This window comes from Dryas octopetala, chromosome 6, assembly GCF_963921425.1.
Source record: "Dryas octopetala chromosome 6, drDryOcto1.1, whole genome shotgun sequence".
Taxonomy (NCBI): domain Eukaryota; kingdom Viridiplantae; phylum Streptophyta; class Magnoliopsida; order Rosales; family Rosaceae; genus Dryas; species Dryas octopetala.
In genome coordinates this window covers 11,658,624-11,730,712 of record NC_141371.1, presented here as the reverse complement: position 1 = coordinate 11,730,712, position 72,089 = coordinate 11,658,624, and the positions used below count along the sequence as shown (strand labels likewise).

At 34.6% G+C, this 72,089-nt stretch overlaps 5 protein-coding genes across 14 annotated transcripts; 2 read left to right on the top strand and 3 right to left on the bottom strand.

Moving 5' to 3' along the window:
• Nucleotides 1–2,833: 2,833 nt before the first annotated feature.
• On the bottom strand, nt 2,834–7,232 carry LOC147282404 (calcium-dependent protein kinase 32-like). The gene is made up of 8 exons (XM_086248494.1): nt 6,402–7,232; nt 5,835–5,958; nt 5,606–5,749; nt 4,882–5,034; nt 4,629–4,744; nt 4,324–4,491; nt 3,476–3,709; nt 2,834–3,319 (listed from the first exon to the last, which is right to left on the bottom strand). Exons 1-8 carry the CDS (start codon nt 6,900–6,902, stop codon nt 3,164–3,166), a joined length of 1,596 nt encoding a protein of 531 aa, XP_086104620.1. The 5' UTR covers nt 6,903–7,232; the 3' UTR covers nt 2,834–3,163.
• Nucleotides 7,233–16,940: 9,708 nt separating this feature from the next.
• On the top strand, nt 16,941–21,561 carry LOC147282403 (uncharacterized). 8 transcript variants are annotated; one of them, XM_086246072.1, is made up of 8 exons: nt 17,138–17,743; nt 17,899–17,943; nt 18,128–18,191; nt 19,017–19,121; nt 19,315–19,349; nt 19,456–19,535; nt 19,710–19,777; nt 21,202–21,561. In XM_086246072.1, the coding sequence occupies exons 1-5, from the start codon at nt 17,544–17,546 to the stop codon at nt 19,333–19,335; spliced, it is 435 nt and encodes a 144-aa protein (XP_086102198.1). In that variant the 5' UTR covers nt 17,138–17,543; the 3' UTR covers nt 19,336–19,349; nt 19,456–19,535; nt 19,710–19,777; nt 21,202–21,561. The 8 variants fall into 8 exon arrangements, 6 of the variants coding, with proteins under 6 accessions (XP_086102200.1, XP_086102199.1, XP_086102198.1 ...); XM_086246070.1 differs by having other exon boundaries at nt 17,146–17,743; nt 19,017–19,134; XR_015122782.1 differs by having other exon boundaries at nt 17,170–17,750; nt 19,054–19,134.
• Nucleotides 21,562–21,882: 321 nt separating this feature from the next.
• On the bottom strand, nt 21,883–30,529 carry SVR3 (elongation factor family protein). Its single transcript, XM_086246068.1, has 14 exons — nt 30,219–30,529; nt 29,937–30,046; nt 29,642–29,845; nt 29,373–29,549; nt 28,846–28,998; nt 27,861–27,950; nt 27,231–27,365; nt 26,994–27,110; nt 25,167–25,318; nt 25,004–25,088; nt 24,564–24,658; nt 23,575–23,740; nt 23,081–23,276; nt 21,883–22,323 (listed from the first exon to the last, which is right to left on the bottom strand). The coding sequence occupies exons 1-14, from the start codon at nt 30,451–30,453 to the stop codon at nt 22,187–22,189; spliced, it is 2,052 nt and encodes a 683-aa protein (XP_086102194.1). The 5' UTR covers nt 30,454–30,529; the 3' UTR covers nt 21,883–22,186.
• Nucleotides 30,530–35,451: 4,922 nt separating this feature from the next.
• LOC147282401 (pentatricopeptide repeat-containing protein At5g27110-like) lies at nt 35,452–38,080 on the top strand. The gene has a single exon (XM_086248735.1). It carries the CDS (start codon nt 35,479–35,481, stop codon nt 37,669–37,671), a length of 2,193 nt encoding a protein of 730 aa, XP_086104861.1. The 5' UTR covers nt 35,452–35,478; the 3' UTR covers nt 37,672–38,080.
• A 1,711-nt stretch (nt 38,081–39,791) lies between these two features.
• Nucleotides 39,792–42,107, bottom strand: LOC147282400 (Remorin family protein). 3 transcript variants are annotated; one of them, XM_086248111.1, is made up of 2 exons: nt 41,164–42,107; nt 39,792–40,354 (listed from the first exon to the last, which is right to left on the bottom strand). In XM_086248111.1, exons 1-2 carry the CDS (start codon nt 41,863–41,865, stop codon nt 40,163–40,165), a joined length of 894 nt encoding a protein of 297 aa, XP_086104237.1. In that variant the 5' UTR covers nt 41,866–42,107; the 3' UTR covers nt 39,792–40,162. The 3 variants fall into 3 exon arrangements, with proteins under 3 accessions (XP_086104237.1, XP_086104239.1, XP_086104238.1); XM_086248113.1 differs by having other exon boundaries at nt 40,217–40,501; XM_086248112.1 differs by having other exon boundaries at nt 40,217–40,430.
• Nucleotides 42,108–72,089: the final 29,982 nt, after the last annotated feature.

The window sequence follows — 72,089 nt, the reverse complement described above, 5'->3', positions numbered from 1 at the left end:
CATACTTAGAATTTAATGTTTTGTACGAGAGTTCAAACATATTTTGGTTCGTTGTTTTTTGTGGATTGGAGTGCTATTTCGGCGAGAAGAAATATGTTTTTATCTGGGAAGACATTTGCCAATTCAAACCTTGAAGCATCTGTAGGGGAGATCTTGTCTTAGGGCTATAGAATCCAATTATAGTCTCATTTGTGAATGTTTTTCTGTTGCATTTACTTTGCAGTTTTTTTTGTATTATTGTGAACTTATAATATTCAATTACCAATGGATATAGCAATTTATCCTATTATTTTTCCAACTGTGAGTCTATCACGCAACAAACTTTACAATAGCATGCTTTGCCCACACTGAAAGCAACCCATGTCATCAAAATTTCAAGTAGTTATAATTCCCACATCTGCTAATTGCTCTAACAATGTGACAAATAAACATTCAGATGTATGCAACAAAAAATGCAGACCAGTTTCACATATCGAACCAAAATTTGTAGAAGGAAGAGTGATAACCTGAGGCTTTTTTGGAGAGAAAAACTCTGAGACAAGGGTGTAAATATATAGGCTTTTCTAAGACCCTAGTCTGACATTCAATAAAGACACCTCCCAATCTAATGCATGAACCTATTTAAAACATGAATAGGAAAAGACATCACTTATAACTAATTCTGCAGAATTTGGTTTAGTTCAACAACAATGCCTCCTGTAACTAAATTTTCTCTTGATACCCAATCTTGCAACATCTCTTTTATAAGACTTGACCTCCAAGAGCCTTAGTAAAAATATCAGCCATCAGTTCAACCGTCTTGCAATACTTCAATTGATTACCTCCTTCATCCACAAGCTCCCTTAGAAAATGATAGCGAATACGAATGTGTTTTGCCCTCCTATGAAAAACCGGATCTTTTGTAACTGAATTTTGTAAAATTATTGTCACAAAACAAAATAGTTGGACATTTTTTTATGCTTGAGACTTTCCAAAATTCCTTGTAGCCAAAGAATTTGACATCCTATGAAAGAGGCAGCAATATATTACGCTTCGGTTGTTGAAAGAGCAACAATTTGTTACGTTTTTAAACTCCATAAAATTGCGCCACTTCAAGATTAGAAACATAACCTGATGTACTTTTGCTGTCATCAACACTTCAAACCAAGTCACTGTTAGTATAGCCAACAAGATTCCCTTAAATATGTGTTTGATAGAAAATAACACAGTTAATGGTTCTTTTGACATATCGGAAAATTCTTTTTGCAGGCTCCCAATTATTGGTATATAGTTTTTCCATAAATTTTCTCACCAAACTTACTGCATACATGATATATGGTTTTGTGGATGTTAAATACATCAAGCTGCCCAAAAAACAGTAAAATTATAAACTAAAAAATAGTAAAACTAATTACAGATACATGTTCAACATCTTGATTAGAAATTGTTCAACATGTTCTCCATTATCATCGTCTGTCTTCACTCATCAAGTAATATATATACATATAGAGTCGTAAGTGCTTAAGGTGATCATTATTTTGAAACTTATTAAACACCCAATATTGATTTTTGAAGGAATATTAAAGTGCCAGCCAACTCGATTGCGGGATATGGACTTAACACCCAAGTCAGACCAGAAGGTGGAGCATATTCCATTTGGTCTCCTTCCAGAATTTCCACTACTTGCTCAGGCCAAGGTTGGCGCCGGCAAGCTTGTCCTGCAGCCTCGTGGCTTTGCTCTTCCTCACTTCGCGGATTTATACAAACTCGGATATGTTCTCCAAGGTTAGTCCTTAATTGCAACCCACCTCAGGCGTCAAGTGTGGCAGCAGCAAAGCTGTGGGAAGAGACCCAACAGCGAGACGGTTCTTACTTCCAGCTGAGTCCTCCACCAGCGCCTCCATCGATTTCCCAGATCAAACCCAACAAAAAAAAAATCCCTAAGCCCCCAAAACAGAGAGAGAGAGAGAGAGAGAGAGAGAGAGAGAGAGATGAGAGAGAGTGAGAGAGAGAGAGAAAGAGATAGAGATAGAGAGACAGAGAGAGAAATAGAGGAATAGGGGAAAGATGGGCGAGCTGGGGCAGCGCCGGCGAGTAGGATGCCGCTGGAGGTTGGTTGGGGATGGGTGGGGAGGGAAGGGAGAGAAGAAAGGGAAGAGAGAAAGAGAAGAGAGAGAGGAGAGGGGCTGGGTTGGGAGGGGAGGGGGTGGTCGGAGAGAGGCTGGGTTGGGTGGGGGAGGGGCTGGGACGAGGGCTAGGTTGGGGGAGGGGGTAATTTGTTAAATTTTTAACTTTAAATTTTTTTTTTCTAGTTTTAACATTTTTTAAATTAGAAATAGAATTAAAAATTTATTTAAAATGAAAAGACCATTTAATTCTTTTTTTAACAAAATTTTAACAGAATTAACGGAATGCACCAAATAGATAAATGTCTAAAAGAAAATAAACTAACTTGGTACAAAAAAAATCGTAAACCAACTTAGAAAAAACGGAAAAATAAATAAATTAACGGTACATTTAACTCCCAGAAAAATTATTGGGGGTGAGTATGTGGGAGGGAGGGAGGCGGGGCGCGGTGGTTCGTGTTGGGATCGAGGTGGCTGCTAAATTACGGTGGCAAATTGTAAAAAAAAATTTAGTTGGGTGGTAAACTTGAATAGACTTTATAGTCTTGAGAGATATTAGTGCAAATGTTTACGTGTGATTGTTGCAAGCACCAAACCCAAATCAACAAAATCACGCTCATATCATTCAATTCAAGACAACTCAGACACCTTTTTCCCAGAGTATAACAACCCCCCAGCTGAGCAAATGACAGCTATATATCAATTCAAATCCACATGAAACTCATAACTTCCACTCAAGGGCAGTAACAAGTGCCAGACAGAAACTCTGATGAAAATATATGCCAATTTTTAAACATATGTACAATCACAATGAACTTCTTTCCAAACTCTCACTCTTCCCCCATCAACCCTTACAAACAAGTTAAACACATCCCAATTCATCAAGGCATGAACACCCTTGGCCCATATCCTAATAAGTAATAACCACCAAAAAGGGTCTTCAAATTTGAAGAGAAAAATTATAGAAAAAGAATTGCAAAAACCCAACAAATAAAAAAAATGAACGATTCTTTCTTTAATATGCATCTTCCCATAAGTACCTCGTGTCAATCTTTAGGTCACCTACTCTCCTTTTTATCTTCCAACGAACCATCCCTAATCAGTTTCAAACTGAGACTGTTGAACCGATCTCGTGAATACTGCCTTGATGCTTTCCTCCAATCTGTTCCAGCCTTCATCATCGCGGCAAACTCTTCATAACTTATTCGTCCATCCTACAATCATGGAAGGGGATTGAGTGTGGGATTCTAAGTAAGCATAAAAATCTATGTTCTCCACATGCAGAGATCATGCAGGACTGGCATAAATTAAATTGAGAAAAAATAGATATAGGTAAGTTAAGAGTTTTAAAATCATGAAATGGGACCAACCTTGTCTGTATCCACATCATTAATAATGGCATTAATAACATCTTCCATGTGGCCATCAACTTCATTAGCCAAGGCATCTCGCAGCTCCTCAATTTCAATATACCCACTTTGGTTTTGATCGAAGAATTGAAATGCTTTGCGAAGGTGCTCCTCATCATTACCCATCCTTCTTAGGTGAACCGAAATGGCTACAAATTCTCCATAGTCCAGGTATCCATCATTATCTACATCACCCTGTAAATCAACCTCTGATTACTACTCTGTGTAATGTTACACAAAACTTTACAATTATGTAATAATAAAGTCATCCAAGCAAGATGGTACAGATTCTTTTAGTTGAAAGTACTTGTAGATGATAAATTCTGTTATGTCAAAACAATCACTTTCATTCCCCCTTTTGCCAAAGGTCACAACTCACAACTGACTAAAAGACAGGTCACCTCGGCAAATTTATTTTTGCTCTATATCAAACATGTAGGTGAACACCAGGCTCAGAGAAATTTGACCACTTAAAAGGTATGTTTCAATTCACTTTCCTTTTCTTCACATTAAATAAAACTGGGGGCTGGGCCTTAATAAATTTTCTTTCCAAATGTTTAGTAGGGTGAACAAAATAATCAATGCTAACATTTTGCCATCTCCTATTTACTTTCACACATTTGATAATGCCATTTGAAGGTCACCTTAAAGGTAATAAAATTGTAATTACTAAGGGCACCTGAGTCCAAACCCATCAAGCTAAAGAAAGACAATTATAGTGATTTACTAGGCCTAAACAATGCAGAGATTTTTTTTCTTTTGAGAAGAATAAACAATGTGGAGATCTCAAAATGCAGGATAATACTTACAGCTTCCATTAGAATATGAAGATCCGCATCAGGGATCTGATGGCCAAGTTTATGCAACCCTACTCTTAGCTCATCAATGTTAATCTTGCCCTTGTTGCTAGTGTCCATGATCTTAAATCCCTCCTGTATGCCAGCAACTTCCTCCATTGACAAATGCTCAGCAATAACCTGTTAATTTAAAATTCCAAAAGAGCCCAAAAGAAAAGAGAACAAAAATATTAGTAACCGAGGACTTGTATATATATCATCCAAAGCAGATGAAGGGGCCTGACAAAATTATCAAACAGAAATCTTTGAGACATTACCTTCAGTGCGCTTTTCTTAAGCTTGTTCATTACAGAGAATTGCTTGAGTCTTGCTCTCACAGTTTCACCTAAAGAAACATTTGGAGCTTTCTTTGCATTTTGCAACCAAGGATGATCTGCATTCAAAGGAGAAGCAAGAACAAGAGGTATGTTTGTTATATTATGATTCCAGCAGTTTCCAGAAATGGTGAGTAAATTTGTGGCACAACGAAGGTTTCATTAAATATGACCATTTGTTAGAACTGAACATTACCTAGAACTTCCTGAGCTGTAAGCCTCCGCTTTGGGTCAGGATTAAGCATCTTCTTCACAAGGTCTTTGGCATTATCAGAAACCTTAGGCCAGGGGTCCCTCTTAAAATCTATAACAGACCGTATAATTGCCTGTGCAACTCCCTGTTCAGTTTCTGCCGAGCAAGATAGCATATTTCAAGTCAGAAATTCCATAGAAGCAAATAGAAAACAGATAAGTGAAAATTTCAATTTAATGGGTTTGCATGCACATATAAATGTGTGGTGAGTAACTAAAATATGGGCCAGCATGTCATTTAAGTTGGTAAATAAATTGCCAATCTGACAATATACAGTATATAAGCATATATTTGATAATAGCACTGCCTAATTCTATTTTCTGTCAAAGTAGATGAAAATGTAACATTTTCAGGTGAAATATTATTGTATGCTTTTGACCAACCATGGGTGGACAGAGTAAGCACACAGCTACGGTATAAGGGGTAAATGTGAACTTCAAAATCGTAGTTTCTGCTGTGACAATATAGGTAGATGCTGCTTTCACGGCTATCTAAGAGTGTTAAGTTGGAGAACAGCATCAGCAATTATGCATTTATGACCATTGTGTATGCATAGACACTTTGGCATATACTCATAATGTACTAACCCTACAAAAATATATAATTTACTCTGTTGAGAGTTGAAACTCCACTGAAGCAGAAATATTTAAACACACACACAACGTACCTGCCCAGAAAGGCGGAACACCACAAAGTAAGATGTAAAGTATAACTCCAGCACTCCACACATCTACTTCCGGACCGTAATTGCGTTTTAGCACCTCAGGAGCCATGTAATATGGACTTCCAACAATTTCATTAAATTTTTCACCTGGTAATATACACAGAAAGATAACATATTGGTAAAACCAAACAAAACAAGATAATCAAATGTGACAGTTTGGAGAAGACTTTACCAGGTTTAAAGAAGACTGACAGCCCAAAATCAATTGCCTTCAAAGGTGCTGTTTCCTTACTGTTTCCAAATAAAAAGTTCTCAGGTTTGAGGTCCCGATGTATCACACCATTCTGGTGGCAGATCTGCAACACAATTGAACACATTAAACTCATGCCAAGTTGCCAACGCATGTAAAACTCTCAAAAGGTGGATTGCTCAAATAATAAATCTTGTCAAGGGGAACCTATACAGAAAAAAGGCAAAAGAATCAATTCGCAAACCCACAACTATTACAATTTGACCACCGAAAGCTCCCTTAACTGATATACAATGAATATACTCATCAAAGAAGTAAACAGCTCAACCTACCCAACAAAAGAAAAAAAAAAAAATTCTATCAGCTACTTCTTCCTAAGTACTTCCAGGTGATTAACTGATTATATATTTCTATTCATTTCATGACAGTACTAAGAAACTAAGATTTAATCAAACTCTTGCAATTCTATAAAATAATATCTAAAACAAAAATCAATACTCACAACATAAATTCAACACACAAACACCAAAAACTCAAAAGAATTCTCACCTGAACAACTTCCACAATAGTCTTGGTGACGGCGGCAGCGGCACGCTCCGTGTAATGGCCTCTGGAAACGATTCGATCGAACAACTCACCACCCTCACAGAGCTCCATAACAAGATGGACCGCGTTGTCATCCTCATATGTGTCTTTCAAGGTCACTATGTTGGGGTGCTTAGGCAAATGCTTCATGATCTCAACCTCTCTCCTTACGTCCTCGATATCCACAGCTGTCCTCAGCTTCTTCTTCGAAATCGACTTGCACGCGAAGGTCTCGCCGGAGGCCTTATCGGTGCAAAGGTAGGTAATTCCGAACTCTCCACGGCCGAGCTCGCGACCCAGTTGGTATGTGAGCTCGATTTCATCGCCAGTTGGGTTCTTTAAAACGGATAGCTTGGTGCCACCATTGCCGTTGACACTGTAGTCTATTGCAAAAGGGTTTGCCTTCTTCCTCTTGTCTTTTCCAGGTGAGAACGTTTGTGGGGGGGTCACACAACAATTACCCATGTATGAATATTTGAGAATTCAGGTCCAGAACAATTTGATCCGAGCTTTTTGGACAAAACCAGGAGATGGGTATTTGAGTTTTGGAATCCTAATTGCTCTGTAACCCAATTGAAATGAGACTTTTCACCAAGAGTGAAATTTTTCAGGAGAGGTTTTTGGGTTTTTAGGATGTGATGAGAGATGACCAAGAGTTTTAAGGGAATGAAAAGAGAGGGGGTTTGGGTTTTGGGTGAAGAAGGAAATGAGAAGGAGAATTTAGCGTGTGAAAGCCACCATTTGATGAAAGAGAGATAGAGAGGGTCCAAGTCCAACTCTTTCGCAGAGACTTCCCTTCTCACCCCCCCTCTCTCTCTCTCTCTCTCTCTCTCTCTCTCTCTCTCTCTAACAGTTAGATAGACAGATGGAGATTGGAGAGAGGGTCCTGATTCCAGAAGGGAGAGAGCTAAGAGCTTCGTTGTTTCCCGAAATATTCAAAACAAACTTCAATCATTTCATTTTTTTAATTGTGCATAAAAAATGCCCCTCATTTCTTGTTTTAACTACAAAAAATGCCATTTTGGTTTAAGTTTTGCTTTGCCATTTCTTATTCTCTTTGCATTGACGATAGTACCCGCATGACCATTTTTTATTTTATTTAATCAATAAGATTATTTGTATTAATTTTATGGTAAACTATGGACTTTTCTCTTATAAGTATACATAAGCATAAAGTTTGAGCCATTAGATTGCAATATTTAAAATTAAATAAAATAGGTCTTTGGCAATTCAATGACCCAAACTTTACATATTTATGTATGCCTATATAACTTATCGTTATAAGAGAAAATCTAAATAAATTATATTCATTAACAAAGTGAATGTCCATATATCACTTTGAATACAAGTATAAGAGTAGTATTAAAAAGAACATATGATCATACTAATTCCCTTCAATATTGTGTCAATCCTAAAATGAAAGAGGAACTTTCTTCAAAATGTATTATGTTGTAAAATTTTCCAATTTCGGACTCTCTAAATAAGCATTTTAGGAAAGACTTATGAAATACGGGATAAGTCTCGAGTGTTAGTTTTGATACAATTTGTTTTATCAAATCTTTAGACATTTTTTCTTTTGCCCCTGCAACAACCAACAGTTTACCTATCAAAAATAAACGACAAAGCAATTGTGTGTGTGTGTGAGAGAGAGAGAGAGAGAGAGAGAGAGAGAGAGAGAGAGAGAGAGAGAGAGAGAATGATATGAAATCTATGTTGTCATAGAAGAATGACCTAAGTTAGCAAGAGCTTCCAACACTAAGTTGTCTTCCCGAAATAGATGGAACAAACGAATTTTAACAAATCTTTTTTTTTTTTTTTGGCCAAAGAATTTTAACAAATCTTTAGATATTTTAGATAGTTGATAAAACAAGTATTTCAGATACTTAATAGAAAATATTTTGGATAAAAATAATTTTATATAGGATGAATTAATGGATCAAATGTGTGAAAATGACACTTTGTAGAGTTTTATGGACAACCACGTGGCCATATTGAAGAATATTGCTCCTATAATGTTCAACATTGATGGTTTTTTACATATCCTATCTATCGATATATCTATATATTTTGGTTTCCGTCCTTTGGAAGTGTTTATAGTACTTTTTTTAGAGAGAAAGTATGATTTCATTCAAAGCAATAAGTACTCGTACAAAGCTTCAACGTTTAAACCAAATATTAACACCATGATGAGGTGTTTGTAGTACTTTGAACACATACTGACAACTTGCATCTTCTCTTAGAATTTCTTATGACCGATTCTCCGATATCATCATACTTATGGCCATAATAGATGTTTAATATATGTCAAGACTCAAATTGAATCTCATCAAAAGTTAGAAAGGGACAAACATCTCTGTGACAATATCATACGTAACATATATATTTACACCACATTTTGGCATTATGCATGCTTTTTCTGTTAAGTAGGTTCACTACTATTACTTTTTCTATTAAACAAGTCCTCATTATAAACTTGCGCCAACAAATTTTCAACGAATGTTCGAATGCTCCGTTGTAAATTTCTTTGGACTTGTGTGTAGTACTTTCTTGTAGTTTTGTATTAACATGCATTTTACAAATAACATGTAAAAAGAAACCATGTGAACGACTTTCTTTTTGACGTTAATGTATGGATTGTCATTAACAGATAATAACCATTATAGGTTGCATTGACAAACAGTAACAATCATGAGTTATCAAATTATAGGTGAGCATTTGAACGCTTGACTTCGAAAACTTAAAAGTGGAACAGTTTAAAAAGGTTTCATAGGTGATGAACGAATTAGGGAGTTTGATTTGCTTTTCTAAATGTATTTGCTTCGTTATTATTTTTCCTCTTCTTAATTTAGGCAGTTTCTTAATATATTTGTTTATTACAATTACTTCCGAGGCTTTAGCTATTCTTGAGGGAGTTCGGTTTCCTCTTGATATGGAATTTGTCGAAGTGTATATTGGAGTAAAGATTCACAAGTAATGATAAGGAAGATTGCTCAGGCAGTCAGGCATATGTTTCGGCAGATAAAAGTGCGATAGTAATTGAAATTGTCTTGTTGGTGCATCATTTTTCTTCTATTATTTTTCAATATAAATCTCGCAATTATAATCGAGCGGTGATTACTTAATTGAACTAAAATAACACTTACTTAACTACGATAATGATTTTTTGCCATGACCCTTAATAAGATTCATTTTTATTTATCATGGTGAACATTACCATTATCATAGATGAGTAACATGTGTTATAAAAAAATTATCAAGTAACATATATCATTCATCTATGATGATGGTAATACTCATCACCACTTTTTTTTTTTGTGAGCAAATATAGACTCGGCCTTAATATATAGATTACTCTTCTTATCCAAAAAAAAAAAAAGAAAAAAAAAAAGAAAAGAAGGAAAGAAAAGAATTGGAGAGTCTCAAGACTCTCAACATCATAGGTAAATTTCCCTAAAAAAGGAAAAGAAACATACTAGAGGTACATTTATACTGAGGTGATAAGGGTACTTCAGTAAATAAGAAGAAAAGAAAGGGTAATATTGTAATTAGTGGCATGGGACGAGAGATTGGTCAGCTTCTTGCGCGACACGCTGTGAATTCAGTTGGCAAAAGTGACCTGCTACTTCTAGTTCTCAGCTTCTTACACAACTACTGCTAAAAGAAAATTCCTGTAGTGCACATGTGGTTCAATTTAATTGGCTGGCCTTGTTCATAGTAGACCTTCTAGAAGCCAACCCGAAACTTGGTGAGAGAGCGACTAAAATATACAAATTGCCGATTCATTTCAGCATATACCTTTTGTCCAAAAACCGGAAATTCCGAATATACCCCCCAACTCTGCCATTGTACACAAATTCTCTGGCAAGGGCAATTTAGTCAAATCAGGAAATTTGTGTTAAACGTTTATTGACAGCCAACCATTAGCTATCAAATTAATATATAATATGTAATATACAGTGGAGCCCACTAAAGTTATGTGAATGACATTCTTACCCTCATCTAATAATTGGAGCCTTAGAGGTATATATGGATAGAGGGTAATTGCCCTAACCACAAGGGCTTTTTGGTAAAAGAAAAAAAAAAGTTTTCAAAAAACAAAACGGTCAGATAAAATAAAAGCTATTTTCTGTCTCCGAGCAGACAATGATGGGGAAGAGAGAAGGGTATTTTGGTCATTTCACAATGGAAAATAGGATTGCATAAAAAGAGTCGCCCTCCCTCCTTATGGGTGGCCAGTCAAAGACAACGATTTTGACTTGGAATTACAACATTTGGAATTTTGGAGTGGGCAAATATGCCAATTGCCAAGTATATATTACTACAAGTAGTCTTTGTTGCTTTCATTGCACCTTTAATCTTTGTGCTCTATTTGGGACTACTTCTACAAGATGTTAAGGCACAGAATTTTATCTTTATTTTCAGTTGTCAACACTGAAATTGAAAGGAAAAAAAAAATTAATTGTTGATGCTCAAAAATTGAACTTAGCAAAAGGGCAGCTGTTGGAATCTTATGAGTTGGTTGGAGTGGTAGAGTAGATAAATGCTTGGAAAACCCTACAAAATAGAGAAGTCAAAAGAAAGATTTTGAGTTCGATCTTTGAAGTCAGACAATAAGGAAAATAAAATTTTTTGTGAATTCTCTAAACCCGCCGTGAATTGTCTGCCTTTGATAAAGGGATTAGTCTGATGGGCGAAAGCTGTACCAGAACACCCTCGATTACCTAAAAAAAAATTTTTGCGACATCAATGTGATGATTTATAATTAATCCAACAAAGTTTTTCCTACATTTATATGATTTTTGAATCTCCTTTAATGAATGTTGTTAATTATGAACGAATTTAATATTGACTTTGTAGATTAGCTGCGTATGCAAATATAATCAACTTGCTCCAGTACTGCTAATAAAAATATTATATAAAAGTTCATTTAAACGAAGTGTAAATTGAGTTGATTTGACTTGTTAATAACACTTTGTTCATAGCGAAGATTAGAGAACACAAATTAAAGGTTTTCAGTATAACAATAATATGGTAGTGGTCAAATATTTCTATTAATATTATAAGAGTAATTATGATTGGAGGAGTGTTTATATATAGGTTATAAAGCTTGCACACAAACCATTCTCCAATCCTCCCTCAACTCTCATGTTTCTCATGTTTTGTAAGAAGCTGATTCTAATTCTTCACCTCAAACATTAATGGACACTTTATACGCATGGTGCACATAAAAACTGTGACATATAATTGATTAATTGGTACTTGGTTGTTCTTTTTATCTGGAATATCTAAGTCCAGCTAGCTTCATCTATGCCCTTTTCTTATCAAGGCATATTGGCCGAATCTACATCCTATTCAACTCTATAATGTCATCCTCGCATTCTAGTCAATGATCACATGATCCCCGATCACTCATTTAAACAAGAGCAAGAAAAAAGAACTTGTTTGATTACTCAATTTTGTTTTTTTTATACACTTATTACGTGAGATGAGGTTCTAAGTTTAAATCTCATAAACGATAATTATTGAATAATAAAAAAAAAAATTTATAATGCGATAATGCGATAGTCTTATACTTTTTGGAGTCACTTAAAATAGTTTATCTAAATTGCATTTCAAAATCATTCATAAATATGAACTATATGGAGTGACATATTTAAGAATTTTCCTTCGTAAGGATGAGAAAGTATAATATAATGCCAACCTCAGTCTTGTTGAAACATTTCATAAATTATCTTTTCTAACATTAAATAAAATATGAAAAAATTGGCTAAGTAGGGCAAATTAATGGAGAAATTTTGTTCTGTGGGAGCGAAAATAAGGTCATACTCATCCCTACATATACACCAATGATTAGCTACCCTTTTTTTTTGGCCTGACTAAATTTCTTCTTCTTACTACTATGTTTGTGTCCAAAATAATGTCTTGTTTTGAGAATTAAAAAAGAGAAAAATGCATTCATTAATTTTCTTTAATAAATGCATTTTAGAAAAATAATGCATTCTAAACAGGGTTTAAATGTTTAACGTAACCACTCAAAAGAACCAGTCATGCCATCCATGGTTGACAAACTGCAAAAGTCATTTGCTTATAAATGGGCCCCTGTAATGCACCCAAATGTTTATTATGGTCGCTTTTTAATTTCAAAATTTCAATGCTTACCCACCTTATCAACCAAAGAAGAAAAAGTCCTTTCCACCTAACGTGGAAATCCACGTTATGTAATTTCCTTTTATCATTGTACAGCCTCCTATCCTATGTAACAATTATATATTGCATCCCAAGCAAATTGCTGCACAAATTTAATTCATACATATCAACTAATTATTTGTCTAGTAATATTTGGAAGATGTCACAAGCTAAAACTTAAAACTTCCTCTTCTCAGATTAAACTTAATCCCCGGGCAAAAAAAAAAACTTAATCCTTATACAATAAGTAGTACTAAATCAAACATCTCTTGGGTTGTATGTTACAGTGTTCTACTTCTTCACATTTTTTGTATTTTTATGTAACAGTCATATGTAATTTTTCTTTCACAACAAATATGTGAGTTTATTATACAAAAGTGAAACCCTCGAAAGAAAAATCACATATGATTGTTACATAATATTTGACCGAAATGAAGAACAATCAATAAGGACTAAGAACCAAAAAGGAAAGGACTAAGACTCTATGCCCTCGTTAAGACCACCGAGCATGCATAGCCACACCATCGAAGATCGCCCAAGAATCCATAGCCACACCACATTGGGCAAAATTGACCACAATGCTGACTCTAGGCCGGCACTGTTGGACAAATTACATTTTCATTTATTGTAGTTTTGCCTGATTTTCGATTTGGTTTGTAGTTTCAGTACTTTTAGCAAGTTAAACCATGTAACTTACAAACATTTACAATCAAGTCATATCCTTAATCTCTCTCTCTCTCTCTCTCTCTCTCTCTCTCTCTCTCTCTCTCTCTCTCTCTCTCTCTCAAAAGTAAAAAAATAATGTGTCCAAAATAGGCATAATCCCAGAAAGAGGTATGGTGGTTGAATTCTGGTTGGGTTATAAAGAACAACCAACAAATGTGGATCCAATCTAATCATAGAGAGCTTTGTTCTTTTTGTACTTTTGCACCATGGTATGAAAAAAGTTTTGTTTGACATCTCAGCAGGACCTCTAATATGTTACGCGCATGATTCAGTCAACACAATGGACGGTCATGATTAGATTGATGTTTATAAACTGTTTGATTGATTTTTCACTTCAATAAGATGACATGAAAATTATGGGAATGGAGAGAATTAGAGAAAGGGTAAGCTTGGGTCCCAATCAAACTTTAGCTCAAGTGGCATAGACTCGAGTGTTTGAAATCTAACCCAAGAGTTTTTACTCAAGTGATGTTTAATGACAAAAATTTGGATTCTAAGTTCGAGTGTTGATGTAATTTAGTAGAAATAAAATGAGTCATTTATATGTATGAACGGTCGAAAAAACTGTTTAAATTCTTAGTAATTACAAGCTTTGCTTGGTTTAGAAGCTCATGAGTTAGAGATAATTATGTCTTGAATGTCCACATACTATATCTTTCTAGACAAAAATACCTTGGGAAAAATCAACCTTACACATTTGACATTTCTCTTCTTTTTTTTTTTTGGCCAGGTGACATTTCTCTTCTTGACTTCTCATTATATATGAAAATTACATGTTTGTAATTTCATGAGATGCTTATGGAACCTTCGACACGCGCAGCTCTAGACTTACTTACACTATAATTGGCAATGACAATAATTACGAGAAAAAAAATGTGAAAAGCAGTTGGTATAAAGTGTGTAGTTGGAGTTGGATGTTATGGTTATATTTATTTGACCATATTGTTTTTATATTTAAAATTATATTGTTTGATGCTTTTATGTATGGGCTAATTACAAATAAATCAATAAAACTTTTCACAATTACATTTTCATCAATAAATTTTTCATAATTTTATTTTAGTCAAAAATGAAAAAAAAAATTACAATAAATTAATAAACATACATTATTATTTAGATTTATATTTGTATTAGGTATGTATTTGACTGTAACGCAGCAAAATGACTTAGGATTTAAAGCCCGAAACCCGAGACCTAAACATTAAGCTATAAGCTCTAGAACTCTAATTCTAAACCTTAAACCTCATTTATAAGTCATCTACCATATTTATATACTCTGCACTTTATTTTTATATTATAAATCACATTTTTATACCATAAACTAAATTAAGGGCAATGTCATAATTTTACGCTCATAAGTAATGAAAAAAAAAAGATGGGCAAATTAGTATTTTCCAATGTACCAAAATACATGACATCATCAAGTGGATTGAGCTTAGTGATTAAAATGAGATATAATTTCAAAACTTATTAACCTTTATGGAAAAATAAAATTTACATTGACCATTATGTAATATTAAAATATTTTATTAATTTAAATGTAATTTACTATTTATTTAATTAATATGCAAGTTTGAATTATTTTACATATATAATAGATAAGGGTGCAATTGAAAATTGAACAAATCCAAAACGTTTAACTATAAACATTAAAAAAACATGTCGTTTCGATGACAAATACAATTTACATAAAGAGAGAATTGATGCATCACATATTCTTGTGAGTTAAGTATGTAGTAGAAGACAAGGAAATAATTTGTGCTAGAAAAGACCAAGTCTGCCATGTTCATGGGTCATGTACCAATTTTAAATTACAAAGCGATCGAGTCTCTTGTGTTGGTGGTATCCATATAATAATATAAGGTACCACCTACCAAGTCAATAATGGATTGTGTTGACTCAGCCTCCTTTGTGTTCACTCCACACATGGCATAGACTCAAGTTTTTAGGTCTCTCTAAATTTTGTTTGGTAATTTTACCATTGCATTATTATCATCCCAACAAGATTCAATAAAAAAACTCCCAAAAGTCAACGACCCACTGCAGTTGAAGATAATTTTTCTTTCCCCTTTTCACACCCTTACTCTTCACATATGATAATCTTTAAAATTGTTAGATTTATTTTATTTTTTATTTTTTTGGCCAGGTTTGTTAGAATTACTTTAATTACATTGTAAATATATATATATATATATATTTTAAAGAGCCAGCATGCATATTATACAACTGTCAAATTTTGGTTTTGTATATTAGTATTTAGCATAAAGCTGGATCAAAACACCGTTGATTACAACAAAAAAACAAAATTTGGCTAAACGACACAAGAAAAAAAAAAAAAAAAAAAAAAAAACCAAACCTGAAACTGGAAACTTTTTTTTTTTTTTTTTTTTTTCCGGTTGGGCCTTATGATTAAGTTACAACAATTTTCATCACCTTATGGTCAATCACATGAATAGAAACCTGACCATCTACCATATCAAGAATGGAATCAGAAACTTCTCTTTTATATACAAATCACGCATGAACTTCAAAGATATTTATGACTCATTCTACAAACCCACAAATTTCTCTAGTGGGACCAATCTTGGTCCTTGGAGGCGGTCCCACACGCCCATCTAGATGCACACGTGCATAGCATGGATGACGTGCTACGCAATAAAAGAGGAGTTAATTACACTTACACTCCCTGAGGTTTATCGTCTTTTTACATACACCTCCTGGGGTTTCAATAATTACACATACACCCCTTGAGGTTTTAAAACTGTTACATATAACCCCTTATAGTGAGACTAAAATGATGAGAAATTATGCAAAAAAACATGCTAAGGAATTAAATAGCCTAATAAGATTATTCAAGATGTAAGGTCCAACCTGAATACAAATATTTATTTATTTATTTTTTTCTTGTAGAAGGTTATATGCAATAGTTTTAAAACCTCAGGGGTGTATGTGTAATTATTAAAACTCCAGGGGTGTATGTGAAAAGACGATAAACCTCAAAGGGTGTAAATATAATTAACTCAATAAAAAAGTATAAAAGACTTGGCCAGTAGAAACTAGAAGCATGAAAGTTGGAACTTTGGTTTGGACAAACTCAAGGAAATCCAACTTTGCTTTAGCATATACAGGCTCTGATGTCCAAGTTTTCTCCAATGGTCATCTTTCATGACCCCAAAATTAAGAAGAAAAAACAGACGCTTAGACCTTAGGTTCTACTATTCTAGTCTTCTAGACCATAAGATTAAGATATAAGAACAACTTCAGTATATAATACATTCAGGACCACATCTTTCTCTGTCAACCTCTTATCTCCAGTCACATACACAAACTTGGGATCATTTAATAGGAGAGTGAGTGAGTGAGAAAACGTACCTGTAAAGCAACTGATGGAAACCCTGAGCACAAAGCAACAGTCAAAACTGGCAAAATAATAAATGTATTACTTGCTAACATTTCCTTTCGATTAGCTAAATAGAGGAAAGGATTCTTTAGTAAAATTCTATATATACTAAACGCGCAGAGCAGGTCTACTGTAGCTAGACTGTAGCTAGAAAATTCAATTTTGCCCCTGCTGTTTCTTTTTTTAGTTGGTTGCCTCTGTGGTTTCGCTGGTTAGTGGGGCCGTTTTAGTCATTTTGCGTTCTTTTTTCTTCTTGCCCTCCTTTTTTCCGTTTTTTTACGCCCCCTGCCATTGCTTTCCTTTTCTTCTGTTTCCTCTCTCACTCTTTTTTTTTTTTGATCTGCTTGCCATTCTGATAATACCAAGGTTGGGTCTACCCTTTTTGTCATTCACCCTGATTAATGTTAGAAAGCCCAAAACCCAGAAAATACTGGAACACCTTCATCTCATGCGCCTTTCTCTCTCTCTCTCTGTTCTCTTCGTTCTCTCTCCTTCCGCCCTCTTTATTCGGCCGTATCTCCACCGTCCGGTGACGTATGCCGGCAATATAGGTCTCGATTTCTTCCTCTTCTCTTCCTCTTCATTTCCATGGTATTTGATTAACCCATAAATTATGCCAAAACTCGAAAAGACACCCAATCCCGATCGAGTCCCCCGGAGGCGATGCGTCAATTCCGGCTGAATTGGGATGTCGGACCGGGTGGGTTTTGTTCCTCCCATCGTTCTGAGGATGATGGTGTCTTCAAATTTCTCAACCGACCGCCTTGCACGGAGTTTCGAGGATAAGAAGTCTGATGGTCTTCTGCCGCCGATGTTGGCGATTCCGGCGACGGATGGTGATGATTTTGGTCGGGTTTTGCTCCTCTCTTCCGGGCCTTTCTATTGGTGTACTTGATCTAAGTCAATTGGTTCCCGAAATGAAAGCTCCAATTCGAACCCTAGCTTCGCCTCTACCACCGTCACCTGTGACGGCTCCGGCGACTTTACGCCTCAGGTTTTGTGTGAGTTTTACTCCTCTTTGTCTACTCTGTCTGATTGTTGGATCAAATTGTTCAATGGGTTGTGGAATCTGTATTTCTAGGTTTTGTACCCACTGCCACCACAATTCCCGCCAGCGCCGATGACTTGATTTCTGTGTTTTAATTTTAGGTTCCCATACTTTCTTGGATTTGAAGATTTGGTTTCTTTTTTGGGGTAAGGTATGTTTTTTTTCGCTGGTTTTAGCTTTGGTATGTTTCTGTTCAACTTTTAACTCTCAAGGTTTTGGTTGATTTCTATAAAAAAACATTTGAATCATGCCTTAGTGAGTATCATCAAATTCACAAAATTTTGGGGTACAATAATGACTGAGTTTTGCTTATTCCCTTTTTCACTGCAGATATATTGCACTAATGGAGATTTGCTTCACCAGGCTTCGTTCTATTCTGAAGAAGACTCATTTGGTAAGCAATTTCAGACATTATTATTTGAATTGTTTTTGTTTTTAGTACAAATGATTTTTCAGTCTTTTAAAATAGGCAGTTTGGTTTGGTTAGATACAAGTTAGGAATTGTAATTAGATTTGTTGAAATTAGTGGTATATATAGTTTTATTTTCGTTTATTTGACTGCTGGTTTTGAAGTGCTTAATTAATTTTAATTTTATTGTTGCATTGAGATCTCTCAGAAAATATCAACAAAAGTGAAAGAATAATATATATTATTGTTTGTATGGATTGGTAACTTGGATTTCTGTTAAAATCCAAAATCCTAAACTAGAACCCTCTGCCACTGTGACCTCCGCTGTCTATGGCTCCGGTGACCGCTATTTTGAGTGTTTGTGATGGATTGAAATTGGTTGATAGCTTGAGAACTCTGATTTTGTTTGTAGCCACTGACCGGCTTGAGCTGGATTGCATTGAGATATGTTAATTTCCTAGGTGAATGAACATGGTTTAAGTGAATTTAGTTTAGGTTGGTACGCTGATCTAATTGGTAATTACATGATTGAATTGAGATGTTTTTCCTGTTAATGAAATGACTAGATCATTCTTGATTTAAGAATTATTTGATGATGTTCTGTTATTAATTGAATAATCGGATTATTATGGACTGCTAATGGTAGCTGATTGTAGACTTTGAGCCGCTACATCTCCATGCATACAATGAGAGTCCGTCTTCAAATTTACTTTCATGACTTTGAAATAGACATTATTCTATAATTCCGATATCATTATTCTAATCTTTTAACAATATTATCAAGTTTACTAAACTTATTCATCACTATAGGAGTTATACCGTTTACTAAGTTGTGGCACCAATGCAGGTTTCTCACCCCGTCTTCTCCATTTCAATTGCTCACACTTCCAAAATCAATCAAGCCCCAAATTAAAGGCAAGCTTTGAAGGTATTCTCTATTTTTTTTTTCTTTTTTTTTTTTTGGTTTTCGGCAACTCCAATTGCATCTATTAGTGAGTTATTCATAAATCCATAATTTCTTCCTATGCTGATGTGGTATTTTTGGAATAAATAACATAATTATGTGGTGTTTGATTTTGTTTATTTGGTGGGTGTTGCCCACAAGCAGCTTGGTCTTCAATGTCTGTAAGCCTCATGTTGAAGGTAATGTCTCCACTTTTTTCTCTCCTCTGATCTCTCTACAATTTGTATAGATTAATTGGTATTGTCTCTGTTCCTAATTTCTCTTGCTCTTTTAAAACCATTTTAGGAAGCTGTTTTGATCAATTAGGGTGACTAAATCTTCTACTATTTGATAAAGATTTGGATTTAACAATCTAACAGAAAATTGTGAGTTGTCAATTTATGTTTTTTTGTTTCTTTCTCTCTTTTAGTTGGCCTTTTCTTGGCCGCCAAACATAGGCCAAGCCAATTAAATTCCAATTGACTATTTGATCCCATGTATTCTTGGGACTTTATAGCATCAAGGGGTGAGAAAACTAACTTCAGTAGTATGGAATGCAGGCATTTCATTAGAGAAGGATGGGAGGAAGAATTCCACACCCACGGCACCGCACAGGCACATTTACTAGGTATAGATTGATAAGGAAGAAAATATTCTAGCCTACTATGTGTATAGAATTTTTCTTAAACTACTTTTATTGTGGCTGAGTATTCGATTCTTATTTTGCTTACGTCTTGATCTGAAATAATTTGAGTTATTTTTCCATCACAAAATCATATACACAATTTGATCATTATTTACAATCTTTATTATCTTAAATTTCACAAAATAATATAATAAACTATATTTTCATCTATATATATGTCACCAATTTTATATACTCAATCACAATTATCTTTTCACTTTTCTCACCTGCAACAACACAACACACAGGCACAATAAATTTTTTCTTTTATAAATTGCAACACCTCAAAGACATGCTTTATACTTCTTAAAAAATTGCATATATGACTATAAAAATTATGAACCAAACTATGAAAACTAATTTCCAACTTCCTATGTTTATGCTTCTCAGTATCTATCTACAGCTCACTGTCCCTCATTTATTGTGAGATCTTACATTAATGTTATTTTTAACAATAGGTTAACTTCTCCTGTTGTGCAAAACTGCCTTTCATTGGTTAACTTCACATTCTCTCTCTCTCTCTCTCCAAATCTTTATGCCTTAGTTGAAAATTCTCTTCTTTTTTTTTTCTTTTCTTTTTTTTCTAAGGCTTCCTTACCCTGCATTATTGTGAGATTTTTAGTTGAACTTCATTGTTATGCATGAATTAACTTCTACTGTTATGTAAAACTACTTTCAATTGATTAGAGGTGTTCCTTCTGATTCAATGACTTAAATTGCTAAAATCATTTTTACTAGCCTCTTCCGATCTTGCATCTTATCAATCTCATTCAAATAAAGTTTTTACATTCATATGTGTTTTTATTACACGTTAAAGAATATGTCTACACTTTTAAATTACATGGACTCAAATTTTACCATTATACACACTAACAAATTTTACCATTATACATGCTCAAATTTCACATGGACTCAACTATCTGCTTTAGCTCAAACATTGCACAATTTATTTTGTTAATTAAGTGGTTTAATGATACTTTTTACATTCATTCATTTGTGTTTTACTGTTACTCTATCATCAGTTTTCAAGAATCAATTCTTAATGTATTATGCAAAAACAAACTATATACTCTGCTGGACAAATTATTTTTAGGCCAACATTGTTTTCAGAAAAAAGCATGTACTCCACATCATTTTCACAAAACATGTACATGGAAACTTTGCATATATTTTCTAATCACTACTCAGCCCATTCAATTCCTATTAAAAAATATCACAATGTTAGTTAAAAATTGAATTGATACTACATTCAACTACCAATTGTTGTTCAATCCAGAGACTGATCTCAACTTATTAAATAATCTATATGCATTTTACAATTTGACAATTCATATACACTTAACAAATAGCATACTCTAATTTTTCAGCAAAACAGAGAAACATCCACCTGCAGGAGACAACAAAGAGGATGACCAGCCCAGCAACACTGAACAAAAATTTCCTCAAACCCATACATTCACCTTTGCAGATCCATAAAACAACTTTTCAACAGTGAATCTTGCTCTTTTGTTATGTATCACATACAATTATATAACCAAGTGTTGTAATATTTTATGCATGCTGTTTGCTTTAGTAAGATATCAACAATATCTTAATATGACAACCAGCATAAAAAACATACTATCAACCACCATTTTGTAACTTTAAATGCATCATCAGCAACATTGATGCTACTATTTAGAAACATGTTTATTAAATTTTGTTAATTTAATTGAAGTTAAAACTCAGTTCTGCAGGTTTGTCAATATCTTCACAATTTCATACTTGCATGGACTTATAGCACAATTGAGTTGATAGACTATTTGGCCATTTTTTAATTATAAGTAATTTTTTTATTTATTGACTTGAAATAGTTAATTTCTGCTTCTTTTTATGATTGTATTATGATGTTATATATGAATTGCACAAGCATAGCTATAACTTGGTTAGATAGAATATGAATTTTACAAACCTTAACTACATTTCCAAAACTTTCAACTTAAATTTTATAACGCTCAAACAGATTTTATAATTTTTTCAGACCCGCAGCATCGCGCGGGCACAAACACTAGTAATAACTATAGTCTTTTGGTCAATCAAATGTGTGATGGTCATGTTCTCAATTACATTTCAATATCACCAATCCTAGTCAACCCAATTTGTCTTCACTTCACCAATGAACATCTTCTAGTAGTACAACTTTGATTCTTATTCTTTTATATACAACCAATATTGCAAAAATTGACTTACTCTTGTCTTTGATGTCTAAACAATTCGAATTTATATCGTTGCTTACTCAAGCAATTCAACAAGTTTGCGATGAGTTTTGCAAGGATACTCATCAGGCCACACGGAATACATTTAGAAAACTGACTACCTTGTTGATTTCTTTGAGAACTTTGGGTTTTTGCACATTCGGATACTCATGGGAGTGACCTCCACCAGTTCATCCTCTTGAATGTACTCAATGCAGTCATCCAGACTGTAGTCCAATGGGGTATCAAGAATCACTGCATAAAAAATAAATCTAGATTATTACATGCAATAAACTGAGGCTTGCTGCTGCAGATGTACAAACTCAAGAAATACAAATTACTAATAAAAGAGAAGAAGAAAACATGAGAACTCAATTTTTTCGTAAGCAAACAATGGCTAAGTAGACTATTGAAGTGCGAGAACGGAGAGATCTCAGAACTACTTGTCTAGTAAAAAGCCTACTGCATGGAGAGACCTTTCAGAACTACTAGTCTAGTAAAAAGCATACTGCATGGAGAGACCTTTCAGAAACTACTTCTTTAATAAAAAGCCTACTGCAGTGGTTCAGGCAAATACTAAGCATACCACACCATTAAACTTCAGAAATATCCTATTATCCTTACAAATATAGGGATAATTTTGTTCTGAAAAATGAGCAGACATGCGAAACATGTAAAGCAAAAGTAATATGAATATGATGAAAATTCAATCCATTTGCATTGCTCCATGTAGGATACATTTTTTACGGTGTCTATCTAAGAGTATTGTCAACAACTGACAAAATAGTTTACAAAGACAAAAGTAACAAATTGTTTAGACAACATTGAAATGTTAGAAAAACTTTTGAGTCTTTATTATCAACTTAAAACAGCTAAACCTCACCAGAATGTATATTTTTGGTCAACATATCTTAGCTTAATAAATGTAAAGTTACCAAAATCAGAAAGGGACTAAATTTCACTTTTTTACACAATAGGATAAAGTAGAATAGGTACTACAGATGCTTCTCACCTGATTGTTCTTTGTTGGAACGGATGTTTGTTGCTGCCTTCTTTTTACACACATTAAGGGATAAGTCCCCTGGTCGCTGATGGATGCCAACTATCTGACCTTTATAAACTTCCACCCCAGGACCAATAAACATCTGCCCCCTGTCCTGTGAACTAGAAAGGGCATAAGTAGTACTTGTTCCACCCTCAAAGGCAACCTGAAAATCAGTTCATGCGATTCAATTTGGTAATCCTGACAAAGTGGGACACACACAAGCAAGCGAAACATATGATATATGACCTTTATTTTTGTTTTGGATAATCTGAATACTTAAACTTCAATTAGTTGCTTCAATGAAGAATCATAATCATCCCAACATGTAGATTTCACAAAAGAATGACAAGTGATATAATAACTTTTGTAGTCACTACCATAACATAAATTTGCAAAAGGCTTTCACCATTAAGACTACTAAAGTCAAACTTCAAAATATTGAAAACAATCTCAGAAATTACCAGTGAACCCTGATCCCGGGTACTCATATCACCAGCCCAAGGTCCATAACTATCAAATATTGTGTTGAGAATCGCTGTTCCGCGAGAAGCAGTTAAAATTGCATTACGCAAACCGAGAAGGCCACGGGTTGGAATCTTATATTTGATGAAGGTTGTGTTTTCAGACCTAGTGCATACATAAAGTCAGGATAATCAGATCATATGTTACATCCATGAAGCGGAAAATTCTAGGAATACTGCCATTATCCATACTCAGGTGAAATAGATGAAAAAGGAGAGTACGTGATAACACTGTTCCCCAATCGGCGGGGAAGAGCCCCACAAATTTATATTTGAACAGATGACAACCAAATTTAGTTAATATATTTTTCTTTGGGTTACATAATCTAATAATTTCAAAATGAGACGTGCATAATTATATACAAAAGTGTTCTGCATCGAGAAGGTATCTGCATTATTTACCATAACATTTATAAATGCATAAAAAAAAAAATTAATCTGCGTCAGTTTAGGAAAAGAGTGAAACTCATGCCCTGATAGTTAACAAACAATTTTGGTAAAGAATGTACAATCAATATCTCGTAGAGTAAAATGGTGAATTAGCCTCTCTCTCATGAGGTCTTCATTACAGGATGGATGATCAAGTGCAAGGTCAAATAAGATGCATGTGAAAATGTGAGTGTGTATGAATCTTGAACCTGCAAATGCAGATGCAAACAAGTATGGATTGGCAACCGATCTTATTTTTAAGGCATTTTCGTATATTAATCTATAAATATATCTTCTACATAGTGCAACTACAAACTTCTGTTGCACCCAGACCAATGCACTGCTAGGTTCATTGCTAGATTTATAAAAACAATTATGTTCTAAATAATTATCATTCATTAGTATATTGCCTGTAATTCTATTTTATGCATTTACTTTGAATTTTATTCAAAATTTGATTAGTCAAGGATGATAAAAGAAGCAAAAAGAATTCTACACACCCGACCCCCTGCATATCAAACATCTGCCCCCGCCTTTTTCCAAGAAGTTCAACGACAGGGCCCATGTGTTCTTCTGGCACCTCCACGGTGGCAATCTGCAAGCAATCCACATGATAGAAATGACTGACATCAGAAGACTGGTAGCATGATTTGAAACTTATAAAGGATTTCTCCCTATAAAATAAAAACGTAATGGCAATATCCTTACTATATTTGTAAACAAAAAGAAGGCATCACAATTCATAAGAATTAAGTACAGCATTTATTATTAGTTTTAGGTAATATCACCACATGCCTTACTTTTAGTCCAATTCTATTAAAATGAAGCAGAAATATTGGTTTTCAACTATAACTGTCATTCTCTACCCTTTCACCCTTTTTCCTAAACATCAGAAAAAATAAAATAAAATAAAATAAAATAAAATTCCAGCAGAAATCACCTCATATGGTTCCAACAACTTGTCATTCACCCTTTTGTTAATTACTTTGGGAGGTCCCACCATGAATTCATATCCTTCTCTTCGCCTGAATTGAATAAACAATTAAAAATGTGCATGCAGAAGAAATAGGATTATGGAATAGCAACAAAATAACTATACTCACATGTTCTCTATCAATATGGTAATGTGTAAAGTACCCCGCCCACTAACAATGAAGGTATCTGCTGTTTCACCATCTTCAACTTTCATAGCCAAGTTACGCTCAAGCTCACGAGAAAGCCGATCTCGTAAGTTCCGACTGGTAACATACTTCCCCTGAAAAAGAGCAAATAATTTCCGATCATCAGTCATCAATTAATATGTGCTGCAACAACTAATTAACACTAAGACATTAAAAAAAGATACTGTCCATTGATTAGGTGGCAGGTTATGTTGTCAGATAGTTTAGCAAGCTATATTGCAAGACTGTCAACCTGGACCATTGATTCGGTGGACTCTTGTTTCAATGTGTGGTGCCAGATTCACAATCTGACAACATAACATGCTAGTATATATGTATGTATGTATATGAAAAGAAAGGGACAACATTGTTGGAGTCCACCCCGTAATGTGTCCAATGATATGAACTGTCCATTTTTCAGGTACCTATCACAGAATCATCCTTTGTGAAAAATAATATATATATATATATATATATAGATATATGTAGTGGTTCTCCAAAGAGGATGACTACAAACTTAAAATTTGCAGATGCATATAGAATGACTTGATCCCTGTATAGGGCAATACGCCTATGCTATAGGCAAGTCCTACACAGAATCAATCCGTCCTATACATGCCAGCAAATTTTAAGTTTGCAGTCATCCTGTCTAGAGAAAAACTACACACACACACACACATATATATATGAATAAATATATACACATAAATTCTCTCTGTAGGACATCCATTCTTTAACTAAAGAACAAATGCATATGTTTTATGGCTTTTTTTTCACCAATTGATCTTAAACTTGGCATAATTAATTATTTAGGGTATAAATCATCAATCGAGACATATTCCTTGGTCTTAACTGATTTTGAGTTCTCGTTCCTCAGTTAGAATTTAGGTTTTAACAATAATTTTATACCCTAAAATATAGAACCATATACCCTAACATGTTGAACCCAAAATGGCCTAAAAATGACAAAATGCCATAGAAATACCCATGTTCGTTCTGTCCAGCAGAGAGAATTTCTGTATATATATATATATATATATATATATATATATAAAATGCTCTAGAGCTAACTAATTAGTAAGATAATACAATGCTAACCACCCTTTTGGACCCACTACACAATGTAATCTCATGATCCAAACCGTTCATAATTTAGGTCTCCATTCAAAGATCAACCTTGCAAAAAATCAACCAAATCAGAAATCATTTAGCCAGTCGATTATCATTACAATCATTTCATGTTTTATTGAAAAATTTGTGTTTGTCCATTTACATGAGCACAATTAGCTTACTAATAGTTGGCTAAACGATTTCCAATTTGGGAACCTAAAAAATAAACGATTTGGATTATAAGATTACATTGTGTAGTGGGCTCAATATGATGGTTAGTGTCATATTATCTTATTATATATATAGAAAAAAGGAACACAAATACAAGAGAGCCATGATGTCTGAAAAGCAATTATGAGGTTGACCAAACTATTGGATTCATTTAACCTGTAAGCACTTGATTTATCAACATAGTTTGAGAAATTGTTAGACGGACAAATATATATAATATATGAATATGCATGTACATGTACGTGTATAATATATAGTCCCTTCTTATATATATATATATATATATATATATATTATGTATAGTTGAAAAATGCAGATTGTTGTTCCTAATGTTGTGGGCACAGAGATAGCCTAACGGGGAATTAAAAAATTAGGCAGAGTTTTCATAAAAAAAGACATTAAACATCTGTATACAAACATTTGACATACCTCACGTCCAACAAATGGTGAAGTGTTTATAGAGAAAGCCATTTTCACTGTTGGCTCCTCCACCTTAATAGCAGGTAATGGCTTACCAAACATCTTATCAGCAATTGTCTCGCCAATCTGAGTAAATAAAAAAAAAAAACTGAAATCAGCCACGACATATTGCTCAAATGTTATAAAAATGATATGGCATCAACATAAGAGTAACAATTAATTTATGCAAAACCAATATGTTGTCACCTGAATATCATTAATTCCACAAACAGCACATATATCACCAGCCTCCACAATTTCTGCAGGAACCCTATTGAACTGATCATACACAAAAAGTTCACTAACTCTGGCATACCGACATGAATCTTCTGAGGTGCATACCTATAAAAATCAAACCATAAGACAAAATTAGAATCCTTGTTTCTTTTCCTGTAATGTGTCCCATGAATTTGATCTGAATGCATTAACATGAATTTCTTTACCGACCAAAAGGAAGCATATAGGTATGAACAAGACACCAAAAACCTATTCAATTGTCATTGGTTTCATGGGGAATCAGTTATAGATCCTTGCATTGCATTCAGATTAATAATTTCAAGGGAAACTTCAAAATGGAAAAAAGAAAAAGAATAACTCTAATTCCCTTAAGACTTCCAATTTTCTACATCATGAGAAAAATAAGTACAACTTTAAAACTTCCAATTAAACATGTAAAAAATAAAACTGATGATGGTTAATTATTCACAGTAATAGAAACTATAAGTAACCAGATATCGAAAGAAATATCCCAAGCTATTACATTTGGTGAAGAAAATAAATGAAAAAGAAATGCTAGAATGTAGCATAGACCATATTCCAGATTTGGCTCAAACTCACCTTCACATCCATCCCTTTCCGCAGAGCCCCAGCATGCAAGCGTCCAATAGCTATCCGTCCTTTATGTTCATCATACTCGATATTTGTAACCTAAAATGTTTTGATAACAATTAAATACAGCATAAGCAATACGATACTTATGTTGAATAATATGAAAACAGGACAATAAACAAACTAAAGTAAAAACAAATGAGGAGCAAAGTTTTAATATTAATTTAAAGCTATACTATATCATGTGACAAAATAAGAACATTTTGTGGTGCAGTTCATTCCCTCCCCAGACACCGTAATGAATCACTTCAATATGGGCCAGAAATTTAGTGTGATTCATTACAGTCAAATTCAGCCATGCGCAATTCACTCTTCTTCTTCTTTTCCTGAAATGTACTGTCACTAATAAAAGGACTTGTTTGGATGCAAAGCACACCAAAAACTTGATGAGTAATCCTTGAATTCACTCTTCAAGAATTTTGTAAGCAGGATCGCATATTGCCTAGGGTTGCATATATTTATTATTATGTGTTATGGCCAATTACTAGAAAATTTCCAAACATCTTGAGGGTGTAATAATTTCCCCATCATATAGGGCTCATATTTATCCTTTTCCCACGGAAGCATACCATAGAGCAAACATTGTTGAAAAAGGTCACTTGTTTCTATGATATAAAGCAAGCACAAACAATATAAACAATAGAGAACGTAAAAGGTCTTGTTCTTCATCTTCTACTTATCGATTTCAATTAGTCAGGATATAAAAGAGTGCGAGTCTCCTTTGACAGTTCTCTCAAGCTGAAAAACAGTGTATTGCATAAAGATCATTATATGCAAAATCCTGTAGTCTCATTATGGTGATCAGTCTTTATTGATACGATATTTTGTCGCATAGTTCTTTAATTATTTTAAAGCACTAGTTACATCCAGATTGGACAGGTCAAGATCAGTGGTAGAACTTTATAATATGAGAAGAGAAAGAACGACCACTAACAAGCATTTGCAGTGCACCATCTTTGTCAATAGCCGGTCCTGGTATGCATCTCATTATGGCCTCAAAAAGGGGCCCAAGATCATCTGCAAGATTGTCAGCTGACAATCCTGCCTTTCCTTTAATCCCACTAGCATATATTGCTTGGAAATCACACTGCATGCAAAATGAAAGTTGCGACAGATTACAGTCTTATGTATATATAACATTGAAGCAACAGTGCAACACAAAAGCTTCAAAAACAAAAGATAAATAATTTTAAAGAGGTGATGTCAAGGATAGATCACTTTTAATCTCATCAATATTTTAAACAGGTTTTAAAAGGAAACTCCTTGCCATTATATTCTATAGTAGCCACAAACTAATTCCTACTATTTCAAGATACCTTTTCAATGCCCCAGATATATTGATTTAAAGGAATGCGAAGGTGTCAACATGCAAGCCATGTTTAACAAACAAATGGAATTCCAGAGGACAAATAATCTCTAATGAGAATTGTATATTTACCGCTCTTTAAAATATTTAGTCACCTGTTCATCAGTTGCATTTAGTTCAATAAAGAGTTCAAAAGTGGAATTGATAACAAAATCTGGACGAGCTGAAGGCCTATCAATCTTATTGACAACAACAACAACAGCATGACCAAATTCTAGAGCCTTCTTTAAAACAAATCTTGTCTGTGGCATTGGGCCCTCAACAGAGTCCACCTACAAAGAGAGCAAGAACAAGCAAATGATGACATCACAAGCAACATACAAAAGGATTACAAGCCAAACAACAAAAAAGTGCAAAAGGGTACCACTAGAAGAATCCCTTCCACCATATTGAGGATGCGTTCGACTTCACCTCCAAAGTCAGAATGGCCAGGAGTATCAATTATATTAATCTTTGAGTCTTTATAAGTAATAGATGTATTTTTGCTCAGTATAGTAATTCCCCTTTCACGCTCTAGATCATTAGAGTCCATTATCCTTTCCTGTACAAATTGGTTATCACGAAATACCTGCAAAAAAGCCCTATCAATATCATTGGGAACTTAGAATGACTAACCCAAATCGTATAAGCATGAATTCTCATGAGGGGTTCTATTCTACCTTTGATTGCCTCAACATTGCATCAACCAAAGTTGTCTTTCCATGATCAACATGGGCTACAATTGCTATATTCCTTATGTCATTCCTCCTCACCAACTGCTTCTTCTTCTCTAAGGTCAAGAACCCAGTTCCCAATTAGACCAACCTTATCAAAACACACACACACACACAACCAAGAAAGCAAGCAAACTCTATATGACTAAATAATTGCTGCAGTAAATTGAAAAAGAAAAGAAACATAAGAACTAAGGATTGACAGAGAAGAAGTAGAAGTGAAAGAACCTGTTGTGGCGGCTTCGGTGGCTTCAGAAACGGAGCATTTGATTGGTGTGCGAGTGAAGGAGGTTGGGTTTCGGGAACGGAGTTTGAGAGTGGTGGTTTTGGCGGTTGATGAAGAAGGTAAGCTGAAGCCGAAGAGCTGCTTGGAGAGTGGAAGAGGAGAGGAAAGGGTAGCTCTAGGGTTAGGGTTTGGGATGGAGAAGGAGGAGGAGCTGTGGAAGCTGGTCGCCATTTCCATAGCTCTCAGTCACTCTGTGCTCGCAGTGGCTCAGAGAGAGGGAGAGGGGATTTGGAAAATGAGGCTCATATTGGAACTTCCAAAGCAAACAAAGAAATACAATATACTGCCGGGACGCAATCTTTACTCCACGTCATCGTTCAGGGCCAAGGCTAGGTGGGTCCCATGTCATCTAAGAATCGGCGTACGTCCCTTCTTTTTTGTTTTATGGCAGGTTTTATATCTACATCACCTTAGAGAAGAACTTGCCTGCACCCCAAATGACACCAGCTGGCATCCCCATCCCACCATCCCACCATCCCACCATCTCTCTCTATCTCTCTCCTCTCTCTCTCTCTCTTTCTCTCTCTTTCTTTCTCTCTTTCTCTTTTCTTTTTTTTCTCTCTTAGTGATACCACCTGTCTCCCTAACACGGGGGCATGTAAGTTATTTTCCATCACCTTATTCACTCATTATACGTACTCCAATATTTTTCTTCCTTAAAATTCCTCAAATAAAAATAGAAAAGGTTTTCCTTAGGGGCAAATGTGATAAAATAAATAAATAAAATAAACCGATCCACTTTTAAGTGGTTGATCAACCGATACTATCACTGATTAATTGGAAAAATTTGAAAAAAAATTATAATTAAATATAGTCATGTCCAATCTAACTTGACTTAGTATCGCCTATCGAATTGACCCATATATGATGTGTTTTGAACTTTTGAGTGTGTTGATGCTCAAAAGTGGGTTAGTTTAAACGCCACATCAAACCAGAAGGATTGGTCTAACCCTCTAATGTTAGAATGATACGTCAAGTTCGTTGTAAAACCAAAGGGAATGGTTGACCCTCCAATGTCCAAGTGACATGCTTGCTACCAAGCACCTTGCACAAACCGACACAAGGTACTGAAGGGGAAGAGCACTAATGTGATACCGGTCAAAGACTCTTTAATGTTGAAGTCATTATTGGTTACGTAGGAGTTCTAGTAGAGTGACAATAGCAATGAATGTTGTACCTTGCATGAATGGCATGAGGCACTTTTTATAATATTGTACTTTGTTGATGTCACTTTATTGTGGATGTGTCAAACCAATCGAAGGGTGACACATGTCCCTTGGTGAAAAAATTTGCATAATGAGGCGTCACATGACACTTTGAGCACGCAGCGGCCGGTGCAATTTTTTTCTATGCAACTTGTTCATGTGGAGAGAATTTCACTGAAAGTACGGTGTGGTTGACTATAGAAGAGCAATAGAGAATGTTGAGCATTGGTCGGGATCTCGAGCATATGTCGAGCATAGTCAAGACTAGCTCTGAGCGTGAATCATGAGTCTTGTGCAGAAGTCAGGGCTCCGAGCATAAGTTAGGACTTCGCTTATTGAGCTTGAGTCTTGCCTACAAAACAGATTGTCATTTTGGGTCACACGATTTGTCGTTCAAGTTTGTACGTACAATGTACGACTTATCATTTTTCTCGGTTGTGAGTAGGTACAAAGAGGGAGAGAGGGAGAGAGAGAGAGGGAGAGAGAGCTAGAGAGACAGTGGTGGATTCACTAAGGGACAAGGGTGGTCACTTGACCACCCGCCCACCGGAAAACTCTGCCCACCTTGTCGTGAGCACCTGCGAGCCTGCGGCCACCCTGCCCACAAGTTTGACCCCCCCGCCGTGAGCACCTGGATCAGCCACTGGAGAGAAAGAGAGAGAGTTGTAGGGGAGGGGGAAGAGAGGAAGAAGACTAGAAGGGAGGGATAGTCGTTGGTTATGACTTATGAGTGACGCCAACAAGGAAGGAGGTGGGCTGCTATTGGGTGCTCTTTTTTTTTTTGTTTTTTGTTTTTGTTTTTTTTTTTTTTTGCCATAGGGTGCTATTTTTGTTTAATGCATTCGGCCATTTGGATTTGATTTTATTTCTTAAAATACAAAAGTAGATCATAAGGAGCTTGGGGTAGACTGGTCTTCCAGAAACTACCTGTTTACATTACAATCTTTTGAGTGTTCGAGTTGATTGTAAGAAGGGGAGTGGTGACCCGTATAAGTCAGGTGGGTCAGGCCCAGGCGTTGGAACCGGCTCAAGAGAGGGTTCAGAGGATGGTTCGGGTACTGGCTCCATTGTGGTTGAAAGTTCAGGCTCAAACAGGGTAATGAGGAAGGTCTAGGTTAGGCAAGTGAAGTTTAACCTTCTAAGGGTAAATTTGAGTTATTTACATTTACACTACTTGAGGTTTATCATATTTTCACATATACCTTTAGGGTTTTAAAAATTACACATACACCCCTGAGATTTCAAAACTATTGCACATAACCCTTACAGTGAGATGAAAAATGATGAGAAAGTATATAAAAAAACATGCTAAGGCCGGGGTGGAATGACCTAATTAATAAAGTTACTAAAGGTGTAAGGTCCAACCTCAATACAAATATCTTCTTTTTTTGTTTTCTCTTGCAAATGGTTATATGTAACAATTTTGAAACTTTAGGGGGTGTAAGTGTAATTTTTGAAATTCTAGGAGGTGTATGTGAAAAGACGATAAAAAACTCAGGGGGTGTAAGTATAAATAACTCTGGTAAATTTACTAGCAATTTTTAATTGGTGCACATTAAAAAATTCCACTGATTGTTACTGCTTAGTATTATGTACATTTTTAATTTGGTGTGCTTTATGTAATATATATACGCATGCATCTATCTACTGCATCAACTCATGCTGGTTTGCATTTTGGTTATAGTGAAAGTGTAATATCTTTAGTTATCCATTCATGGTTAGTATCCGACCTTAGTTCACTCACGTTATGTTCTATTGTTCTTCTTTCTTCTTTAATTGAGATTTCTTAGTTTCTATTGCAATTTCTCAGTGCTTATAATGAATTAAATTAGTATAATAGCATTGTGGTAGTTTGTAGTTGGGTGCCTGCTTGCTGATGAGTGGATAATTTAAGTAAAATTTCAAGTTTTCATGTTTAATTACTATCATAATACTAATTTGACTGATTATATTAAAAGTAGTTTTAATGGTTTGATTACTTATATTAAGCTGTTTTAATTGCAGTTAGATGGAACCAACCAAGTATATAGACTGTACTCCACGTACAAGTAGAAATACTTTAAAGCTAGGCATCCAGATCACAATTGTAAAAAGTTATCACATAACTGAACTAGAATTTGAGCAACAGTCAAAAGGAGAAGTTCATGAAAACTTGTTGGATAGTTCCTTAAGCCAAGTGAAATTCAATTCTTTGGCTAAACTGGCTGAAGACGTAAGAAAGAAAGAATCTCAAATGGGAAGATAGGGAACAAGGAAATGTGGCAGATGCAATGGGGTGATTGTAATATATAATATTTCATTTGGGGATCTGATCAATTACTTGATTTTCATATTATGTTGCATTTAAAATTCTCAAACAAAATGAAGAATGGCTATTTTTTGAATTGAGCTTCAAAAAGTGTCAAAAAGATTTATGTGATAATACCCCAGAGGGGCTCGAGTACTACCCAAAGGGTATTTGAGTAAAAACACAAATTCACGTGAACAACTTAATTGGTCCTCAAGTAGTGCTTAAATACTAAGCACTACTAAAGGGGTATTCGAGTAGAAGCACAAAATTACATGAACAATGTTATTGGCCCTCACGTAGTGCTCGCCTACTACTCGAAGGGCTTGATTGTGTCTGGCATAGTGCTCGCATACGAGTCAAGAAACACTGGATGGGTGCTCGAGTAGAAACACCTATTTTATGATTGCACACCTAGTTTTGTTGCAAGACATGCTTCAAAACATTGAGCTGACTTTATCAACAAACAAAACATAGTGGAATTTATCAATGTTACAAAACATGTATTTTTGAAACATCCAAAAGCATAACATCTATGTTTTGGGCAACTCCAATGTATATAACCCGCCCCAAATAATGAAATGAAGTTACTCCAAAGCATACAACTCAAATGTGCTCGAATTTTGGTTTTTATTAATGAATTTTAACTCTTTTTTTTTAATTTTCAAAATCGAGTATTACTCGAACTCTCTTTGAGAAATGTTCAAATTTTTCTCGAATAGTGTTTGAACTCTATCGAGTAGTGCTTGAATTTTATCGAGTAGTGCTCGAGGGGGTGTTTGAGCACTTCTCCAGGAGAGTTCAAACACTAATTAAGGATCAATTTTTTTTTTAAAGCTAAAAGTCTTTAATTAAGGCATAAATTCAATTTAGACACATAACTATATATGCTATTTCAACGGGGTCCACGAACTTTCAAATATTTCAAATATACACCTGATTTATTATGTAAATTGAAAAATGAAATTTCGTCTATCAATTTATTGAGAGATCAGTTAAATGTCAGCTTGGCTTTTGCTAACGGAGATTAATTGGCGACGTGGCACCAACTCAGCATACATTTGCCGCCAAATGAGCAACACATGTCCACTTGATACGGGCCCACACACTAATCACCTCTTTCTCGCTCGTCGAACGCTCTCCTGACCATTTAGTCTCCAAAAAACATCACGTTTCCCCCAAATTCGAATATAAATCTCTCACTTATGTTCAACGAGCGAAAAAGAGATGATGATTTTGTGGACCCGTGTTAGGGGTTAGGTGAACCTGTGTCGTTCATTTGGCGGGAAATGGGCGACACAGGTCCACCTAACCCCTGACACGGGCCCACAAACTCTCACTCTCTCTATTATTATTAAATTGTGGGCCCGTGTCACTCATTTGGCGGGAAATGTTTGCTGAAATAGCTCTACGTAGTCAAGTAATCCCGATCAGCAAAAGCCAAACTGTCATTTAACTGATCTCTCAACGAATCAATGGACATAAATTCATTTTTCAATTTAGATAATAGATCGGGTGTATATTTAAAATATTTTAAAGTTCATGGACCCCGTTGAAATAGCTTATATAATTATATATTTAAATTGAATTTATGCATTAACTAAATATTTTAGTTTGTGTTTCAAATTTTTCTTGGAAGTTCCAATATCAGCTTCACTATCCAAATCCCCTCTCCCTCTCTCTGAGCCACTGCGTGAGTGACTGAGAGCTATGGAAATGGCGACCCGCTTCCACAGCTCCTCCTCCTTCTCCATCCCAAACCCTAACCCTAGAGCTACCCTTTCCTCTCCTCTTCCACTCTCCAAGCTACCCTTTGACTGGCCTCAGCTTGTCCAACTCTCAATTGGGTCCAAAAATCTCAAGCTAGGCCAGTCAATTCATGCATTCTTACTAAAATGTGGCTGCCAAAGTGACACATTTCAAGGCAACAATCTTGTCAACTTGTACTCAAAATTCAAACGATTGGATGACGCACAAGGGGTTTTCGATGAAATGCTTGTGAGAAACACAGTCACTTGGACTTCTCTCATGAAAGGGTATTCTGACATTGGTGATTTTGGTTCTGTTTTCCGAATTGCGCAAGATATGTTTTGTGGCGAGGAAGTGTTTAACGAGCATACTTGCTCAGTGATTTTGGAGGCGTGTAGTTCGCTAGAAGACCGGAGACGTGGGGAACAGGTTCACGGTTTTGTTGTAAAAAGTGGTCTTCAGGAGAATGTTTTTGTGGCCACTTCTTTGGTTTCTATGTACTCTAGAAGTGGCTGCTTGGGTGAAGCAGAGAAAGTGTTCAATGACATGGATTACAAAGATGTTCAGTGTTTAAATTATATGATTTTAGAATATGGGAAGGCGGAATGTGGAGGGAAAGCAATTGGGGTCTTTATTGATCTTTTGAGTTCTGGTTTAGAGCCAAATGATTATACATTTACTAATTTATTTAGTGCATGCAATGGAGATGTAGGTATGCATGAAGGCTGGCAATTACATGGGCTTGCTGTAAAGTATGGCATTATGGATGAAACCTCTATTGGGAATGCAGTAATAACTATGTATGGAAAGCATGGGATGGTTGAAGAGGCTGAGACAATGTTTCATGTACTGGATGAGAGGAGCTTGATCTCTTGGACAGCACTTTTGTCAATGTACGTTAAAAATGGCCGTGCTGATATGGCCCTGGATGTTTTCATAGAAATACTCGATCTAGGTATTCGTTATGATTCTAGCTGTCTATCTGCTGTGCTTGATGCCTGCTCAGAGTGCCGAAATCTGGAATTGGGACGTCAAGTCCATGCATTTGTCATAAAGCTTGGTTTTCACTCTGGTGTCATTGTTGGGACTGCTTTGATAGACATATATGCCAAATGTGGGAAACTTCAATCTGCAAGACGGGTTTTCGATGGCCTTTCAGGTAAAAGCACTGCCTCATTCAATGCAGTTCTTATTGGATTCATGGAATCACATAGGGATGTTGAAGAAGATCCCATGGTCTTATTTAGTCAATTGAGATTTACTGGAATAAATCCAGATTTCATTACTTTTTCACGGCTCCTTAGTTTATCTGCTGAGGAGGCTTGCTTAGTTAGGGGGAAGAGTCTTCATGCTTACACTATCAAAGCTGGGTTTGAAGCCAATCCCACTGTATGTAATGCTGTAATCACCATGTATGCCAAATGTGGTAGTATTGAAGAAGCTTATCAAATGTTCAATGGTATGAATAGTCATGATTGTGTATCCTGGAATGCCATAATTTCTGCTTATGCCCTTCATGGAGAAGGCAACAAAGCACTTTTGCTTTTTGAAGATATGAAGGAAGAAGGGTTTGCCCCTGACGAGATCACGTTATTGGCTATTCTTCAAGCTTGCAGTTACGCTGGATTATGGGAGACTGGGTTACGCTTATTCAATGAAATGGAGTCAAAATATGGGACTAGGTCAGTAATTGAGCACTTTGCTTGCATGGTCGATCTTTTGGGTCGGGCTGGACATTTTTCAGAAGCCATCGATTTCATCAACAAAAGTCCATTTTCAGACTCACCTATGCTTTGGAGAACTTTAGTCAATGTGTGCATGTTATGTGGAAATTTGAATTTTGGAATGTTAGCTTCAAAACGTTTGCTTGACTTGAAACCTGAAGAGGCTGGGTCTTATATACTTGTTTCAAATATGTATGCCGGAGGAGGAATGTTTGATGAGGCTGCAAAGGTTAGAACTGTTATGAATGACTTGAAAGTAAATAAAGAAGCAGGTTGCAGCTGGATTGAAATAGATAATAAGTTTCATTATTTTGTCGCAAGTGATATGGACCATCCAAACAGTGCTGAAATTTATGCAAACTTAAATCTATTAAAGGTTGAAATAAGACAAAGCAGTGATGATAGAATTGATCTCCAATTCTCCACTTGATCTGAGATCTGATACAAGTATAGAAAGAAATCACCCATCTCTTCCTTCAAAATTTGCAGCCAGGTTACTTCTATTTATGGAGTAATATTCCTACAATTCATTGGTCACAGAGCATATGCAACTTGATCACTTGATTTAGATGGAGAAGACAGCAGGAATGGTACGGTCAAGGTGCTTCCCTTCCAAGTGTTTATGATTTTCTTAAATTCATAAGTGATATAGAATATACATGCTTCCATATTTGGAATCATACTTGGAATTCTTTTTGTTATGATTTTACCGTCAACACTTGAGCATTAGAGTAGTGAGAGATGACAATTTGTACATATCACCCATTGCTTGGTTGTAAAAGTTTAACATAGTGATTGCATTGATTCAAGAGCATGTAAATACAAGCATGTCATGTGAACAGAACACAAAATTGTGTCTTATGAGTGAATCAAACCCTTACATTTCCCTCTGGATGCTACCTTAACCCAAAAGGAGAGCTCAGTTTGTGGCAGTGTTCAGGCCTTATGTTTAATTCTATGGTCGTATAAGTTATAAATATTACTTGTGGCCCTTCAAGAACTGAGACATGGATTTGAAAACTAGATGGGATGATGCCATTTGTGTGGCAAAGCTATTGCTGCCTACCTACATTAGCTCTTGTAACCAAATTGGCTTAAATTGTTAATTATCATGTTAATTTGACAGGATTTCTTGTGAGTTTCAACAGTCACTTGATGATAAGGTGCATAAAAATAAGTATGGGACTTGGGGGGGAGGGTAATGATTGTAGAAGTAATGTAGAAGTAAACTGTTTTCTTAGCCGAGGCAGACTTTGGTCTTTTGTTTTGACTTGTTGCTTGAAGTTTTAAATTCTAAACTTCCTAGTTAATACAACGATCAAAATCAGGAGAGCCTTGCTGAAAAATGGAGTGGGTTTTCTTTATTAGTGTTTGTGAGAGAGATCATTTGCCTTATTGCAGACTAGTCAATTAGTCATATGGGAAGTTGCATTTTCCCTTACATTCCATCCCTCCCACCTTCTTGTTACCCAACTCGAACCTACAACCTTAAACTCTCCCATTATAAAGATGAAACACATGCCAATACAGGAAATTCCGCAAAGAATTGCAACCTTAAAAGGAAGATTTTTGAAGATCTTCTTTGTTAGAACCTTGAAGGGAGCGATCTCTCTTTTTGGTCTTTTGTTCCACCAACAAAAATAATACCTCTTTTGCAGCACGTATTTGGGTGACAATATGTCCCATGTCGGTGATAAATCATTTTCGTAATAGCTAAACTTTAGACTTTGCTAACACATTGGGGAATACTCAATGAGTCAATGGTCCAAGTTCGTTGTCACAGACTGAAGACAAAATGCTTTATACTGTTGTAATCTTTAGTCTTTTGATTTTAAAACAGGTGGTGCATTTTATTAACAGAAAGTGCTTTCATGCTAGTGAAGTATCTCGTAATTCCAGGCACTAAGAAAATCCACTTTAGAGTGCTTTTCATTTGTTTATTTTCACTCAACAGTAGTATGTGGTTGCCTAACAACCACACAACAGTCAACAGTAGTTCATAGTTCTTCTGAGGGTAGTTTGTAGTTTCCAATTGAATCTTTCCATTCCTACTTTCATGACCAGGTTCGAACTTTCATCATTGGGACCAATATCTTCTCCTTTTAGGTAAGAATAGGATTGGCCTTTTAATCTGGCCTGTTTTCTTCATTGCTATGCTTAGTCTGAGTTACGTTGATCAGTTGAGAATATTTCAAGTTCTTTCTCATGGGCTTTTTTCTGGTGTGGTTGGGTAAGTAAGGGGCTACTAGGGCCAACTCAAACTCAATTTGATTCTCTCTGCACAGTTTAGTTTAGATGACTAAACAACTTTTGATCTAGTTAATTTTAAAAAAATTATCTTTGAAGGACTCAAAAGATGGACCTTTCAATCATTGATGACTGAGATAAGGACGTCTATATTTTTTGTTTTTTAAATGTAGATGTCTATTCATGAACCATATGATATAGTATATATTCTATCACTCTTGTACACCGGATTAGTGCAGCAAATAAGAATAATAATAATCAAAAAGAGCCTATTTAACCACACAATGGGAAACAGTGCAAATTACCATTCCATTTCATAAGTGCAAGATACACCAAATTAGGCAGGCTTAGGCTAAGTATAGGTATTAATGTATTATCACATTAAACACTAACTTCTGACCAAGAATAAGATAACTGTACAAGACTCAAAAGGTGCTTCATTACTATAACTAACAAACCCATCCCAAAATTCCAGCACACTGAAACACTCAAAGACATCAATTAAAAACACTCAAAATCCATAGTTGATATTTGCTTCTGATGCCACTCTTCACTGCCCCATTTCATGTAGGGTGCCTTTGTTCAAAAGGAAAAGGTCCTCATGATTGTGGGGCAATTATTTGCCCTACTATTTTTTTTATTTTTTTTGTATGGAATATGGTATTTGGTAAGGCTTAGAAGAAGGACTTTTTGGCAGGTGCTCTCCCAACAGCTCTCATTAAATTGGCTATTTCAAGAACCCTTGCCACTTTTGTTCCCCTTTTAGCCTCAGATGATGCCTTCCTCTCCTCTGCTTTTCTGTGTGCTTTGGCTATATCGTTTTGCATCTTTTCTAAGGCCTTTGCTCTCTTCTCCTCCAACTTCCTCTGCGCAAATTAAATCATTTTGGGTTGTGATGTGCAATCATTTTCACATTACTTCCAAAATGCCAAAAAGCGCTTTCTAGAGAGTGTAAGAAACTTCAAAAAGTCAAACCAAAATTAAGAGAAATTGCTTCTACTAGAGTATACAATCTACAGGAAAAAACAGAGACTAGGATAATTAAAATTAAAAAAAAAAAACGTAGCATCACTGAAAAGAAGCTTCAAAGTATATCATAAGGTTACAATGATTATGATGATGCATATACTGTGATTCTTCTATCATACTCGACTAAAGTTCATGTATATATCCACACATAAAAAATATTATGAATACGTAAAATTCTACAATACAGTCATCTCATGTTATGCAGTCATACTTTTGACCCTTAAATGTTGAAGGGTTCACCTTTCCTCTCATAGGATATGGATTTTTCACCATTGATTTTGGATGTATGACAGAAATAGATGTAGTGCAGATATGCTTCATGAAAACATCCTTTAAAACACTCATGTGATTGCTATAATTACTATTTATGAATACATCCTTCATAAATAGACCCTTATAATTGCTATTATTACTATTCGATGATGATTATGATTATGATTATTTGTTTGATTATGAACTAGATGCTTAAAGAATAATTGGATGGCAAAGAGTAGGAAATCACAACCAAAGAAAGTGGTAAAACTCACTATTTCAACTAGTCATAGAAACAATCATGACCAAAATCATGCACAAATTAATAATCAACCAACATGCACAAATCAATAGCACTTGAAACCAAATTAAATTTGGATTAGCTGGTACGTACCTCAACTTTCTTCATCCATGAAGAGGCTTTCTGAACCTGCTCACTTTCCCACCCATTAATAATAGCATCCTCCCTCTTGAACCTGTTGTTGAGCTTGGCAATCTTGGCGTTCTGCCAAGCAGATATCTTTGATTCCACCTCTTCCTTCTTCACCCTATGCACAGAAACCACCTGATCATCACCACCTTGATGGTGACCTTGACTACCAATATGAATCATGCTTGATGATGAAGATGAAGACCCAACTGTGTTATTATTATTAGCCAGGCCAGTAGTACCTCCTGGGGAAGCAATTGGGTCCAAATTAGCAGCTGGGTGGTAATTATCTGGTACTATAGCCAAAGGGTTGGTCTCCTCCTCCCCAATCATACCCAAGTGATTGTTTATAGTACTAGTACTATCATTTGAATCATTGGTACTAATATTCCCAATAGTTGACCCTGCAACCACTAGAGCACTGAATTCTCTACTCATGCTTGTGAAATTCTCACTTGAAGCACCATCAGTACTAGTCATGGACAAAGATGATGACCTATGGCTACTAGTCTCCCAAGCCTCTCTTCGCCGACCACCGCGATTATTGGCTGCCGGCTGTGGTGGGTGAGGTGGTGTCAAGGCATGGATGTCCCGGATTATTTGCTCTTCATCACCTTGATCATCATCTTGTCCATGGCTTGTGCCAGCCCTTTGATCATTCAGCATAGCAGGGTATATATGACTGTGTGTTTGTGAGTGTGTGAGAGTCGAATTGGGTTGTGAACTTGTGATAGAGAAGTGGAAAATCAAAGGTGGATATGTCAATTAAGGAAGAGTAAATAGATTAAGAGAGTTGTCTACGTTTATGGGTCTTGATGACACTGGTTTAGAGAGAAATTTGAGCTACACACACATGGGAGGTGAGTTGAAGAAGTGGCTTGAAGTGAAAGCCCATACCGGTAAATAGGCCTAGCTAGAGATGCAAATTATGCCAATGGGATAAAAAGGAGCTTTTGCTTCTTGGGTTTTGAGTATCTTCCTAGTTCCTAGCATGGATTTTATTTAGATCCAGTGTTTTTTGTCTTATTCTTCTATTGCCTCACTTTATATAGATTATTTTATTTTGCTCCCTTACTTCGCTACCTTCTGACTTTGCATGTCTTTGTTACTAGGTAGATGTCTAGTTATTTACATGTTGAATTAACATATATACCTAGGTGGGGTTGCATTTAAAGAAATAAAGCAAGGATTACTAAATTTGTTATCGTAACGATGTGCCATATTTGATGGAAACAAATAAATTTAGGGCTTAATTGTGTTTCTAATTACCACCCAAAATTTGAGTTGATTTCTCATTTTATCACACAGATGTTTATTTGTCCCACTTTACCGGTTACAACTATTTCATGTATCCCACTTTACTTTTTTCCGTCATTCAAACTATAAAAAATGATAACGTGGTAAGGGCATATTTTCCTCTCTTCATTCCATTTCGTCTACTTGGACAAAAAAAATACTAAAATCTCTTATATTTTATAAAATATTAAATTTAATAACAATAATTAAAAACTAAAAATATGAGAATTTTTTTTTGGGGTGGGGAAGGGGAGTGAGGAAGGAGATGAGTTTTGTTTTGTTTTGTTTTGTTTTTTTTTTTAAGTTTTAGAATATTATATTTTTAATTAATTTTTTTTACAAATGGCAACTTACATAAGAAAAAAAAGGCCTACAATGGCCATGTAGGTGCCACATCACTAATCTTTAGGGTTTAGAAGAATTATTTATTTATTTTTTTGTTCAAGTGGACGAAATAACAAAAATCCCCTTGCCACATCAGCATTTTTAACGATTTGAATGATGGAATGGATGGAGAAAGGTAAAGTGGGACACGAGGTATAGTTGTAGGTGGTAAAGTAGAATAAATAAATATTTTGGTGGTAAAGTGAGAATCAACTCAAACTTTGAGTGATAAAAACACAATTAAGCCTAAATGTAGAGTGAATTAAAATTTTAATAAATAAGACATTATTGCATGATTTAGTGAACAAAATTTAGTAATCATGACATCACACAATATAAAAAAGGTTGCCCAATACACTAGATTCCACCCAATATGTAGTTTGGATGCCATTATAGGGTTTTGGAGATGGCAAATGTAGGGCTGGGTTTTATTCTCGACCATACTGACCATACTGACAAATCGACCGACTTCGAACCGATCAGTTCGGTCATGTGTGGTGGTTTTTCAGTATCGTTAGTCTTATCGAATTGTACCGACTCAATCAGTGTCGGAACGAACTTAAACCCACCCTCATCGGACCACCAAAATCCCGAACCACCTCTTCCATTATCGTCGACCGAACCCAACTAACACTGAAATGTCGGTAACTGATCGCCATCGGAATGATGGCGGCTTATTCCTGTGGCATCCGACTGGGATCAGTTCGATAATTGGTCCGCCCTATTTGGTTCAGTTTCCAACATCGACCAACCCTAGGCAGATGTACACGACCTTACACATGCTTAATTTTGAAAATAAAAAAATTGTCCAAAATTAAAAAAAAAAATAGAACATTAAATTGATATTTATTAGGGATACAATAGGTAAATTAAAATATTATTTAATTTTAAAATAAATTTACTTCTACCCACTATTTAATAAGTTATTATTGACTGCACAATATTAATTCCAACTTCTATTTCTCTCATCATGTACGTCTTTTGTTTTTCCCTACCTCATCGATTTCGATTCTAAACTTTATAGGCTAAATTTCAATTTTTGTCCCTGTACTTTGAGTCAAGTTTCACTTTGGTCCATATATTTTCAATTGTATTAATTTGTCTATGTAGTTTTCTAAGAACATGCATAATTTCATCAATTTTGTTTGACGATAAAAACACATGAAAAACACGGGAAAGACTATTTTAAGTTTTTGGGTGATTTAGCGTCATTGTCACTACTTGAAATACCCCGAATCATGTACATCACATATTATTTTTGTTGATTAAATTGACAAAATTATACATGTGTCCTTGAATTGAAACCATTAGGAGACTATAAGGACTAAATTGGCACAATTGAAACTATAGGGACCGAAGTGAAACTTAACCCAAAATATATAGACCAAAAACGAAATTTAGCTAACTTCGTAATATTGTAAACATAGTAAACACATTTTATATGCATGTTTTTATAGTTTTCGAATAAATGAAATCTAATTGGAATAATATGCTTTGCAAAATTCTCATGCTACATATATGAAAATAAATTGGTTCGTTATGAATATAAATTTCATTTCTTTTCGCATGGATTTCATTTTCAAAGTGTGCATACTATCAACGTGGTAGAAAACCATAAATATTGTACAAGAAAGTAATTAATTTATCATTTGATAATATTTATTTCTAATATATGGACACATCAATTTAAAAATAAGATATTGGAGAAAATTTAAGATATATTTGTTAATAATTGATTTAGTTTAATCTTAAAATAATATATGAAGGTCTGATTAGCTTACCTCTTTCACGGACAACTATTTTTCCAAACTTCCTAACTAGTAAAAGAACTATTTACCAATTATCTTAACACATTCTAAACCGACCCCAATCCATGTACAAATTTATTTAAAATCTACATAATTTTTCGTGAAATATACCTCCATTGGCCCTCTCTTACTTTTTTATGGTGGTCATTCCACAATGAATTAGCAACTTAAGTTCTAAAACTTCTAACCCTAGCTAATCATGCCTAAGATCATGCACTCTCATCTAACTCTAGAATTTAATTTCTTGTCTCTTCATCTTTATCTTATATCATCTCATTTTGGCCACTGTCGATCAGTCTGCAGCCTTCTGTTCATCAATCTTCCACCCTAATTCCTTTCCTATCTTATTTTGAGGAGTAGTGCAATTATTTTTTGCTTTATTTTTGTTTTTATTTATTGAATTGATTTAAGACTTCAGTTATTTTTGTGCTTTTCTTTCTCATTAGCAATTTGTTTTTGAATATATAGGAGACTTAGCAACCATAGAATTACAGCATAAAATTCAAACAAGGTCTTCAACAGTTTCTTGAGGAAATACTTTGGAGCCCATAATTTGGGAATTAGATGTGTTTGGTTCCTGATTTTGAATTTTGGTTCGTAATTTTTTCGATGTTCTTTTTATTTTTTGAGCAAATTACACAAAAGTACCTCAACTAACCACCCTATATCACTTGAGTACCCCAATAAAAAAAAGTTGCTCAGAGGTACCTTAACTACTGATTTTGCACACCCAGATACCTCCGTCAACTATTCCGTTGGGGAGGTCGTTAAGTGCCTACGTGGCACACTGACATAATGCCACGTGGACAAAAAAATAATAAAAAATAAAATAAACTTTAAAAAATGAAATAATTATTTAAAAAAACTAAAAACAAAATAATTAAATTAAAAAAACAAAAAAATAAAGAAAAAATGCAGCCCCTCCCTCCGCCTCCCACCCCTGCCTCCGAGACCCGCCCAACCCCAGCCACCCACCCCTCCGACCCCAGCCACCTTGCCGCCGGCCCCACCCACCACGCCGGTGACCCACCCCGACCCCTTTCCTCTCTCTCTAACTCTCTCTCTCTCTCCCCGAAACCCTAGCCCAACCCCAACCCCGAGCCCTCCTCTTTCCTCCTCCCCCGCGTCGGCGACCTAACTCAGTGACCCACCCACCTCTCTCCCTTCTCCGGCCACCAGCTCCATTCTGTTTTTCCTCTTTCTGTCACTCTTTCTCACTCTGTTTTTTGTTTTCTCTCTGTCTCTGATCTGAACGAGGAGGCGGGGCGGGTCGGGGCTGGGGTTTCAGGGAGAGAGAGAAAGAGTGAGGCAGAGATAGAGGAGAAGGGAGGGGAGAGAGATAGCAAGGCAGAGAGAGGTGGGTGGAGCTGGTGGCCGGAGAAGGGAGGGAGGTGGGTGGGTCACTGAGTTGGGTGGCCGACGCGGGGGAGGAGGAAGGAGGAGGGCTCGGGGCTGGGGTTGGGCTGGGGTTTCGGGGAGAGAGAGAGAGAGAGTAAGAGAGAGAGGAGAGGGGTCGGGGTGGGTCGCCGGCGTGGTGGGTGGGGCCGGCGGCAAGGTGGCTGGGGTCGGAGGAGTGGGTGGCTGGGGTTGGGAGGGTCTCGGAGGGAGGGGTGGGAGGCAGAGGGGGAGGCTGTATTTTTTCTTTATTTTTTTAATTTAATTTTTTTAGCTTTTTTAAATAATTATTTTATTTTTTAAAGTTTATTTTATTTTTTATTATTTTTTGTCCACGTGGCATTATGTCAGTGTGCCATGTAGGCACTTAACGGCCTCCCCAATGGAATAGTTGACGAAGGTACCTAGGTGTGCAAAATCAGTAGTTAAAGTACCTCTGAGTAACTTTTTTTTATTGGGGTACTCAAGTGAACAAGGTGGTTAGTTGAGGTACTTTTGTGTAATTTGCCCTTATTTTTTTTTAGCCTGCATGTGAAAATTGTCTAAAATTTATATGGGTAAGAATTATAATGCATCAATCTATCAAGGTTTAATTAAGAGGCGTAAATATAAAAGTGAACTGAAATCCACTAGTAATCTGGAATCTACCATAAAAAGAAAGCTAGAAAATCTCTAAATTTTATGAATGATAATTGGAAAAAAGTTATACAAGCTAATAAAAAAAGTTTGTAATGAGGGTTTAAATACTAAACACAGTTAACCTAGCTATTCCTAATAGGATGTGGGAACCAATCCTAAACTTTTTTTTTTTGGCCAATGGGTAAACCAATCTTAAACTTAATTGGAAAGAAAAATAAAAAATTAGAAATTTTCTAAAATTTAAAATGATTTAATTTGGTCAAAAATTGAATCGGCTTTTGGTAAAACTATGAACGTAGATCTCATTGTTTCCTTCGAAACAACATATTATGGGTCCAAAACAGATTGACAATGGAACTTAAAGTTTTTACGACAACCTGAAATATCTAGAAAAATTATCTTCTAGTAGCAGACGACCAGCTCAAATTTGAATTTCCCAACTTTACACTCTTTTTCCGAATTTGAATCTCCTTATTTATTTATGGACAATATTTGGGTCACCCCACCTCCCCAAACTCTGATTTCGCCAATTCCAGTGTATGATCAGAACTGTTCACATTTTAGATAACCTATTAAAGATCTTTTGTGCGAAAAATCAAATCAATCGGAAATCGTTTGGTTATATAACTGTTGTCAATTAAGTAGAAAAAATCGATGGTTTCTAATTAAAGATTGATTTTTTGACCAAACCGTTGATTTTTTATATTTAATTGACAACAGTTATATAACCAAACGATTTTCGATTGAATTGATTTTTTTTTCAGAGATGATCTATAATAGGTGATCTAAAAAGTGAACGGTTCCGATCATGCGCTGACATTACCAAAATTGCAATTTGGGGGGGGGGGTGGGGTGACCTTGGGGTACCCCCAGGGGTGACCCAAGTACTGTCTTTTATTTATTTGCATTCATATAAGTTGACGGTTCTTCTTGTCCAACAGTAGTAAATCAAGAAATGTAGTGAGCGAAAAAGTTGAAATGATCAATCGGATTATTATTTTGATTGTTAAGAATTTTTTCCTTGGTTTCAACATTTTTCTTGACAACCAAATACAACACTTGATTTTTTCTAATATGTTTTGTGCAAATGGATGTGATTTTCCATTTTTTAGGTGTACGTATAATGATGCTTCCTTTCTTTGCGAATTGAATTCCTTTATTGACATGTAAAAATGGGTTTGCTATAATAAGAAAGATAACAAGGAATTGGATGATATTATTTTAAACGGTTGTTGTACAATTGAAGAAATTTACTCCAAATTCACAAAGTTGTTTGGATGAGAGAGAAATTTTAAGAACCACGAAAGGAGGCAATATATAATCTCATTGGACTGAAATTTTAATTGTTAAAGTTAACATCTCATTAATTAACTAATTATATTAGATCCAATTTTGATACATAATAATTTTTCATCATCATTCATGGGCGACTTTTGTTTGAGTTTCAGCTCAAATATATCCGAGGCTTCTGCCTCTCTTTTTTGTTGTTTCCTTTTGTTATTATTCTGCCTTTTTCTTTTATCCCCATTTACCCTAAATTTTCTTCTAACTCTAACCATGAATACAATGCATTATAAATCTTAGAGTATACATATGATTATAAAATCAGGACATGCATGATGTATGTATGAAATCTTTACTATAAAATGTTAAAATTCGAACTACAAGAGGAGAAGATGGAGGAGGGAATTAGGGACTATAGACTTACGAGTGATTCAGTGGAAAGTATTCTAGCCTCGATGGACAATATATAACTCTTTGGGCAAAGAAATGAAATATAAGAAAGATATAGGGACATTAGTGCAAAAGTACTCTTTATCCAAATCCTACCATATTCTATTTTAGTGCGGCCAAAAGCTTTTTAGAGATACCATAGAAAATAAAAATAAAAAAGATTTTAGAGAGCCCACAAATATTAGGTAATGGGATGGACGATTCAAACGCTAATCACGCGTCACACAGTAACTATCAAGGTTCTGTTTGTGGAGTACACATGGCACAAGCCCAACGGCTGATGGGCCCATCAAAATAGTTACGTATGTTCAGTCCATGCAAGCCATGACATCACATGTGCTGATCAAGGACACGTGAACGGTGCCAGCCACATATCTTTTTTTAAAGGTTTTCAAAATGCCCACGTCTCACGTGATAGATTAATTAAATCCATTATTCAAGTCTACTCCATCTCTTTTTGGGCGACATGTAGGAAAAGATCATAATATGCATAGAATAATGATTTTTTGGTTTAGAAAGGTCCAGTTTTGAATCATATTTTAATCTTGTTTTTTGGGTTGGGTTTTGGTATCCAATTAGAAACTAACATTTGGGGATTTGCTTGTTTGGAGCTATTTTGTGATGTAATTGAAGTGTAATTGTGGAAGTGGAATTTGACAAGTGTCAACCATTGACATTAAACAACAAGGTTTGGTGGAGGTTGTTTGCATTTTGATTGGAGATTTGGAACTGGGTTTGTGTGACAGTGTGAGAATGACACACTCACTCTATCTGATATGAGCTGGTGATAATATATGTAATATGTAATATGTGTAAAGCCAAAGACTTGAGACTTGCTAGGAAATGATGGAGAGGGATTGTAAGAGTGACATTTTTTTTAAGCAATATTTAAATAAATCATATACTTTGACCAAAAAAAAAACCAACCATATACAGTTTTAGCTTACAAAAATAAAGTGTCGTTCAAACCAAAAAAATCATTTTTTTAAAGGTAATGCTAGATGTATCATAATTTGGTACCATCTTGTGTATCATATTTCTAATAGAGGTAGTACCAACTTGTATTAGTAGGTCTCACCTCTATTATGTGGTACACAAAATGGAGAAATTATTGTGTGTGACCGTAACGTACGCTACGTGACATAATAATATGGTGTTACCAATTCACTTAAATTATAACATACATGTGGTGTTACAAGCATATATATACAATAATTATCTCACAAAATAATACTAAATTGTGGTACACTTAGTATAACATTATTAATTTTTTAATGATCAAATATTACAACAACTCTAAGACTTCCGAATGAAAAACTCAATGAAAAGTTTTTTTCTTTTTCTTTTAATATAATTTGGATAGGGGAGAAATCGAATATCAGAAATCTTTTAATTAACAAAGAATATAAAAACACCACCAACTATTTTAAGTCAACAAAATGGAGCATATACTCTCCAACACATTTTCAGAAAGAATGGGATTGCATATGGTTTTGTTGCTTATGGGTTTAATCTTGAGTTGGATTGTACTGCATTGGATTAGTCTCAAGGAAAACTTATAAAGAAGAGTCGTATACGTCTAATATATCTATTTCTTTTATTACATGATAAATATATAATTGTATATATATATATAAAATGATTTTATGAAAGTTTTTCTCTCAATCCTTAGCTATTATTGTTAATATATCACTTATTAGAGGATGTAAGAGAGGTTTGTAGACCGAGAACTATTGTAGAGTAGTCTTATTTGGCTGTGCTTCGTCCCCATAATACCAAAAGTAAAATTGAACAATATAACAAATAAATAATGTATTTCTAAACTTTTACTGTTTTACATTAGTACAAGTACTTTTGTTTTTTTCTAGGATCCTGGCTTTTTCTTTTCTTTTCTTTTGTCCTATTCCTTTATTTGGTGAAACATAGATTAATTAGAAGATGGTCAAAATTCAGATTTCCAGTTAATTATTCATTCGTAATGTATTCCTCTAGCTCAGCCATTACTCTGTACGTATATTAATCCAAAATCTGTAACTGAGCACTAGCCACTAGATAGAAGCTAGAGAGGATCCTTTAATATGGAATTCTAAGCCTGCAAAAGACACAAACTCCTTTAGGCTAGGACCCAAGCCAAGTTCTCCAAATACGTACTATTATATGGGTTGAGACCTGAGAACTATATATGAGTTGTGGGCTGTGGTTGAGGGTTGTGGGCTATGGGCTATGGATCGTGGGCTATCAGCTTAGAAATAAGGGGAATTCTATGGACACCCACACGTACATAACTCTGGAAACCAGTTTTTCTGAACACCCATATCAAAATTTTCAAATTTTGACATTCTCTTTGGACACCTAACCTTAATGTACAATGTCACAAAACTAATCCCCAAGATAATTGCATTTTATATATTTTAAACTTACAGAAAAAAAAAAAAAAAAACCAAATGGTGGGACATCCATCGGGCAACGCGATTGACTAATTTAAAGTGATTATGTTGTTATTAATATGAGAAAAACTTTCCTGTAATAGAGATAAAATTGACTTGGTATCTCAATCCAATAACATGATATATGACATCTATACTTTTATACTTCATCATATAAAAAAATTTTCAATAAAAAAATTTATATCTATTGAGATGCTAAGTCAGCACATATCTCTATTATAAGGAAATTTTTCTCTATTAGATTGACAACTCTATCTCTGTGCTTTTTTTGTTTCTTCTCCTTAATGAAGTGTAATGAGTGATTGATATGAACTTAATTACAATGAATGTAAAATAGACAAATTTCATAAACAGATATAGTAAACAATTTGTGGAAGTACATATATTGGCCACTATATATACACTACAAGAAAACGGGTGATGAAAATCTCCCAAACATAAAATATTTATTTTAAAATTTAAAAAGTTGCATTGAAAATCTCCCAAGCATTTAATGATTTTAATCATAGCCCAGTAGAAAATGATTCTCAAAATTTGTGAATGAAATTTAAATTTTAAATTATGTTTTTCGACCCAAATTTAAAGTGGAGGCTCTTTAATCAACAAAAAAAATCCTTTTCCCTTTCATTTTATCACTTTTTAGTTATCTATTTTCTCAACAAGAATGAACTATTTACCCTTTTCTCTCTCAGCCTCCATACTTTTCTCTCCCACCCGTCTCCCCAGCTAGTACAGCAGCACAATTCTTCTTCTCTCAAAGCAGAAAAAGAAACATAGGAACTTCATTTTCGGCATCAGGTGTGATGTTCTTCAATTTGGCTTTTATTTTTATAGTTTTTGTTTTTCTTCTCAAGAATGGATTGTTAAGCATGAAGGATTTGGATTTACGATTTTTTTTTTTTACAGTTTCAATTTCTCATTACAAAAATGATGATCATGTTTGCTCCAAATGGATGACGATTTGGGTAAGGGTTTTATTTTTTGGGTCTTTTGTTTCTCTGATTTTTATTTTACAGAGTTTATTTTTTTCTTCAAGAACTGGTTGTTAAACATGGAGGATGTATATTTAAGATTTCTTTATTCTTTTCTCTTTTTTTTTTTCATCGAATTGGGTTTGCTATAAATATTAGATGATTTTGGATTTCTTTTTTCCTATTGTTGGATTTCTGGAATCACATAAAGTGGACCATTGTATTTACTAAGTTCTTTTGCTGGGTTATAATGGTTAGCTAATATATATGTTTCATCTGCAGGATCTCCAAGGAAAGGAAAGTAAACATTGACTGTTGGGATTACTTAGATAAGAAAGTGTAGGCTTCAGAAGTTTCAGATTTCATGCTCAAAGATGCTGGCATGTTGCAAGGGTTGGGTGGCCAAATTAATATTAAAATTAAATTTAAAATGAAAAATGGGATTCTAAAATGAAAAATGAAAAATGGGATTTTAAAAAGAAAATTTTATTTAGAAATAGACATAATATTTTAACAAAAAACAAAGATAGAGTGTCAGACAAAAGAAGAAGGGGGACCCGCTAAACAAATGCCACAGCCATCTATCCAGTGGTAGTAGACTTTTCGATACACCCGCAACGGCCACTGATACCTATCCTGTGACTATGGCTGTGGTGTATACTCTAATACCACAGAGGGTCAATGGTATTTGAAAGCATATACCACTGCTGAGGAGGAGTGGTGTATACTCTAATACCACAGAGGGTCAGTGGTATTTGTAAGCATATACCACTGCTGGGGAGGAGTGGTGTATGACCAATTTTCTTGTAATGATATATATATATATATTTACAATACTATAAACATATATATATATATGCAAATATCATAATAATAATAGGTAACTCAAAGAACATAAGAATTAAAGTACTCTCTACTTTGTTGGAAGAAATCTTAAAATTAAAGTACTTTTATTGGAAAAGATCTCAAGTTAGAGAACAAAACAACGAAGAAGTGTGACCACATGTACACAAAATTACCAAAAACTAACATAGCCTATGACATTTTGCCGTTCTAAGTTCTAACTTTACTTCAAAAGTGACCAAAAAAAACTTTACTTGAAATAATCTTGATGAACTTCAATCATAATCGATCACCTGATATAACATTTGGGGTAAAATATATACTGATCTATTTCATCGAACATATCATCATCACCTTTCTGCAGCTTATTATCAGAATAGTCATGATCCTCTTCTTTCTCTTTAAGTAAATGGTCATTATATTCCATGGCATGCACAGGTAACTGAACAGAATTTGGTGTTAGCTGGTTTTATTAACAGACAAACCATATTGGTCTCCTAGTCTGCTAAGGAAACTAAGTCTTAGAATTGATCGAGGAATTCAAGAAGGACTAGCCTTGTGGTTATAGGATTTACATGTGCAAAAGACCAATCCTATAGCTAAAGGGATTCTGAATTCTAAGAGGACATGGACTGATATTCTGATGGCAATAGGAACACGCCAGAACTTCTTGATGGGCAAGGAGTGTTGGGGTGTATGCCTGTATAAATACAAGGGTCCCTTCTCACACAGCTCACCACCACAAATCAACAAACTACCCCATCTAGTTATTGTGCATAAGGAGCTGCTGTGAGAAGAGCATTCTTGAAGGTTTCTTTGTTGCTCGGCTTATTGGTGAGATATGGCAGGACAAGGACAAGGTTAGTAATTCATTTGTGTTCTTTTACATATAATCTATAAGGTTAACATTTGGATCAAACATTAGTACCTGATCATTTACATATTGCTCCAAACCTCCTGTGCTGGTCTCCTTTGAATTATGCAAGGGAAATGGATAAGAAAATGATTCCATGGGAGATACATTACTTGTGTGCGCCGCAGAGTGTATGTTGTATTTGGTAAAAGTTTGATTATTGAAGTTGTTGGCGAATTCTGAACGATAGCGCAAAACTTCATTCTGAAGAGATGGATCATAATATAATGGTAGGTCACCAAATTTGTTCGTCAATATTGTTGAAGTTCTTGGCATAGTACTACCACAACCATTTTTGAGTATTGTGGAAGAGCTACTGGATTCGCCAATAAGAATAGGAGATTGATCTTGATGATGATCATCAGGTTGAACTGGTGATTGATCAGAATATATAGGCCCTGCATTGTTGTTGTTGTTCTTCTTACCATTCTTCGTCTTATAAATCTTACACAAAACACAATCGTCCAACTACAAAACAGATATAAATTTGTTAATTAATTAGCTAAGCATTTAAAATACTGATCGTGATGATCGATACGAATATGCAGGCCATATTACTATTTCTTCTAAACTAATTAATATCTTAATATCTTGATTATTATCAATAATTGCTTGAACTATTCTTCTAAATGATGAGCAGTGAATTTTCTTTAATTTAGTTTATATGTATAATTAAGAGGTCAAGCAAGATCAATCAAAAATTCAAAAGTTACAAATGCACAAATTAATATACAAATTAGTAGAGTCACACATGCAAACATACGTACGTTGATACACATATAAGTATATATTGACCTGCGCACGTGCATATACAACGTCTATCTATGAAAAGAAAAGCCGGCACACACACATACACGTACTCTCATACGTAGCTAACATTATTTATATCACATTTTTTTATTTTTATAAATCATCTTTTTTATTTTTTTTTATAAATTATATCTTTAAGAAAAGCGGAACTCACTTATATAAGCAGGTCTTAATTCTGGATTAACGATGTGGCAATAGTACGGTACAAAATATAGTACATTAATTTAGCTAGCTATCAATACCCTTCATATATGTACGTACTTACCTTCATGTCACCTTTGCCTTTGTTGTTGTTTGGAATTGGAGGATCAATCTCTGGATTGAGTATATATTCATGCATTTTCCATTCTGACCTTATCCCTTGTGGATGTTTCCATCATAAAAATCCAATGTCTTTTTTACTCCAATTTTTTGGTCATTAACTGATTTAATGATTGCATCAATTCCAGTTAATTTCCAATATCCATTATGAGCTACTCGATCTGGGCGAGACCCGTTGGGGTACTTCCGGTTCCTAGGAGTGAAAACGTACCACTCACTTTCTCTAAGCGAGCTGTACCTCTCTGGAAAAAAAAAAAAAATTTATATTCTATATAAAGAACAAAGAATTTATATATTCCATATATATATATATATAAGTAGTTAGGTTTGATAATTAATGTTCGGCCAAAAAAAAAAAGAAAAAACTAAATACTTACACCAAAAATACTAAGTCAATGCACATAAAGAAAAAATCATGCTAATGGGTTAAAGTGGCTTAGTAAAAAAAATATCATTGTACTTCACAATAAAAGAACAAATTTAATTAGAACCCTCATGGCCTGATCGATTATCCTTTTGGCTTCTAATGGTGGTCCAAACCTAATTTCTCTCTCCCAAATCACTTACAAGAGCATGATCCCAACAAAAAAAAAAAAAAAAAAAAAAACCTCTTTCAAGAGTAGTGATGGGATATATATTATCTTTAATTAGGAAAAAAAAAGAATGAAATGGAATAATTACTATAATCAGATTTCTGCAAGCTGCTGGTACTGTAGGTTGATGGGCTATTTTAACTTAATAAAAGTTGTTTCTTTATCATGGCAAAGATCGAAAACAAATTGCATAATCCTCAAAATAAAATAAAATATAAAATAATTGTATGCCATTGGAACAACCATCGAATGAGTCATTCAGTGGCCGAGTTCTTAGTAACAATATTACCAAACGAGTGCTAAGCTTCATAAACATAAGTTCTGCATTGTTTATATATAATAAAGTTCTGTTTAGAAAAGAGTATGGGAAGATATATAGGTCATAGCAGCAAATTAACATAATTTTACAAACAGTCGAGCAATTAAAGGTTGTTTTCATAAACTAGAAAATTGCATGAAATTAAGAAGAATAAGTAGTTATAGAAATTAAGAAGATGAAATTAAGAAAACTGACCAGTAAGTTGTTGAGGATGATATTGGTAAATATTAATATCAAGAAACCTGTTAGTGGGAAGTGGCTGATTCAAGACCTTTCTCTTTAAGTAACATGAAATCAACTCTTCATCAGTAGGAGCAAATCGATAACCGCATGGAAGAGAATTGAAATACGCATCGATTGAACTTGCTTCGTTGTTGAAAGGGGCCATATTGTACAGCATGGATCTTTTCGGATGGTTATCTTCCATTGAAGGTGACAAGGTAGAGTTTCTAGTTTTAAGATATTATATATGAAACCTTAAATAGGAACGTACTTGAAGTTTGTTTTTTTTTTTTTTTGAAATAAAATATTTGTTTAAAGAGAATATTAGTTGGAAAAGGCTTTGAGGTTTATTCGGCAAAAAAAGAGAGGGGTTTTCGAGTTTATATAGGACTAGGTTTTCCAAACATGTATGTAGTGGGTCCATGAGTCGACTCTTCTTTATCTTAATATTTATCATTGATGTAGGGAAGCTAAAATCAATGGATGCAGAATTGAAAAGCAAACTTCAACATAGTATTTTCAAAAAAAAAAAAAAAAAAAAAAAAACAATATAGTAAGTAATTTTCTGAAATATGTACACACACACACACACACAGAGTAAGTACTATATCAAAAACCAGATTATGGTATATGTAGTTGAAAATATATATATATACATGCAGAAAGGTATAATAATTAATGAAAACAATGTATAGAAGGATACCTATGTACGTACGTTGCTAATATCATCAAGTTTAAATCTTATCTAAATATATCCTTTTAAGGAATGACTAGCTAGCTAGAATATAACTTGATGGTGATTACTTTCCTAATTTTAATTCAAGTTCAGATTTTAAAAACCTATGCCATGTCATAATACAATACATACGTATGCACATTTTCATTCTTAAAAAATAACATATCTGATGTTATGTACCTAGCTAATAGTGTACTTAATTGTAACATATCTGATGATATCAATTGCAATCAGAATCCAATCTCTCAAAAATCAGAAATATTAAACGAGACAAAATAAGATCATGGATATTAACCAATAAAATCAACATATGGGCCTAAGGGCAATCTGGAAAAAAAAAAAACAAGACAAAAACATGGAAAAGAAAACATGATGATGTAAACCATAACACATAATTGAACTCGGAGATGGGTATAAAGTTAAAAGGACCAAAGTTGGAAACCCATAAGTCTTTATATATAAATTTTTGGTATCTCATCAAAAGATGCGAATCTAAAAACCTAAAAAATAAAAAATAAAACAGGAAACAACAAACAGGGTGATATATCAGTGTCCACCGAATTAAACAAAAACTAACACACTAGTCCTAAATTTGCTACGCGAAATTTTCTTGAAATATATGATCTTGATGCATGGAACTTCATCACCTGATATAACTAAGCAAACAACTAATCAAAATTGTCAGTTTGAGGCTTTTTAAGGCAACGCTCATATTCTCTGACATGCACAGGTAACTGAATTGAACTTGAATCAACCACCGGTATCTGATCTGCAGCCTCCAATGTTTCTGTACTGGAATAATATTCTTGCAAGGCAGATGAAGAAGAGAAGGACTCTGTCTGTGACGACTGTGACATATGTGCCGAGTGTATGTTGTATGTGGAAATTAAGGCTTGATTGTTGAAGTAATTGTTGGTGGGTTCCCAATTATAGTAAGAGGTGTTTAAAGCTTGATCAACATCTTGGAGAGACGATTGACCATAATATGCAGCAGCTGGGTCACCAAATTGGGGGTTCATCAGTACCATTGTTGAAGTACTTGGCATAGCACAATAATAAGAGGAGTTGGCAGATTTGTCAATAGGAAGCTGATGAACTGATTGATCAATATGATCATGAGATGTTACATTTGAGAATAGTACTACCCCTGATTGATTTTGATGAGACCACTGATGAATTTCATGAGGTGCTACTACATTTGGATCAACTGGCTCTTCTTGATCAAAATCTTGAACCAAATCTTGATGATCAGGATCTACTTGCTCTGCATTGTTCGTGTTGTCGTTGTCGTTGTTGTTTAATCTCTTATTTATATAAATCTTACACAAAACACAATCATCCAACTACAGAAAAAAGAAACATACAAATTAATATATTAAGCAGACTCTTGACTACCCTAAAATATCATTATCTGTTGAATAACCAATTTATGTACTTCATGATGCATCCCCAGAAATTATTTGCTAATTAAAACTAGATCTCTGCATATATGAATCCACCAGTTACACTGGTAGGACCAAGACTGTTCATTGATTTATTTAGCCGACATTCTTTTTAAAATCAAGGCATGGACAGATGCATATTGTTCATCTAATTATGAAAATAACAAAATTAAGAATATATATATATATATATATACTATATATTCTACTTTTGATAAATTTGAAAAGACTAGTTTCAATTGATTAAAAAAAAAAACTCTCCACATAAAAGTGCATATACACACGTACACACACTTAATTAAGTAAATTTCATACCTTCATGTCTTCATTCCTGCCTGCTCTTCTGTTGTTTGGAGGAGCCATATTTTGTTGCTCATAAATTCTATATTCATGCATTTTCCAATCTGTCCTATTCCCTTTTTCACGTTTTCCATTTTTATGTTTCCCATCATAAAAATCCAGAGTCCTTTTGTACCCAATTACTTGATTCTCAACTTTGATGGCATCAGCTTTTCCGGTTGCCTTCCAATATCCAATATCGGGTGCTGCTCGATTCGGCCGAGACCCATTCCGGTACTTCCGATCCCTTGGAGTGAAAAAGTACCACCCGTCTTCTCTAATTAAATTTTGCATCCCTTTAAAACATAACAAAAAGAAATAAAAAGTTACCTTATCGATCCATAATTTCAATCATGGATTTCCAAGTAAAATAGAAAAGTATAATAATTGATTAAAAGTAATAAGTACTTTTCTAATTAAAACCAAACATAAGATTAAACAATATTGGATGGAAAAAAAAAACCACAAGACTGATCATCAATTCGTAATACAAAGGTGCAAAGAATGAAAGAGTTTTGATACCATACATAAAAGAAGAAAACAATATATAATTAACATGCAGGTTACTCTTTTTTGATACAAACATGTAAGATACTAACCAGTAAGCTCTTGAGGATGGTATTGGTAAATATTAATTTCAAGAAACCTGTTAATGGGTAGGGGCTCATTCAAGAGCTTTCTCTTTAAGTAAAACAAAATCAACTCTTCATCGGTAGGATGAAATCGAAAACCATATGGAAAAGAATCAATATATTCATCAATATTGTTTCTCTCCATTAAAGCTGACGAGTAGAGGTAATCAGGGAGTTTAAGATTACTATGAAGCCTTTATGGGGAACACAGTTGAAATTTGTTTTCTATAAAGGAAATCCTTGGTGTAAAAGGCTTGATAGAGCAGGGTTTTAGGTGTTTGCATGGACATTATATAGGATTAGGTTTTCTTTGTTACAGTGCGTCCGGCTACGTGGCACCTTATCTATTATCATAAATATGATATAGTATGTGATATTATATTTACTTGTTTTCTTAAAAATAAATTAATTACATTCTCTCAAAATAATAATTATTTTTAACTATTAGTAGTACGTGTGTATAAAGTTTTTTTTTTTTTTTTAGCATTTTAATAATTTTAATAATTTTGCTCAATTATTATATGTTACCAAGCTATCCTTCTCTCAAAATTAGACTGGTTTCTTTTATTTTTTTAATATAATAAATAATCTTTTAAGATTTCCAAAAATTTCTCCGGCCAATTGTGGGTTTATGTTGTAGAGCTTGTTTGGTATATTATAATCTAACAACAATTTATATATTTTCTTGACCAATAAAGAAATGATTCAAAGGCTCTGCTTGCTCAGCTTTCCAATTCAGTCTTTTGTCAACATGTAAATAGAGAAGCAAACTTTGTTGCCCATAAACTGTGAGAGTAGTTTGTCTGTGAGTGATCGATGAATGGTTGTAGTTTCCAATTCCGTTAGAATGTGTTACTTGAGGATATTTGTACTCCGGCCAGCTTTTGGCTTATATATTTAAGGGTTTCCATTAGTTTAAGTTTATAAGATAATCAACCGGCCTGATTGCCTTTCTAATTTTAATTCAAGTCCAGAATTTAAAGTACTAAAAAATGTACTATTATGTTTGCAAAGATTAAGCCACCCATAATGACAGCAATCAGAATACAATCCCTGGAAATTAATTAGGAACATTAAATGAGAAAAAAAGAAATCATGAATATATTAATTAGAAATAATTACTGATAACTACATATTTCCTATGGTTTTTAACTTTTAATACCACTATTATTAATATATAATAATTAGGTTAGTTTTATTAAGAATTAGGTTAGTTTGACTGCATGGGCTTTAGTTGACTGCAGCTGAGTGGGCAGCTGTAAGCAGCTGGCGTGTGTTAAGTGATGCAGCTGTAAACTTGATCTCATTCTCTCTTCTCTCTCCTCCGTTTCTCTTTCTTCTTCTTTTTTTTCCTTCTCCTTTCTCTTTCTTTTTTTTTCTTCTTCCTTTCTCTCATTTCCTCCATCAGTAACTCCATCCCCCACCTGCGTTGACCACCAGCCCACCCTCTCTCTCTCTGGACGACGTCGCAAGATCGATCTGGACGACGTCGCAAGATCGAGAGCTCAGACTTCCTGATCAGCGAGTTGCACGACCCCTTTCGCCGATTTATGTTTAGGTTCTTGATTTTTTTGTTTAGTTCAGTTTCTGAAACTGCAGAAAACTGCAGTTTCTGGAACTGCATAAAAAATTGCTGTTTTACAGTGAACTTTCTGCAGTTTGTGAACTGAAACTGCAGAAACTGCAGTTTGTGAACTGAAACTGCAGAAACTGCAGTTTGTGTGAACTGAAACTGAAACTGCAGTTTCTGGAACTGTAAGTGAACTGAAACTGCAGTTTCTGGAACTGTAAGTGAACTGAAACTGCAGTTTCTAGAACTGTAAATGAACTGAAACTGCAATTTATTAGAGTTGAAACTGCAGTTTATTGGAGTTGCAGTTTCAGAAACTGCAGTTTATTTGAGTTGCAACTGCAGTTTCAGAAACTGCAAATGAACTGAAACTGCAGTTTATTTGAGTTGCAAGCTTGTAGTTGCAGTGTAAATGAAACTGCAGTTTATTGGAGCTGCAGGCTTGCAGTTGTAATTACTAACTACAAGTGAAACTGCAGTTTCTGAAACTGCAAAGTGAACTGAAAGCAGTTTGTGAACTGAAATTGTGTATTTTTTATTTTTGTTATCCCTATTTTCGTCAAAACATTGCGCTGGCAGATGGGCTTCACTGTGGCGCAGGGATGTAGTGGGCGTGGTGTCCGCAAAAGAATATTAGCATTGTGGTAGTTGGCCCGCAAAGAAAGAAAGGGGCTTTAGGTGGTTTTGGTTAATAATTTGTGGTATCAGTACCTGCATGTTAACGGACTCTATTAATTAACCCCATATAATCAAATAATATTATATGGACCTCGGGAACTTTGACCTAAAATAGTGTAATATGGCAACAAAAAAAATACAGAAACATAGCAATTAAGAAGAAAAAACTATGATCTACGTAAACCACAATAAATAATTGAATGCTGAGATGGGAATAGAGTTAAAAGACCAAAGTTAAAATCCAAAAATCCATAATTTTTATAAAATTTAGTCTTGAATGCTAATCTAAAAACCTTAACAAAAAAGAAAAAGAAAAAAGAAATCATGAAACAACAGATTGACAAGGTGATCAGTGACCACCAAATTAACCAAAAATTAACATAGTCGATCCTAAATTTACTACAAAATGATCTAGATGAACTTCGATCATCACCTTATATAACATCTAGGGTAACCTCCTTTTCTTTCTCACAATCAAAATCACCATTCCTTCACCTTTTTAAGCGACTGCTCGTATTCTCTGACATTCAGAGGTAAAGGAATTGAACTCGAATCAACCACCGGCATCTGATTTGCAAGCTTCAACATTTCTACGTTGGTGCTGATAATCTCATGATCATCCTTTGAGATATAATTATAATATTCTTGCAAGGAAGATGATGAAGAAAAGGACTGATCTGTTTGTAGAATATGTGTGGAGTAGTCTATGTTGTTGTATGTGGAATAAAAGGGTTGATTATTGAAGTTGTTGGTGGGTTCCGAATTGTAGGGAAAAGAGGGTCCAGAATAGTAGGGCAAAGCTTCACCTTGGAGGAGAGACTGATCATAATATGCAGCAGGGTCACCAAAGTTGGAGTTCATCAGTGTTGTTGTTGAAGTTGGCATAGCACAATAAGTGGAGCTAGAATTGCCAATAAGAGGAGATTGATCATCTTGATCAGGCTGAATTGATATTTGATCTTGAGGCTGATCAATATCATCGGATGTTAGATTTGCATCTGACTGCCCTGATTGATCCTGAGGCTGCAGATCAATATCATGAGATGCTACATTTTCAGCTGGCCCTCCTTCATCATCATAATCTATTGTCCCCTCTGCATTGTTGGTGTTGTCATTGTTGTTGTTCTTATTCTTGTCTGGTGGTCTCGTATTCTCATAAATCTTGCACAAAACACAATCATCCAACTACAGAAGAAATACATATACAAATTAAGTCCGACTCTTTACGTACTAAATGTGTAGTCAAATTCACGTACAGTCTTGAAAAAAGAAAATTATCCAAAAAAACTATACGAAAATGTTTATTCATCATGCTTTAATTTCTCCTATATATGATATGATGCAAACCCTAAATGCGCGCAGCAGGCATATTACTTTATCTTAGTTATAACAATTATGCATTGATCATGATTATCTATATTCATCATGACTATTGTAAACAGAAATATCATTATCTGTTAAATAATCAATATCCATTATATAACATGAACACACACACACTTTCATACCTTCATGTCTTCATTTTTGCCTGCTTTTCTGTTATTTGGAGGAGGAGCAATATTCTCTTGAACATGAACTCTATATTCAAGCATTTTCCATTTTGACCTGAACCCGTTTTCATGGTTCCCATCATAAAAATCCAGAGTCCTTTTGTACCCAATTACTTCATTCTCAACTTTGATGGCTTTATCTTTTCCCGTTGCCTTCCAATATCCAATATCGGATGCTGCTCGATTTGGCCGAGACCCATTCAGGTACTTTCGATCCCTTGGAGTGAAAAAGTACCACCCGTCTTCTCTAATCAAGTTTTGCATCCCTATAAAACATAACAAATATAAATAAAAAGTTATCTTATATATGATTCCTAATTTAATTTTTCACTTCCAATTCATGACTTGCAAGAGTGATATATCGATATTGGGACCTTTTATACAAAAATAAAAAATAAAATAAAATATCGATTGTGGTGGTCACATAAATAAGTCTTTTTCTAAAATCTATTTAACGTAAGAATAAAAAATATATCAGACAAAAGAAAAAAAAAAAAAAAAAAGCCCCACAAGATTGATCACTCGTAATACAGTGGTGCAAAGTTTTTAATTCACAAAATTAGCAAAAATTTACTTTTTCTTTTTTAAAATAACACTTTTTGTGAAACCTTTCAGTAATAGAATAGAGAAAAGAAGCTAGATGAATAGAGCTGAGGTTTGGTGTGTATGTTTTTAAGCACCAACCTGAAACCCTACACAGCCCATATTTTACTGTTTTTGAAAAATTTTCAAAAAAGTGTTTTTCTGCAATGTCCAATTCGTAAATTTATAAATTGAAGAAAAGAATTAAAGAAAGAAGAAATTATTATATGTAAAAGAACGTTTAATTTGTAAATTTATAAATTGCATAAAAGAAAGAGAGAAGAGAATACTATATATAAAACAACATTCAAAATTTGTGAACTGCACATATAAAAGAAAGAAAGAAGAGATTATTATATGCAAAAGAATGTTCAATTCGTAAATTTGTAAACTACATAAAAGAAAGAAAGATGGGATTACCGTATATAAAAGAAGAAAATAATAACAGGATACTAACCATTAAAAAAAAAAAAAAGAGAGATCAGGGGTTACTAACCAGTAAGCACTTGAGGATGGTACTGATAAATATTAATTTCAAGAAACCTGTTAATGGGTAGGGGTTCGTTCAAGAGCTTTTTCTTCAAGTAAAACAAAATCAACTCTTCATCGGTAGGAACAAATCGATAACCAATCGGAAGAAAATCAAAAAATTCGTCAATATTAATATTGTTTCCCTCCATTAAAGCTGAGGAGGGAGCTTATGATTAATATGAAGCCTTCTACACACTTGAAATTTGTTTTCCTCTTCTTTTTCTATAAAGGAAACCCTTGGTGTTAAAGGCTTGATTGAGCAGGGCTTTAGGGGTTTGCATGGGCATTATATATATATATATAGGATTAGGTTTACGATTAGGTTTTCTTTGTTATAGTTGTTATAGTGGGGCCGGCCACGTGGCACTCTACTTAATATGATAAATTTGACATTGTATGGGATATTGGGATATGATATATACGGATATACCTTGACATATATATTTACTTATTTTCTTAAAATAAATTGCATTTCTCAAAATATTATTTTCTTTTAGTAAAAGTAGGATTTTTTTTTTTTTGTTGCTACATAATTTTTTTCGTAGTACTTGAATTGGAGTCAATGGGAAGAAACTGATTGTGGTTGCATGGGTGGTTTTTTTTTTTTTTTTTTCATTTTAATAATTTTTCTAATTTTGCTCAATTATTCTATTTTACTTAGTTATCTCTCAAATTAGATTGGTGTCTTTTAATTTTTTTTATATAATAAAGAATATTTAAAGATTTTCAAAAATTTGACCAATGAAGTTCTGGGTTTATGTCATAGAGCTTGTTTGGCATATTTTAATTTAAGAACAATTAATGGTCTGAATTTTCCACATTGAAGGATCAATCATGCATTAATCAAACAATTAAATTAGTTCCACAGCTTCTTGACCACGTTGTTGAACCCTATATTTCACAACATGAAACCTATTTGGTGGTGGGAGAGAGATCGAGTAAGCTTAAGAGACTGATCTCTTGCTAGCAAAAGGGGCAAGTCCTAATTTATCTCCTAATTTGTAGCTCCAATGTATGATGTTGTATATAGTTCTCAGATATTCAATTGGATTCTAATACCTGTTGATCACTATAGTGCTTGTTGTTCATTAATTACCTCCGTACTTTGGGATAAGTACGGCTAAATACTTATACAATTTGGATATATACCCAAAATTTTTATTTTATATTTTTATAAGAAAAAAAAATTCTCCTAAATTTTTTTTTCAGGGGGGGGAGGTTTGTGGTTTTTTTTTTGAGGATATAATTAAAATTCAGGAGAAAATTATTTGTGGGGTGGGGAAAGAAAACTGTGAGGTTTTTTCGAAGCTTCTTTGGTCTTTTGTTGTTTTGCTTGGGCTATTGTCTTTTTGGGCCATGTGCTAATAGTCTGTCTTGATTAGCTTTTGGGCCTTTTGTTTTTTCTGTTTGAGTGCCTTTTTGGACTTCTCCAATACAACCCTATTTCGAAGAGAAGAGAAAAAAAAAAAAAAAAAAGCACCACCCTATGATCAATTCACTCAAGAAAGGACGTGATATAACTGTCACTAAATTCACAATTTCTCGATTTCTTATATTGAGACAAGCCCACAGTCCTGAGAACAATTGCAATGGGCTTATGGGCTTGTGTTAGATGAATCCCGCACTCCACCATAGCACCAAAACGTTTAAAAAATAATATGATCGTTTAAAGTGGAAAAAAAATCCTGGCAAAAAAAAAAAAAAAAGTGGAAAAAAAAACCCCTTAATAATAGAACAATTCGGCTCACCTAAGAGACTAACATGAGGGACAAATGAAAAACAACTCATGTAATGGTTGGATTTAGAACGATTGTGAAATTAATAATTCATTGAATTAAATCCAACCTTTAAATGGGTTGTCCCTCATTTATTCTTCATCCCTCATTTATTCTTCATATTAAGTCCCTTGGTGAGCCAGCCGGACTATCAAATAGAGTACTGCTATATTTATTAAATTTGTTAATCCAATTTTGTTCACTAAATAATATGACAGTTTCAGTTATTCAAATTTGGATCCACTTAAGGCATAAATTATTTCTAACATATAAAATATTGATATGTACTAACACATTATTTGTGAGCAAATTTGGTGAGCCTATATTATTATGGTACCCAAAAAAATAAACATCTTTGAGTTAGTGCATTAACCATTTTCCTTGATGAATGTGTCACACCACCCTTGATGAATATATCACACCATTAAAACATTAACCATTTTGAATTAGGGTCAAGGGTGTTTTTGATATATTGCGGGGTGAGTTAAGTAATGCTTTGGGGAAAAGAAAAAAAAAAACCAAAAGAGGTCAATATATTGTGATCTAAGCAATAATCATGCACATGTTGTCAAATGATTTTGGGTGCATCCATTATGGTAAGTTCCACCGACAATTAGAGGAACTTTCCAATACTAGAATAAGATAATAACAGTACTTTGTAAAAGTCATCAACTTGAAAACCCAATGGCTTTTTCTATATCATGACTTGGTAAAGAGTGTGTGCTTTTCATGTCAAGTTGTGCACTAGGGTCGTGCCTAGTTGTCCATTGGGGCACAAACAGATGGCCGTTTTGTCTTTTAGGTAAGAATGCTATTCTTCCAGAAAATTTCTGAAAGCGATTGAATTTGAATGGGAATAAGAAATTGATGAGTTCTAGATGAAAAAAGATATTGTGATTCGCTAAAAAAGAGTGTTCAAATTTAACAAGAAACATAAGAAACAAACAAAACAAAATAAAACAAAACGATGTCGATTGTCATGATCAATGCCTTTTTTCGTTTGTGAGAGGCAGAGCTAGAGGTTACTTAAATGAAAGGAAATCATATTAGAAGTGAGCTCGGATAAAAATAAATCAAACAATACTACTTTAGTTGATTTAATTTCATGCTTGTAGTGTTACTAGCTTTATGGGATTTTTTCTAGTACAATATTAAAGTGAAAGATCCGATGACATTTCAACGATGACCATACAACATTGACATCTTATATTAATCTGTATTAGAGAATTTTTTCTTAATTATAGGTCTCGTTTGGTTAGGTTATTGGGATTGGACAATATTGAATACTATTATATATTTTGGATAAGATAGATTAGGACTGAACTAGACTGTATTGTGAAACTTATGTTTTGGTTGTAACCCATATCTCAACTCGGGTCAACTGGATTAAAATAGTTTAAACTTTAGTGATTGTATTAAGTGCACCAAATATGAATTAAAACTATTGTTCGTTTTCACTAAATTACTTTTATCCAATATTCCAATTTCCAAAAGAGACCATAGGAATGATTATTTTGAATAAAGCTCCAACCATATAAACCTGTAACTTACTCCAATCAAATGAAGACTTATACCACCACACTAGATTGGTTATTGACAATTCCTGAATTTATCTTCACACTTTAATCCAAAACGTACGTACATAAGAGTGCTCGTTAAAGACAAAGTGAGAAATAAATAAAGAAATATATCCTAATCAAATATATGATCATTCTTTTCCAAATAAAAAAGTTCATTTTGAATCAATTTTAGTACTAAAGCATCATCCAAAAAGCTAAAGACCAAGTCTTATGCAGCCAAAAAAATGTTTTATTCTTTTGACCAAACCATTGCCCTAAGGTTTGCTAGATATTATATATAAATATAACAATTAAATATCACCTCCTTTTTCTATTATAATGCACTTATCAATACAGCTTGATGCTCTATTGCTTGGAAATATTTCAAATTAATTATCTGTAAAATAATGTATACTTTGCAGATCTAAATCTATTTGTTCACTTTATGTTTCCTATTGGGTTTGGTTGGTGTTATATTCAACTTGACCAAGCTATTTGGTCTCAATGATTTTGACAATTTAGTTGTACATATATGGTCTGCCGACTTATGTTAATATACAATGTATTGCTCACTTTAGTAAGAGAGAGTTGGTCAACAAGAAAGAAAGTTGATTGTCATGGTCCCTACTCCATTAACAATATTAAGGAGGGGGTTTGAACTTTGAATGAAGTACACCTAGGTTATTAGGTGGCACTAGAAAACTAGGAGGGATGCACACCTATGTCATTTAGCTGCACTGGAAAACTAGGAAAGTTGTTAGAATTATAATTTTAGTGGTTACGAATATTTTTCTCAGCCTATTTCAGGTTTGACTTCAACCCTAAATGTTAAAAAATAAAAAAATAAAAAAACCTACATATTAAGGCTAGCATTTGGTCCAATATTGCTGACTTGCTTTATACCAAAACCCAAATAAGAGTTTTTTTTTTTTTTTTTTAATTCTGACTATTATAACTATATGCTATAAATTAGGCCAAGATTCTGGCGATGAATTTCACAATGTATACATTCCTAATTGCGGTGGCTCGGTTGGCAAAGCTTGAGGCCGGAGAAATTACGTTTGTATTTTAATTTCTCTGAAATGGTCATCAAGAGAGCAGGGAAAAATTCTTTAAGGCTCTTATGGTGCCTTAAATATTCAAGGATTTTTATACTTACTAACCCAAAATAATCTTGGTGAACTTATTTAGACTTGAATATGGCTTCAGGCTATATACCTTTTTTCCCTTTCCTCTTTTTGCATCGGGTCTATGTCTATCATACAATAAGAACATTAGAGCATTCACAATCTGGAGGTACTATCATTTTCTTTTTGGTACTGGAGGTACTATCATTTTCATTTTGGTACCCCATTGAACCCCTAAATGGTACAAATTGTCAAATACCAACTTTTTTAATGTTGCTCATATGGAGAGATTTTATTTGGGGTACCAAATTGGAAATAGAACTAGTACTTGAAAGAGAACCTCTTATTGGAGAATGGAGATGATCCAGTACCAAAATTTTCTAATTATTTTTTTCCCCATTATATTTATTTATTTCCAGATATGATATTTCCTATTATTTCTATTTGAAAACTTTAAAAGATTGATTGATTGACCATAAATGTGATCGTATCGTGGAGAGCTCACTTGAATAAAATGGCAAACCCACATGAAAAAGACAACCTCGCAAGCCCACGTCAACTCAGATAAGCTATTGAACCTGAACCCATGTGAATAAAGTGGCGAACCCGCTTGAAAAAGATAACCTTGTGAGCCAATGTGAATAACCGGCTATCAGATGCTGATGCAGAACGGATGGCGGAGAAGTTCATGCGACAGCTTGATCGTTGCAAACCCAAGAAATTTAAAAAATGATTTCTACTAGTCTGAGGGTTTGGCTCTGAAAGTGGCACTAATGCATATCATTTCGAAGGGAATTGCGAGGCGAGTCAAACTCATTGCTATGCTATGATGTATGGGCTTTTTCGGCCATTTGAGATCGTTTAGGGCCTCAAAACTGCATTCTAAATTTTCAGACATTTTATTTATTTTCGTTTATATTTTATTTGGGTTTGTAATTATCCGTAGGCTTTAATTATATGGTTGTTTGCGTCTTAGGGTTTCTTTAAGCGTACTTAAGCAATTTTTACAATTGCTAGCCGAATTATTTCTATTATTATTTTATCAAACTAATTGTTGAGGTTTTCTCTCAATTTCCTGGTGGATTCCAGGCTCCTTGTTCTTTTAGGTTTACGTTTGTAAACCTTGGCTAATTGTACTGCATCAGATGCAAACCCACAAAATAAAGTGTATGGAGCCCAAAAAAATCGAAATGGTAGCTTAGAGTACCATTTCTAGTCTTGATACCAATATTAGTACAAGAAATGGTATTGTACCATTTTTGGTATCTCTCCATCAACACCATTAGAGTATCAAATTGGAAATAGAATCCAAATAGCACCTCTCATTGGAGATAATCAAGTACCAAATTTGGGAATCACTATTTTTAAGTGATCGTGTCATGGCAAACCCACGTGAATAAAGTGGCAAACCCACACAAAAAAGATAACCTAGCCCACATGAACTCTAATAGGCTATCAAACACAAACCTGACCGCGTGAAAAAAGTGGTGAGCCCTCTGTGAAAAATATAATCTTGAGAGCCAACGTAAACTCTGACACGCTATCAGATATGAACCCAAGTGAATAAAGTAGATGGGGCCCACAAAAATCAAAATGGTAGGTTGGAGTACCATTTCTATTCTCGATACCAATATTGGTACAATAAATGATATTGTACCATTTCAGTACATCTCCAGCATCACCATTGCAGACGGTCTTTGTGGCTTGAGGTTCCAAAGATGGAAATACTACATCTTTGTGCAGATATCATCATAGTGAGGAAGAGGAGAACTGAACTTCTTAGTGGGGGTGATAGCTTGTAGTCTCATGAACCTTCTGGAGGTGGTGGTCGCAATTCCCAGCGTGCTGTTGAAAAGACTGCTTCACCACAACAATAGGATGAAGGAGGTCACCAAGGTGAAAGGACTACTCCACCACAACAACATAATGGAGGTTACTAAGGTGAAAGGACTACTCCACCATAACAACATGGTATGCCACAACAACAATAGTTTGGTGGAACCCATGTGAAAAAGATAACCTTGTAAGCACATGTGAACTACAGGCTATCGAACACGAACCCACGTGAATAAAGTATATGGGGCCTACAAAAATCAAAATGTTAGCTTAGAGTACCATTTCTATTCTTGATACCAATAATGGTACATAGAATAATATTGTACTATTTTGGTATCTCTCCCATCATCACCATTGGAGTTGGTCTTGTCGCTCGGGGTTCCAAAAATAAAAATAGTACGTGGAAGAGGTCACCAAGGTGAAAGGACTACTCCACCACAACAACAGGGTGGAGGTCACCAAGGTGAAATGACTACTCCACCATAACAACATGGTATGCCACGACAACAATAGTTTAGTGGAACCTATGTGAAAAAGATAACATTGCAAGCCCACATGAACTACAGGCTATCGAACACGAACCCACGTGAATAAAGTACATGGGGCCCACAAAATTCAAAATGGTAGCTTAGAGTACCATTTCTATTCTCGATATCAATATTAGTATATAGAATGATATTGTACCATTTTGGTATCTCCCCCATCATCACCATTGGAGCTAGTCTTGTGGCTCAGTGTTCCAAAAATGGAAATAGTATGTGGAGGAGGTCACCAAGGTGAAAGGACTACTCCACCACAGCAACAAGATGGAGGTCACCAAGGTGAAAGGACTACTCCACCATAACAACATGGTATGCCACAACAACAATAGTTTGATGGAACCTATGTGAAAAAGATAACCTTGCAAGCCCACGTGAACCACATGCTATCGAACACGAACCCACATGAATAAATTATATGGGGCCTACAAAAATCAAAATGGTAGCTTAGAGTACCATTTATATTCTCGATACCAATATTGGTACATAGAATGCTATTGTACCATTTTGGTATCTCGATCCCCCATCATCACCATTGGAGCTTGTCTTGTGGCTCGGGGTTCCAAAAATGGAAATAGTACGTCTTTTGTAGACATAATCATGGTGAGGAATAAGAGAACTGAACTTCCTAGTAGGGGTGATAGCTCGGAGTCAATCTCCTAAACCTTCTAGAGGTATTGGTCGCAGTTCCTAGTGTGTTGCTAAAAGAACTGATCCATTAAAACAACAAGGTGGAGAAGGTCACCAAGGTGAAAGGACACGACATCAACATGTATGATACAACAACAACAGTATGGTAGGAACTTGAAATGGTATGCATTGTAGTTGCTCTTAGGTTTTGAATTATAATATAATTTTCTTTTATTTTGGGCACTGGGCTTCATAGCATAGGAAGGAAAAATGTCTCAATGAGTTACTGCCAAACCACCAGGCACATTAATTACCATCAAATTTAACATGTTGAGATCTGATGTCTCCAAACTCTCTGACCCCAACATGTCTTCTATCTAATTTTTTAACATATGTCTATTCACTTTATAGCCCATAAACATTGTTAATACTGTAGATATCTCGTCTCCTAGTTTTGGACTTCTATTTCAATTTTTCTCTTCTCCATTCAATCTGACTGCTCTCAATTCGAACAAAGCCAGAATCCTTAGCATAGGATTCTTAGCATAATGACACTATTGCATGTGGACAATCAATTCTATAATTAAGTTTGTTCTAAAATTCTTTAGCAAGAGTAAGAAATACTCTTTCAAGAATAGGATTTCATAAACCGGCCAGTTGTGATGAAAT

Excerpts from the sequence above, each read along its gene's own strand:
- LOC147282404 (XM_086248494.1), bottom strand. The coding sequence starts at position 6,902 with ATGGGTAATTGTTGTGTGACCCCCCCACAAACGTTCTCACCTGGAAAA. Across the intron at positions 4,745-4,881 it reads TACAGCTCAGGAAGTTCTAG|ATCATCCTTGGTTGCAAAAT; the intron begins GTAATGTTCAGT and ends CTTTGAATGCAG. Across the intron at positions 4,492-4,628 it reads TTAAGAAAAGCGCACTGAAG|GTTATTGCTGAGCATTTGTC; the intron begins GTAATGTCTCAA and ends TTAAATTAACAG.
- LOC147282403 (XM_086246069.1), top strand. The coding sequence starts at position 17,544 with ATGGTCTTCTGCCGCCGATGTTGGCGATTCCGGCGACGGATGGTGATG. Across the intron at positions 17,744-17,898 it reads CCGGCGACTTTACGCCTCAG|GTTCCCATACTTTCTTGGAT; the intron begins GTTTTGTGTGAG and ends TTTTAATTTTAG. Across the intron at positions 19,135-19,314 it reads ATTAAAGGCAAGCTTTGAAG|CTTGGTCTTCAATGTCTGTA; the intron begins GTATTCTCTATT and ends GCCCACAAGCAG.
- LOC147282400 (XM_086248111.1), bottom strand. The coding sequence starts at position 41,865 with ATGCTGAATGATCAAAGGGCTGGCACAAGCCATGGACAAGATGATGAT. Across the intron at positions 40,355-41,163 it reads CATGGATGAAGAAAGTTGAG|AGGAAGTTGGAGGAGAAGAG; the intron begins GTACGTACCAGC and ends TAATTTGCGCAG.
- SVR3 (XM_086246068.1), bottom strand. The coding sequence starts at position 30,453 with ATGGAAATGGCGACCAGCTTCCACAGCTCCTCCTCCTTCTCCATCCCA. Across the intron at positions 29,550-29,641 it reads TGGAAGGGATTCTTCTAGTG|GTGGACTCTGTTGAGGGCCC; the intron begins GTACCCTTTTGC and ends CTCTCTTTGTAG. Across the intron at positions 28,999-29,372 it reads TAAATGCAACTGATGAACAG|TGTGATTTCCAAGCAATATA; the intron begins GTGACTAAATAT and ends TTTTGCATGCAG.
- LOC147282401 (XM_086248735.1), top strand. The coding sequence starts at position 35,479 with ATGGAAATGGCGACCCGCTTCCACAGCTCCTCCTCCTTCTCCATCCCA.